We start from the raw sequence: 58,355 nt of genomic DNA on the forward strand, positions 1-58,355 counted from the left end.
CCAAATTGCACCCTGTGTATGTGTGTCGATCGTTGTCGCTGGTGAGCTGCTGTCTGTCTTGGCTGGGACTCTTTTGAACAAGATTTTTAATCTCAAGGGTTTTTTCCTGGTTAAATGGCAGATAACTGATAAAAGAAAAAGCCAAATTTTCCAGACTTTTCACTTAGTTATTAGTAGGGATGTCCCGATCCCTAGATCGGATCAGGTCCATTTTTTCATACTTTTCAGTGACCTGGGATTGGCAATTATAACTGACGAGTCATGCTGATCTCTCGAAATAGACCATGAGCACGTTAGCATATGCTACTTCCGAGGTAAGAACTCCTGTAGAGGGCTCCTTTTCCTGTGTGATAGTCTCGCCCTGTTTACGGTCGGGTTTTCCAAAAGAAGTCAACAAAATGGGGCAGTGATTTACATTTCTCAAGACGTCTGGAACAATTGCTCCGCTCTCCTGTCGACTCACATGAGTTTAAATCCTTCCAGGTAAACCTCAGAGTCTGCTATGAGCTTGTTCATCCATGTCTCTGTGAAAAACACCGGGCGGTAAGTAGTCCCGCTGCAGCAGCCGGGTCAGCTCTGAGCTCTTCCATTTTATTAGGTAGAAAGCGGCCATTTTCCGTAATCACGAAGGGTAGATATATAGTTAACATCTCTGTTCCCTCTCCAGGCCTTAATTCTGTTGCATCTTGGTTTCTCCGTGATTCTGAAGGCAGAACCGATGTTTCACTTAGAGAAGATAGCTGCTAGAGAGAGCTAGCATTAGCCGCGCCCACCTCAAGTGCATTAAAAACACTAAGCAGAAAATAAAAGTGCCTGTCTCCACAACTACATGTAGAATAGTAATGTGCTTTCAACACACTGGCCTGTTGAGCTGTCATTAATCTTTCTCAACAGCAATTTGAATCATCGGAGACAGCTACGTGACGCATGGTGCCAAGCGAGCTGCACAGACCCTTGGAGACATCCTTGGTGTCTCCTGGTTCTGTTGGACTGGACTGCTGTGGAAAGACCTTATCAGCTTCTTTTCCCACTTTCTGCGAGGAAGAGCAACTCCTGATGCCCTTCTCATCCACTGTGGCAGCAATGACTTGGGTGTGGTCCACAGTTTGAAGCTGGTCAACACGATGGAGGACCTGCACCGGCTTCGCCTTCCACACCTCCATATGCTCATCATTTTCTCGTCCATCACCCAGAGGTGTAGATGGAGGGCTGTTATAAAATCAGCAGGAATTGAGAAGGCCAGGAGATTTGTCAACAGTGTCATGGCTACATTTATTTCCAGCTTAAATGGTGTCACTGTGCGTCCTCACATTAGACAAGACAGTCCAGGGATGTTTCCGTCAAAGTTCCTTTCACAAATAGCTGCCGGTGACGCGGGAGGAGGAGGGAGTGGGACTCCTGAGGCTAATACGTGGCAGAAGTAACTCTCCATAGAGTCTGGTTAGGCGTAGTCGTGGCAGCGATCACTCTCCATAGAACCACACACATTATCTGTCTGAGCAGCTCAACCCGCATGGCTGGAGCTCCTATTTCCTCTGTGCTGACTTTAACGTCTCATATTTGTATCAAATAACATCACATTGCTCATGTTAACCAGGTGCTGGACATATTCGCTTTGAGGGCTGATAAAGAAATCACTGAGACCAGTGACACCTGCTTTGTATTTGTCACATTGAAGCAAAACAAGCGGTATTTAAATTAGTATTTGTTGTTGTATTTAGTATTTTGGGGTTCGACTGAGAAGGACAACCAAAGTGAACTTCATTACCTCAGAAAATAAACCTTCATTACTTTCTTCATTTTTATTTCTATTCACCGGCCAACTCGTGGCTGTGCAGGAGGGGCAAAATCTAAAGCAGTAATTCAAGTCTGTGGTCCCTCACTGTGAATCTGATTCTCTTTCGCCCCCTAGTGGTCACAAAAACAATCACACAAAACCTGTTGTGTTACTGGATTTTACAGTGTCATTTAAATTTTATAGATGGTAAAATTACAATCATAAACTGGAATGACTCCAGTCAGAGCATGTCAGGCTAACTTATACACAAAGTCCTTATCAGCTAGATAATCAGGCACCACTTTACTGGTAATTAAGGTTGGTCGTTGGACCTTCGTACAAAGTCATCAGCTCATCATGTGACATGATCTGCCTTCTGTTTCGGTTTACGAGTCACGCGACAACCAGAAAGAAAGCCCAGCTTAAGAATACACATCCATCTGTCATGTCAGTGACAGCTTGCATTGTTCTCCTTCATACTGATGAGGTTAAAAATCTTGCAACGTTTCTCTTAAAGAAAAAGCCACTGATGTCAATAAGCAAACCCGAACCTGACAAAGTAAAAAGGATTTAAACGCTGTCGAACATCTAATTAAAACTGAACTTTTAAGTTTGGTTTTAGCTTAATTATGAAAATGAACTGGAAAAAAACTGATAGCATTCCTGGAAAAGACAAAATGTACAGTGCCTGTGTGGTGAGTCCTGTGTTTTGCATTACAGGTGTCTTCAGTCTTGTAATCCGTCAGTCCGCCTGGGTGTGAGGTAGTCACAGAGCTGTTTTGAATCAGGGTGAGTACTACACCGAATGCAGACCACAGAAAGTTAGGAAGATGTTTGAAAGACGATTATTTATCAGCAGTTGGACAAATTCAGAAGTTTAAGGTCTGCAGGAATGACACCTTTCCAGGATAGAAAAGACTCTGGTAATAAATTAAAAAGATGGAGGATAAGAATGGCAAACTACGAGCCAGGTTCAGATTGCACCATCTTTGTTATTTTAAATAAATATCAGTTTTGTGTTAATGTGACACTTCACATGAATGCTGTTTCTCAGCTGAGCCTGGGGGCATTCTGGGCTCCCACACCTCTGAGAGCAGATATTTGGCATTGTAACTCATTGAGATGAGGAGCTGAACATTTGCAACAATATCTAAAGAAAATCTTACAGACCTGTGTGGCTCTGTTAAATTAAAACTGAAAAAAAAAATAAAACAGATTTCCAAAGCTGGACAGTTTCTGTTAAACATTTTCTTGTCCAAATGTGGTTTATTCAGCTGTTTGAAATTGGGCTTTTGTGGAACTGGTACGAACATGGATGTAATTGGGGGGGACATGCCCCCCCCCCCATGTTTCCCAAAGTCAAGTTTTGACCCCTGCATTTTTTACCATCCAAAAACAATATTACGCTATGCTAAATAGACGCTGGTTGAGCACAAGGACCAGGCAGAAAACAACTGTGTTGAAGCCTGTTTCCCATTGGAACATGCTGTAAATATAGACGCTGTCAGTTGTCGACATCGGTTTGAGTGGATTGCTCAAACGCTGGTCCAGTTGTCAGCCGTACATAGTTAAACCACACCAATGCCGACTCGAGCTGTGAACCAGGAAGTGCAGAACCCACAGCTGTCGTACTTCACAGCTGCTCTTTTAAATAACTCCCCTGTACTCAACGGGGAGTTTAAATTTGTTTTCCCCACGTTGACAGCCAAACACTACTTTGGAATATGCTTGTCGTGCAATTTATTAGCATCAAGACATTGCACATTCTATTTGTTGCTGTAATATGTATGTGATGTTGGTTTTTTTGCTAATGCATTGTTTTGATGGGAGTCCGAATGAGTTCAAATGAAGTGGACGTCATAAATCATGTAGTTTAGTAGATTGTGTTGAATTCTATAATTGAACTTGAAATTTGAATCTTTACAGATATTATTCGATCTTTGACACCTTTCAGTTTTGGTTGTTTGGTTCTCACCTGGTTATAGGTCGGGATTTTTTTCTACTTTTCATCTTTTTCCCAGTCACTGCAGTAAAATCCCTGGTGAACTGGAAATGGCGAGCCACCCCACCACCGCTGCTCTGCGGTAGGTCAGACTTGAACTGTGTTTTAAGCCTTGTTTGGATAAAGCAACTTGGACACTTTGAACTGAACTGGGGGAAAAAACTATTTTTCTGGAACCCTGCTGGACCCGCTTCAGGTCTTTTTGTGTGCTGAACTCAACTGAGGCGTGAAATCCACACAGTTTGGTGGTGTTTAGTTGTTTAGAACACACACATTCTTACTTAGATTTGAATCCTCTCCTGTGTTTTTTTTTTTTGGGGGGGGGGGGGGGGGGATTATTTGTTCATTTGTTTACCTTAATACCTTTACTTAAAATCATTACTGCCTTGGTTGTGTATCATTCACCCTAAAGCTCCATAGCCAAACTTAGTCTGATCACTCATAAGTTAATTAGTGTTACGACATCGAGAGAGGAGCCATTTGAGGAGGCTCGGGCATCTGGTTAGAATGCCTTCTGGACGCCTCCCTAGTGAGGTTTTCTGGGCACATCCAACCAGGAGGAGACCTAAAGGAAGACCGGGGACATGCTGGAGGGACTCTGTTTCCCGGATTGGGATTGCCCTGGAGGAGCTGGCCCAAGTGGCTGAGGAGAGGGAAGTTTGGGCCTCTCTGCTTAGGTTGCAGCCCCCGTGACCCAACCCCAAATAAGTGGCCGAAAATGGATGGGTGGATGATTGCTTGCCAAACTAAGTCCTGTTGGTGACTGAAACAAAACAGACTCTGAGAGCTTTACTCAGACTGCAAAAGGTGCATAAAAATTAATTCAGTTTTCTAGAAAGTGAGGAGATGTACAACAGGAGAGGGAGTAACTCTGACATCTGGAGGTAGATGGTAAAAGGTATTTCATGATAACTCAGACCTGCATCACACTGAAAATTAGTATTCATGGACTCACCAATCTTGGCTCATGACGAGAAAGGCTGTTTTTGGTATTAACGTCTAGGAAAGAGCAGAGTGCATCTTGGCTAGTAGAAGCTAATCGTTAGCATTAGCAACCCCACAACATGGCAGAACTCCTCTAGGCATGTGTAAAGCCCCCTTCAGACAGGCCATGAAAAACGGAAATGTTCCGGACTCTGTCCGTAAGACCTTTGTGTCTGAATACAAACATCTGGATAACGTGTTCCGGAATTTATCCGGACGAAGCCCCTAGTAACAGGTCCGGACTTGTTACGGACAGGGTGGCTGATTCAGACTGGTGAGGTAGAGTTCCGGACAAGGGGGAGGGGGAGGAGGAGGGGACCGGGGGACGCTGTGCACACCTAGATAGCTCACTCCTGTAGCATGCAGCGAGCCACGGCAGCTCGCCTCCTACGGTACCGTCTAGACGCGCGACGGAGCGCTTCACACCGCTTCAGTGATTCCTTTAACCATTGAGCTTCATCATCCAGGTCTCTTATGCGTCTTCGTGTGCGCAGAATTATGCTTAAGCGCCTCGTGATTTTTATCTTGAGAGGCGCTATAGAGATGATATTTTCTTCTTCTTCTCAACATGAGTCCGATTCCCCCCACCCCCCCAACCCCCCCCGCCGCCGTCAGACATCTGGAACTTTTCCCTGTTGTGTGAACGCAGCCGAAAGGACAAGTTCCGGTACAAAAGTGGTGTGTCTGAAAACACAGTTCCGGTTAAAAACCGGATTGAATTGTCCACAAATGTTCCAGAATGTCTGTCTGAAAAGGGCTTAAGTCTTCAAATCCTGCTGTGTTCTGCCCTTTCCTCCTCTGGCTGATTTCTACCTCCTGAAAGCGGAGCGTCAGACCCTTTTTCCCCATAGAGATCGGCTCACAAGGCATTCATTTATACCAGAAACAGCTGTGGATGTGTTGAAAAAATGAGTGAACTTGGTCTTGGTCTTATGTTTTGGAAACATAAAACATAATCATCAAAAATATCAAATGAGTATGACAGATTGGAAAGAAAGGCCCCCTCTGTCTGGTGGATTTCCCTCTAAAGCACTCACACACCTCAAAGCAAACACTGACTAGCATCAAAACAAAGGCGCTATCTACAACTCAGTACTCCAAATTGTGTGTGCTTAACCAAAGTCAGCTTTGTGTCTTTGATGTGACACACAGTCAGCAAATAGTTGAGATAGAGCTGCAGGTCTTCCTGGGTCACATGATGAGTCAAAGTGATCCAAAACAAAGAACTCAGTTTAAACTTCGGCCAACATTAAAGACGACTGATATGGTAGAGGGCTGAAAAACAGACATTGGGATTTATGCATCATCTGAAACGTGCAAGAGAATGCAATTACATGAAAAATGTGAGAACGGTGTGTGAAAGTGAGTCGACTTACCACAGAGCGGGGAAATGCCTCACACGGAGTAGAATGACTGACTTGGTGTGTGAGGTTATCAATAGATGTGAAACTGTGCAGAAAAGGAGTTCAGCTGTGTTTGTTGATGGATAAATCATGGAAGTATAATCCTGAAAACCGTTTTAGATGTGTCATAAATTTGTTTCAAAGGCAAACTATGTACGTTTTTCATATTTTTAAATACTTTTCTTGAGCCAGTATGTGCTAAAATGACCCTTTAAAGCAGGGGTGGGGAACCCTGGTCCATGGAGGGCCGCTATCCAGCATATTTTAGTTTCAACCCTGCATCATCACACCTGATTTCAATCAGCAGGCGAGTAACAGGATTTAGCAGAGCTTGATGAGCTGCAGAACAGGTGAATCAACCACTGTATCAGAAGTGTTGAAGCAAAGACATGCAGGATACCGGCCCTCGAGGACCAGGGTTCCCCACCCCTGCTTTAAAGTATTAATGAAATATTGCTCGGACCCCCACCACCCTCTGTGACCAGAATATCACTCTTGCAACTTCAGAGTGCCGCTCTGAGCCTTGTTGGACCGGCTGTGTCATGGTGGGTTGTAATTTCTTAACCCACATGAAGAATCACTCAGGGATAAGGTAAGAGATGATAATAAAATATCTCTATTTTAGAAAGAAAGCAACAAAGCGAAAACTAAGGGCGCTGATCCAAACGGGACAGGAAACGAGGCAACTCCGACTCTAAGAAGAACAACGGCGAGAGTGATTAGAAACTGAGAACCAGGAGATGTATAATAATGAGAGGAACGGGCTTACTGAGTTGAGCAGGACGAGGGGCAGGAGGGAGAGGCAAGTCAGGTTGATGCAGGGAGGAGATGGTCGCTGGAGGGGATGCTGGATCCAGGAAGGCAGGTGAGCGGTGGAGAGCAGGAGGCCAGGGAAGCTGAACGACGCTGTGATAAATCACACCTCAGGCGGGTGGAGGGAATCCAGGGCTGGTACAGACAAGAATGCAGAGCTGGGTTAGTTCAGGTAAACGAGTCTTAACCCTTTGGTGCATAATGGTCACTACAGTGGACAGGTACTCAAAATTGTTATTTATTTGTTTTTGCTATTAAGCACAGCTGTTGAAGATTTTATTGCATTTGAGCCCCTCCGTTTGGACTTCAGTAAGCCAAGCCAACATATTTCATGCTCAGAATGCACGCTGTCCACTGAGGTGGACATGTAATAAATTATTTGTAAATCATAAAATTTTACAAAAAATATTTGTTGAAATCTGTTTCATTCACACCTAAAGATGAATGAAAAAAATTGTTTAAAAAATCATGGTTGAAGATTTCATAATTCATGCATCAGAGGGTTAAAGTCAAGGCACAGATGAGGACGTGGCTAGATGTACCCAACAGTAGAGTATCAACCGGCGATGAGGTGTGGCAGCACTGTTCCTTAAATCCTCTGGCCAGGCTGATGGTAATTAGCTGCAGCTGCTGCTCCCCAACACGCTCACCTGCAAACAATGAAGGGAAAATAGCAGCAGAAGCAGAGAGAAGGCAGAACCATGACAGGCTGGCATGCCAACGCTGCAGTCTGCTTCCTGTTTCAGATTGAGATCACAGCTGATTTGTTTGATTTAGTGATTAATCACTCCTGTAGAAACTAATGAAAGCTGAGAAGACATTTCAGCTGTTAGGGTAAAGGGATACTTTGCAATTTGGTTTGCTTTTGGCACCCCCTAGTGTTCGTTAGTCAAAGCAAAATTGAAACTTCTCTACTCGCTGTGCGTTCGTCTTTTTAACACCTCAATCTAACTGCTAAAATGTCTCACTGGCCTTCATTAGTTTCTACAGAAGCAGTTCATCGCTAAATCAAACAGATCAAGTGTATTCACCCAGGCCAGCTCCTCTGGGGGTATCCTAAGGCATTCCCAGACCAACTGGGAAACATAGTCCCTCCAATGTATCCTAGGTCTCCTGGTTGGACGTGCCCAGAACACCTCACCAGGGAGGCATCCAGGAGGGATCCTAATCAGATGCCAGAGCCATCTCAGCTGGCTCCTCTTGATGTGGAGAAGCAGCAGATCTACTCCGAGCCCCTTCCGGATGACCGAGCTTCTTTATCTCTAAGGGCGAGCCCACACACCCAGAGGAGAAAACTCATTTCAGCTTTTTATGCACTCTTATTCTTTTGGTCACTACCCAAAGCCAGTGACCATAAATGAGGGTTGAGGGCCCAAAGCACCCCTTGTGATTAATATAAATGGAAACCATGTTTCCTCGTTCCTGATACGAGTCAGTCACCAAGGCTCCCTTCAGGAGCCAGGCCTGGAGGAAGGGCACGTTAGTGAGTGACTGGTGGCCAGGCTGTTACCGATAGAGCTTGGCTGGGCACATGCAGCCCAAAGAGAAAGGTGTGGGTCCCCCTGCCCATGAACTCACCATCTACGGAAATAGCTAAACGGGTCGGGTGCATGTGAGAAGGGCAGTAGCCAAAAACGAGTGTTGGTGTTCTGTTTATTTTAATCATTTTCCACAAATGATTATTGTTTTCTGATGTTTATTTTTCTTGGTTAAATTTAGCCTACACTGTAACACACTTTTAACATGTTTTAACAAAAAAGCGCTTGAGCGCCTTCAGTTGGTCCAGAACTCTGCAGCGAGGCTCCTAACTGGAGCAAACAGAGGAGCTCACATCACTCCTATTCTAATGCCTCTGCACTGGTTACCCGTTAACCTTAGAGTTCATTTTAGAATCCTGATTATAACTTTTAGTGCTCTGCATGGTCAAGCTCCTCCCTATATTACTGAACTGTTAAAGCCTTATGCTCCAACCCGAGCCCCTCGGGTCCACACACCAGAACCTTCTAGAAGTTCCAAAGACCAGATACAAAAGGGGAGGTGATCGCTCCTTCCAGACTGTTGCACCTCGACTCTGGAATGGTCTTCCTTTATCCTTACGCAGCTTTGACAGTCTGGACACTTTTAAAAAACAGCTAAAGACCCTTTTATTTAAAGCTGCTTTTAACCAAACCTTTTATTTTCTTATTTTTAACTCAACATTTTAATCTTTCATCTGTTTATGAAAATGTATAATTGTATGACTTTATTTTTTCTGATGATAATCTAATTCTGTTTTGAGAGCATTTTGATTTTATGATGTTAATCTATTTTTGATTTTATGACTTTGTTTTATTTTGTTTTGATCTATGTGGAGCGCTTTGTGATTCTGTGTGTGTGCTAAGTGCCATATAAATAAAATGTACTCACTTACTTTACTACTACAGAGACTATTTAAAGTCACACAGTATATCCAAACTAATTATAATTTTAACCAAAATGTACCTTTCTCTATTCTATCAAAGGCACAAAGCAGACATATCATCCTGGTTATTTGCTTTCTTGATGTTTAACATCTAAAAGAGTGGTCATGTTTTACACTGGCACTCACCCTTTTCTTCAGTTGCGGTTTGTTGCATTTCCATAGCAGCTGCTGGCTGGGTTAGGTAAATTAGGAAGTGTAGCTGTTTTGTCCCACGGCTACTTCACTTCCATTCACACATTACTGACGGGAAGGTTGTTGGGAATGCTGGGAATACTCAGTCAGAAGGGTAGAATGCTCTCATGCACATACACAAATGTATATATGTATTTATATATATATATATGTGTGTGTGCGCGCGCGCGCATGTGTGTGTGTGTGTGTGTGTGTGTGTGTGTGTGTGTAGCAGCAACACACAGACACACAATTTTTTCTAATTAAACTACTAAATTTAGCACCAAGAGGGACTTTCTGCTTCAAGCATTTCTTTTGTCTGGCCAAAGAAACATTCCAGACACGTTGATGCTCAGACACTGACTGTAATGTTTCCTCCACAGGTTTCAAAAGCAGGCTCTAGTTTCTCCTTTTCTCTCACTTTGTAAAACTATAATCTGTTTGTCTTCTTGACTCTTTTAAAACTGAATCTAAAAGGCAACAGAAATAAAGTCTGCAATCAATTACAAAGTCCCTTCTTTCGCACACGAACAAGGGGACTTCCGAGCCGACACATCTCCGCCCACACTCAGTTTCTGTCACCACCCAGAAAAACCTTACAGATCTGCTCATACTTACAAGAGTAAACTGAGATTTTAAAATATTGACACATACTTTATGTGTGTGTATATATATATATATATATATATATATATATATTTTTTTTTTTTTGTGGACAGGTCTTGCAGATTCACAAACCTCCTGATTATATCATTTTGCAGCACCTCTTCAACCTCAGCCTGACCTAGGAGAAGGTTCCAGTCCTGTGGAAGAAATCCTGCCTTGTTCCAGTTCCAAAGAAAACTCTCCCATCAGTCAATGACGACTACAGACCGGTTGCCCTGATATCCCACATCATGAAGGTCCTGGAGAGACTCCTGTTGGTCCACCATATCAGGACCCACTGCAGTTTGCTTATCGCCATGGAGTTGGAGTTGAAGATGCCATCATCCAGCTGCTTCAACCAACCCACTGTCATCTGGACAAAGCAGACAGCACTGTGAGCGTCATGTTCTTTGATTTCTCCAGTGCATTTAACACAATCCAGCCTGATGTACTTTGCCAGAAACTCCAGAAGACACAGGTGGGGGCCTCAACTATCGCCTGGATTAAAGACTAGCTGACAAACAGACCACAGTTTGTGAGGCTGAAGAACTGCACATCAAACCAGGCGATCAGTAACATTGGAGCACCACAGGGGGCTGTACTCTCACCATTCCTTTTCTCCCTGTACACCTCAGACTTCCAGTATAAATCAGAGACCTGTCATCTACAGAAATACTCAGATGACTCTGCAGTTGTCGGGTGTATCAGAGATGGACAGGAAGCTGAGTACAGAGAGCTGGTGGAGCGCTTTGTGGCATGGTGTGGAAACAGTCATCTGACCTTGAACGTGAACAAAACAAAGGAGATGATTTTAGACTTCAGAAGAAACAGGGTGGAGTCAAACACTGTTTCCATCATGGGAGAAGAAGTGGAGGTGGTTGAGGAATACAAATACCTTGGAGTTCACCTGGACAACAGACTGGACTGGAGAAAGAACAGCCAAACCGTTTACAAGAAGGGACACAGCAGACTGCACTTCTTGAGGACGCTTAGGTCCTTCAGTGTCTGTAGGAAGATGCTGCAGATCTTCTACAAGTCTGTTGTTGAGAGTGTAATCTCTTCAGCCATCGTCTGTTGGGGTAGCAGCATCAGAAGCAGGGACCTGAAAAGGCTCAACAGCCTAATAAAAAAGGCTGGTTCTGTTCTGGGGACGACTGTGGAACCACTGGAGGAGATAATGCAAAGAAGGATTCTCCAGAGAATCAAGAAAATGATGGACAACCCTGAGCATTCTCTTCACAAGACTGTCCGACAACGGAAGAGTGTCTTCAGTCAGAGGCTTCTTCAGTTTGGCTGCAACACTGACCGCTACTGGAGATCCTTCCTGCCAACAGCCGTTGTAATATACAACAACTCTTTGATGACTCGATTATTATTATTATTCTGAGCTACTACAGCAATCAATTTCCCTCTGGGATTAATAAAGTATTTTTGAATTGAATTGAACTGAATTGTTAAAAAAAACTGGTTGAATCATAAAATAATACACCCCACAACTAAAACTATTACCTACAGTTTTGACCACTTCTGCAGTCTTCTTCAGAGTTAGCGGCTAGCTGTGTAGTGGAGTTGCTAATGCTAACGGTTAGCTTCTACTAGCTGTAACGTTCTCTGCTGTTTCCTGGACGCTAAACCAACAACAGCCTTCCCCGCCGTGAGTCCAGATGGGTGAGTCCAGGAATGTTATTGACAGGGTGATGTAGATCTGTCAGGATTTTCTAATCCTAGAGTTTCACCGTCTGTTTCCTATCAGAAGCTAACGCTAATCTGCTAATACTAATCTGCTATACTACAAAACACTCCCACTAACGTGAGCCATCAATTGCAAACAAGCTTTGTTCATTTTCACTCACAAAAATGTGATTTTCCTACCACCCCCCACCCCATTTTCATGTTCAGCTTTCTTCTGGAACTGTGCTGCTCTGGGCGGCTGCATGTTGGAGTAGCTCTGTTGACTATATGTAAGTTTTACCTTTTCTTGGGTATTTTTTCTTCTAGTTTCTCAAGGAAACAGTATTTTTGGGACATTTTACTTTTCTGTTTCTGGTGCTGTGAAACTTGGAGGATTTTTACTGCTATTTTTTTAGCTTTTCTCACTTTTTGAGCATTTGTTATGATGTGTAACCATGGCAACAGTCTGGTTTACAATCGGGAGCAGCTGATTAACATCGGAAAGGCTGAAATAATACCTCAACTGAAGCCACAAGTCCCAAATGAGCTAAAACGCAAGAAGTGTGGATGCAGAGCGGGAGCAAAACGGAGACAGAGAGAGGAAATTCAAACCATCTCTTCCATCGATCATAATGGGCGATGTGAGATCACTGGCCAACAAGATGGAAGAACTCCAAGCCCTTTCAAGGACTCAGCCAGAGTATCGGCAGTTTTGGAACCGCTGGAGGAGAAAATGCAAAGAAGGATTCTCCAGAGAATCAAGAAAATGATGGACAACCCTGAGCATTCTCTTCACAAGACTGTCCGACAATGGAAGAGTGTCTTCAGTCAGAGGCTTCTTCCGTTTGGCTGCAACACTGACCGCCACTGGAGATCCTTCCTGCCAACAGCCATTGTAATATACAACAACTCTTTGATGACTTGATTATTATTATTAGTCTAAACTACTACAGCTATCAATTTCCCTCTGGGATTAATAAAGTATTTTTGATTTGAATTGAATTGAATAGCTGGCTTTGCGTATACCACTACGGCTCTGTTGAGCCAGAATTGCTCATCCCTCAATTCGTTACACAAATTAGTTCTAAAATCTATCCAGTTCAGGGCTTGGGATTGTGTTGTCATCACCACCTTTTGAGTCCTCACTTGTTGCTTGTCACTCCAGACAACAGCGTGCTCAGTCTCGGTCTTGCGGCTTCATTTAAACTATCATTCATTTTTGATCGATTATATTAGGCAACTTTGGTAAATCGTTGCTGTGTTGTGGGTGCAACACATGATCGCCAGGGGAATAAAGGTGGAAAACGAGCTAACTTTTCACAGTTTTCCTGCTTGGAGGTAAAGCCATGGAGTATCTGACATAAAGTCTCGCCAGTCCACTTGGCTCACAGCTGTGAGGCGACCAAACATCACCTTCAGGAGTATTTTCCTTCTGGTAAGTTACAGATGGTGTATGTTTTTTTATACATCGTTTCTTTCCTTCAACTGCAACATGCACACACAACACACACACATAGGCTACACACATATACCGGTAGGCTAGTGCAGGCGCACTGACACACAACACAACTTGTTCTGCTACACTTGTTCTATGAGATGACAATTTTGATTGTTTTACTAGAAAAACCAGCAAATGAAACGTATACCTCTCATCCGGACGTTTACATCCGCTCACACCACAAACAAGTTGGCCCAAAATGTTGGTTATGCAGAGCTGCGCCGGCAACAAGTTGTTCCCGTTGTTCCAGTCTTGGATCTTTCAAATGGACCCAAACCGTTTTTAATGCTCATTTTGTCAACATCCCGGTCCCTGACTCCCCTATTTAACGTATCCCCTGTATATTCTGCATCCTTTTTGGGATTTTAACATGTTGTTGATCACTTCCTTTCTCCCAAATTTGCTTCTCTGTGTTGTACTGTTTGTTTTCACTCCTATATCAATATATCGGCCACATTGATCCCAAGCCCTATTTGAGCTTGTGGGGTTGCCAAGTCTGCGTCGGCATTTGTAATTCGAGACCAGCCAGCAAAAAGCAGCAGCTTTCCTTGTACTGCCCGCTTCACATTCCCCCACAGACGTGCACCTCCCAGTTCAACTTCGCTCAGAACACCAGGACCACTCTGATGAAACATCCAAGCTTGGATTGACTTGGTCTGGATTTCTTGGAGAAAAACCGGACAGAAGCGGCATTACACTCCTCCTCCATGTTTGTTTACTTTGAGGTCATGTTTTGTGTCGCAAGAATTCCCGTGTGAGCGGGAATGAAATCGGTTTGTGTGTTGTGTGTAGTTTTTAACAAATGGCTACTCACTACAGAACCAAAGCAGGTATATTAGTTGTGTTTTTTTTCCACCATGTGTGTGGTCTCTAATGCTTTGGAAATTTGTCGTCATTTTAAAACGCCTGTCATGTGAACTGGGCTTGAGATAGTAAACCATCAGGAGAGCCAACGATTTCCCCGGGGTCACACTTCCCATGCTGAATGTCCACCCCATGAGAAAGCTAATGTGGGTTTGACTCAGACATGTTCCGCAGGTGAAGCACTGGTCCAGTGTTCTAACGAAACTCATTTTATTTGCTTTCATGTAAATACTCTGCAACCATGACTCCCACACAATAACTGCTGTTTCTCTGAATGCAGGCATTCAGGTCCTTCAGTGAAAGACCGATGCACTGGTCCACTGTTCCGACTAAACCCACAAATCATCAGGAACGCCACGTTGAGAATTTGACCAGCTGACCGTTGTAAGAATTTAATCGCCTCAGCAAAATCCTACTCAGCTTATACTTTTAACTTGGTTTGTCACAGCTGACTTGTGGCTGCCATGCTGTGAATTGTCAGCTGTATAGTCAGTTCTGGATGAACCAGTCGAAAGCTGCTCTAAGATCAAGAAGGATGAGAAAGAAAACCGGAGTCAGCTGCCACGAGAAGGTCATTTGTGATTTTAACAAGAGCTGTTTCTGTGCTGTGTCGAGGGCGAAAACCAGACTGGAACTGTTCAAAAAGGTTGTTATGATTGGGGTGGGAGATGAGCTGAGAAGCAACAACTTTCTCAAGGACTTTAGAGATGAAAGGTAAATTAGAGATGGATCGAAGGTTATTGAAGTTATTGGGATCAGAGCCAGGCTTTTTTAGAATAGGTGTGACAGAAGCTGTTTAGAATGCCGAGGGAACAGAACCAGCTGTGAGAGAAGAATAGATTATAGATGAGATTAAAGGGAGTAAGGAAGGGAGACAGGCTTTGACGAGAGAAGTGGGAAGAGGGTCAAGTCTGCAGGAGGAGGGTTTGGACTTGTGAATCAGGTCAGAAATATCAGTGATGGAGGGAATCGAAAAAGCTGAAAGAGGATAAATGGGAGGCAGAGAGGAAAGATGGAGTTCTATTGGAAAGGAAGTAGATTGTTTGGTGTCCAGCTGTTGGTGGATGGTGGAGATTTTTTGATCGAAAAAAGACGAAATTGAATTACAGAAGTAATCAGAGTAAAGGAAAGAAGGAAGTGAGTCTGGGGGGCGGGTAACATTGTTGAGAAGAGAAAAAAGAGACCTAAGATTTGAGTTTGAACAGATTAGAGCAGAATAATAGGAGCTTTTAGTAGCGCTGATAGATTCTTTGTAGAAAAGGACGTGATTTTTGTACATTTCTTCATGAACCGAGTGACCAGTTTTTTTGTAGGGGCGCTCAAGTTGTCCTTTTACTTTTAGATGGCGAAGAGCAGGAGTGAACCATGGGGCTGAGTGGGAAAAGGAGACAGTACAGTGTTTTTCAGGAGCAGTTGAATTCAAAAGGTCAGAGAGGTAGTGGTTGTAATGGGAAACCAGGCCATCAGGAGACATGGGGCCATGCGGCTGAGGAAGGTCCCGGATAGCAGCGGAGAAAGAATCAGTGTTAATGTCCTTGATGTTCCTGAAGGATCCTAGTAGTGGGGATTTTGTCCAAGGGTAGGTTTACAGTGAAGGAGATGAGTTTATGGTCAGAGAGGGGGAATAACTCTGCTTTCAAACCAGAGGGGGTCACCCCAGAGCAGCAGGCCAGGTCCAAAATGTGACCTTTACAGTGGGTGGGAAAGCTGATGTACTGTTGGAGACCAAAATTATCCAGGACGGAAAGGAAGTCTCTGGTCAGGGGGATATTTCCATTATCAATATGAATATTGAAATCTCCAAGAATTATGATATTGGGAGAGAGCAGGAATAGATGAGTGAGGAGGGCAGAAAAATCACCCATAAAGTCCTTGTTTGATTTAGGAGGTCGGTAGACACTGCAGGTGATGGTAGGGGTGGGGCCAGAGAGCTGGGAGGCGCTGTATTCAAATGACTGGAAGGATGGAGCAGACATTGGGAGGATCTTCAGCTGTTTGCGGTGAATCATCGCGATTCTCATTTTTATTGGGAGCTAGTGGGACATCGGAGGGTGGGAATGGTAATCCGTGCCCTTTAACCAGGAATCTAGAAATGCTCAGTCTGAAATTATAACTCAGGTCGAGGTTTCCAAGATCCAGAGAAAGAAACAGGAATGACCTGGACCAAATTTGACAATTCTTGCTTCTTACTTAGATTTAGCATTTGAACCAAAACATTTATTAGGTCATTTGTTATGAAACGTCTTGAGCAAATCCTGAGATGTTTTCCTTTGAAATACAATGAAGGAAAAAGTAGGAAAAAGAAATGAGCCACTGCAATTAAGTCAGTACCAATTTACAATAAGGATCCCCATATAAATAGCTAATTCATATGAATTATTTTAATTCAACAATGTTTATTATTCATTAACAAATGTCGAGACAGAGAACACGTTTGGCTTACTATTTTTGCAATAAACTGAACATTTTTCTCTTTTTCACCCCTAATTATTGCATAATAAACACTTTCTAATGTTGTATTTGAGTTACAGATTAACAATAGATCGGCAGAGCTTTACTGTAATGTGGTACTAATTCATAGCACAGATGCTCAGTTAATAAATTGTCTAAAAGTAAGATTTTTTTAATTTATTCTTTTTTTTTTACTTAACTGCTTGCTCATTGGCCAGTGTACTTTTGCTGTAAGCCAATAGAATGGAGTTTCCATCCACGGGAATGTTTGCTACGTATTTGGATGAGGATTCTTTGCGCATGCGTATGATCGGCCGACGATGACGCCACCCATTCATTTCTCAAAACAAGCCCAGGCAGCTACCCGGGACTGACGCCGAACCCGAGCAGACATAAACACGGACCCAAACTCAGACCAGCGGCGTTCACCACGAAGGGTCGAGCCTTGAGGGTTTGGGGCCAAACCGGAGACCGAACAACTCCACAAAATCTCCGAATAATTACTTTTAATGAGAGTTCTGACGTTTGTTTCTGAGCGGTCGCATCTCGAAGGCAAGCATCCCCGGCAGGCAGCTGGCTACCTGTCACCGCTCCGGATCTCTGTGTGGACATGACCATGATGACTCTCCAGGACGATCTGACGACTGCTGCGGCGAAAGGAAACACGGCCGATGTGGAGTCGCTTCTGCGGAGAGGAGCTGCGGTGAACGGGGTGAACCGTTTTGGGCGAACAGCTGTGCAGGTCAGTCGGTGCTTCCAGATGCGTCTCGGCAGATAAATCTCCCTGATGAACGGGATTAGCTTGTCTCAGCGGACGCTGTTGGGGCTTTAAACACGGCGCGTGCCGCGCGACTCGTTTGACTTTTGTTGAATTAAAAGTTCATATTTAATTTTATTTCTTATTGCTTTATTTTTATTACGAAATAACAAAAGGCAATTAGTTGCCTTTAAACGATTCGAGCTAAAAGAAACGAAACTCCGTGTCGAAATTGAAGGAGCACGCGACACTATTAACGTTTTACAAACGAGGCCAAACTCAGATTAGCATAACAAGGCTGTTTATCTGGATAGTAACGTCATTCATATTACTGTTATGTTAAAGTAAAATTAAAACTATATAATGGAGTCTAGTGGTTATAACGCAGGTTATTACACATTTCCTTTTTCCCAAGAATGTTTCACGTGAAGCTAATTCTGGACCGAGCCGGTTCTGGACGTTATAAGAAAAACGAGTTTATTGGCTCCAAACCTACAGCCTTTATTGAAATTATTTAAATAAATAAAAAACGATCAGTTTTTCATTTCAAATCTGTTTCTGTTAAAACAAAGTCAAATTCTACTTTTTCCATATTAAATTGGGCAAAAACCCGTATATATGGCGATGGCAAAAACGCAGTTTGTACATTCGGAGAAAATGTCGCAAATTTAAGTTGTAAGTTTGTTGCTTTATAACAAATATTGGCTCAGACTCACAAATCCGTGCAGAATTTGTAATTTTAGAAAAAAAGAAATTATTTTACTTGTTATTATTATGTTAAACGTTCCACTTGTTTCTGAGTAATATGCGCTTTTGCATGGCTCATACAGTGTTTATTCCACCGTAGAAATAAGAATAATGAGACTAACGCCGCTGTTCTGATGAAGGTGATGATGATGGGGAGCTGGCCGGTGGCCCAGGCGCTGCTGCAGCACGGAGCGGATCCGAACGTGGCGGACAGGAGCACCAGGACCACCCCGTTGCACGACGCGGCCCGGACCGGGTTTGTGGACATGGTGCGGCTGCTGGTGGCCGCTCAGGCTGACCCGCAGGCCCGGGACAATCAAAGCCGTCTCCCGGTGGATCTGGCCAGGGAGAACGGCCACGCGGAGGTCGTTGCTTTCCTGGAGACTCTGAAATAATTATCGGCCCTTATTGGCTTTATTTATTCTAGCTGGTTCTGAATAAGGAGCCGAAAAGGCCCGAGCGGGCCCGACAGCCTGGGACAGAATCCGCTTTTTACACAATCAGTATTTATTTGTTTTATTCTATTTAACAAAAATGTGTTCGTGGTGATTATGAACTTTAAAACCAATAAGGATGTGGCTCCACTCTCCTTTGTGGATAATTTATGTCGCGGATTATAAAGATTTCAGTTTTCATGTCAGATATTTAACCAAAAATAATTTAAATACATGTTTAAATGTGTTAAATTTCTGAAGTTCATGTTAGGTGCATTATTATTTGTGTAATTGCGCACTTTAATAAAAGTTTTTTCCCTATATTACCCTGTTTAGAGGTTACAGATTAACGGGATAAAAAAGTCACTGGAAATGTTGAAGCTGCTGTTTTATTTTGGTTTTGACATTTTATTTGAGAGAATGAAGAGATTTTCCCCCTTGTTGAGTCTATAAGAAATAAAGATAAAATAAGAAATATAATTAAACGTTAAACATAGTAATTATATATTTTTGTTGGTGAAATAAAGCTGTAAATTATAGTTTTAACTAAATGGATTTAATTAGTTTCAGCCACCTATAAGGTCTAGAAAAACATTGATTTACACGTTTTTATTTTATTGCTGCAACATAGAAGAAACTGGTTTAGGACCAAAAATGTCTCAGCTGTTCTCGCTGCATTCCGGTTTAATCAAATCGTTATTTAACTAAAGAAAATCCCCTAAAGCTCCCACTGAACACTTGCCTGTTACATTTTTTTTTACCAGAAATTGAAACCATCTTTTATCATAGTAGTAATAATCTGAAAGTTATTCATTAAACAGCACAAATGAAAAACTAATTAGCTATTATAGCAGAGGTCATGACCTCAATTCTCTGAACACAATGAATGAACAACACATGACTCATTTAAACTTTATTCTTAAAAAGGAACAAGAAAAGAGAGTAAACAGAAGCAACCATTGTGCAACATGCAGGGCAATGAGACTACAAACGAAACGGAACAGGAGACACTAACTTAGTGGCCTGGATGACGTGCCAGTTTCATTACAAGACCAGAGCCCATAAAATGCAATGTTTAGGTGCATTTAAGTGGGTGATTATAAATACATATGCTTCTCAAGTCCTCTAACAAATTTGCAATCAGTGCAGCAGCAGCTAAAATAAAACACTATTTTCTTTCACTTGTAACTGCTTTTGAGCAAAAATAGCTTTTTTTCTCCCCCTAATAAAATATAAAAAAGTGATCACAAAAGCAGAGAAACATTGCCAGTATTAGGAACTCCCCCATAAAGCGTGTTCAGGCATTTAAACATCTAAAGTCGAGTCGGAATGACGGTAAATTGTGTGTTTACAACCTGCATGAACTGAAATGATCAATATTTTCTATGTGTATTAACTTCATACAACATTAGAGCAAACAAGTGTAACTTTAAAGTGTTTTACTGGAAAAAAGACAGTGAGGGAGTATATGTGAGCAGAGGAGATAGAGTGGTCTATATGAATCAGTTCCTTATATGGCTGACGTCTAATCCTGCAGCTGGATGAACGGCGTGTTCGTTAAGTCAGGCACTTCCATGATTCACTGCTGACGGATCCACACGCAGATTCAGAATCAGGCTCGTTGATCTGAAGGTGGTGTCTGGTCGTTGTTTCCTTTTTCTGCTGCAGTCGCTAACTTCAGTGTTTTGGGAGCATTACTGAAGATTGAGCCATTGACTGAAAAGAGAGGAAAACTGCTTATTTTCTATATCATGCAAACAAAACCACGTTTAGGGATATGAAAGTTGTTCAGGAAGTGCTTTTTCTCTTCAGCAAAACGCTCTGAAAGACCGAAGGAGAAGTAAACAGATGTAATTATTTTAAAATCATTTCTGAGGAACAGTTGGAAACAAAAACAAATAATAAAAGGAGATGCGGGTTTTAGATGAACATACTTTCAGGTTCTTGGTGGTCTGGGTCCAGTCCATCTGACTGATCTGTGGTATTGCTGTTAGCAGGATGCTACTCGCCTTGTTTGCATTTTCCTTCATTGTCTTCAACACATTATCAACACAGACCTAGAAGATGGATAAAAGAGACAATATTGCAACAATGCTAATTTTGCTTCCCTAATGAGCGCTCTGAATTTCTGATTAAATCCATCTTTTCTATAATTGTTTTGCCTCCTTGATTCGCCACCCCGCCCTGATGGACGAGTCCGAGTGTCCTGACTATAGGAGCTGCATTAGCCCCGGTCGGCTCAAAGAGAAGAGCAAGACAAAAGGGTGCTTTACAAATCACTTCATGGAAGTGACAACGCCAAGCGCTCCCAGCCTGGAGGATCAGGTGGGCGTCTGGCTGGAGGAGGAAACCAGTTCATTACTCATCTCTGCTGTTGCCTGATGAGGTCTTCCTCCTTCCCCCACCTATGACCTTAAGGGTCTGCTGATGTGAAGAGGTGCAGTTCTTTTGAGCTGCAACTTCCACCGTTTTATTTCACAACCTTCTTCCTGTGAAGCACACCACGATTCTGGCTGAAATGATCACGTTTATCTTCTGTGTGAATAAAGCTCGTGAGTCTTTTAACTTACTAAGAAAAACAAATCCTGCTCTTTAAAAATATTTTTGAAAAAGACTATAATAGTATTAATATTAGCTTGCATAAATGTGTGAAAGCTATTATCACATATAAATAACAGAAACTGCACCATAACATAATAAAACACACACAGCAGTAGGACTACCCCTGCTTTCCACCGGAGCCGTCAGCAGCACGTTACTGCAGCAGCACGTCTTGCTCGCGTAAGCTGCTGCTTGGCCCTTCCCACGAGACGCGAAGCAGCAGGGGAGCAGCTGTCACCGACCGAGCACGAAGTCACACGAGTGACTTCGTCAGTAAACACAACAACAAGCAGGAGAAAACTACAACATGGTTTGTGTTTTATGTTCTGTTCGTTTTATAATCACCAATACGGACCTGAAAAACAAAGGAGACCGCTAGCTAGGTGATAACTTCTCACGGGGACGCACAGTTAGTAACCTTTTTAAAAGTAAAGCAACCGGAAGGCAGTACGTTCTTTATTCTGAAAATCTCGGGAGCTTCTCTCCATTTCCGTGTCCGATTTCCTGTCTTTCCGTCCCCAAAAATGTCGAACTTGACCCGTTTCAGAGGCGTCGCGCGTAGAAATTAGAACCGGCGCGTAAAGGCCGCGACACGCTGCTCCTGAGACGCGGCCGACTCGCGCTGCTGACGTGCTGCTGACGGCTCCAGTGGAAAGCCGGGGTAACCCTGGAGCCGTCAGCAGCGCGAGTCGGCCGCGTCTCAGGAGCAGCATGTCGCGGCCTTTACGCGCCGGTTCTAATTTCTACGCGCGACGCCTCTGAAACGGGTCAAGTTCGACATTTTTGGAGACGGAAAGACAGGAAATCGGACACGGAAATGGAGAGAAGCTCCCGAGATTTTCAGAATAAAGAACGTACTGCCTTCCGGTTGCTTTACTTTTAAAAAGGTTACTAACTGTGCGTCCCCGTGAGAAGTTATCACCTAGCTAGCGGTCTCCTTTGTTTTTCAGGTCCGTATTGGCGATTATGAAACGGACAGAACATAAAACACAAACCATGTTGTAGTTTTCTCCTGCTTGTTGTTGTGTTTACTGACGAAGTCACTCGTGTGACTTCTTGCTCGGTCGGTGACAGCTGCTCCATGCTGCTTCGCGTCTCGTGGGAAGGGCCAAGCAGCAGCTTACGCGACTGCTGCAGTAACGCGCTGCTGACGGCTCCAGTGGAAAAGGTTCTGTTGACCACAGCGGTTCCTATCAGCAGCTATGACGTGCTGCTGCAGTAACGTGCTGCTGACGGCTCCTGTGGAAAGCCGGGGTTAGGGTTTCAGGAGCAGCAGCCACCAGCTGGGCTGAGTGTGTCCACCGGCCTTTCATACGACTGTGTTGCTCTGCTGCAATAGGTATGACGCTTTATTGCTTTTCACAGCCATAATAATCTGTGTTATCTTGCAGTGTGGGCCTGCAACAACGTTAAAACAGATAACAACACTTTATGCACCATTATCAGAAAACAAAAACGAAAGTGTTCCTTTGTCCAGCTTCATGCAGCCATTATGCTGCAGCGCCTCGTCCACGTAAACTGGCTGCTGTGTTTAAAGCCCGCATGCTCAGTCAGTGGAGCTGTGGCAGAGTTAGAGGAGAAGGGAGATGAATGAGTGAGAACATTAATAAACCAACAGTCGATCAGATAATAAATGTGTTTGCTTTGCTGTTTGGGAACTGGTAAATTAGTGAGCATGTGAAAATGCACCGCTGTGCTAGCTGACAGCTCTAAAAAAAAGTGGAGGAAATATAACAAGAACACTTGTCGTTTCACTGTTTTAAAGCTCCCAGTGTAAATGTGTGTGTTTGTGTTGTGGATCTGCAGATATTTTGTGTTTTATCCATTGTGTGTTTACCTTGTTTAACCTTCATCTGTCCTGCCTAATGAGCCCTGGTTTATTTCTGTGGTGTTTGTTAGAATGAGGACGATAAAGCCGATGACTCAGACTGACTCAACCTCCTCTGGCAGGGTTTGCACCGGAGGCTGGCAGGCTCAGCTGGCTGGGGGTGTGTGTGTGTGGAGTCAGAGGGGTGAACAGGGAGAGGCAGTACGAGGCTGATGTGGAGTGAATGAGGGAGCGGGGGCTGAAGGATGTGGTGAGAAGTCTGCAACAGGAGGGGGAAGAGGTCAGCTGCAGGAACTCGGAAGTAGAGCTTTGAGCAGCGCTGGATCTGTGACAAATTCGCCAAAATTCGCCCACACACAGTTTATCAAGTCCAATATCCAGAGTTCCTGCCAGACTACAATTCCTTCAGCAACCAGATACTTTTTGTGTCACTATGAGCTCCGACTTCTGATAATTTGTTACCAATAGAAAATCTGGTGTAAAACTATTTTCAGCTACCAGAACTGCAGACGTGACACTCAGGCCAGTAGTTACTGCTTTTACATGTCGTAAAATCATATCAACACCTGAGAGATATGAGAAAATAATTGTAAATGGATTGTTTTATTGCTCAGCCTGGCAGAAGAGTCACATATTTGTTTATCTGGATCTCATTGATAGTCAGCAGGTCTCTGAAAGGTGACCACTGATGGCGTTCACTCAGGAATGATTTGACTCATGTGAACAGTCACTCTGGGTCTCTTTGACAGCTTCAACCCTTCCTCATGTTACAACCTGATTTACATAACTAACATCTGCCCACAGTTTTTTGTTATGAGGTCATATAGGAACCCTTTCTGGTCGGCTCACGAGTCCCCGGAAGAACAAAAAACGAATGCAAGGAAGATCTATTTTCTAATCTGCTTTGCCTCACACCCTGAATCACACATATGTTGTACTTCAATTTAAATGAAAAGTAATGATGGGTGTTTACATCACGCCAGTCACGTACATTGAGATTTATCAGCTTGTAAAAGTTCGTAATTAGCATGACTACATCGGCATGTCGCATACGTAACATCACCACAGAATCTCTTCTCCCCTAGCGTAGCTGCTACTTACCAAACGGCCAGATTCATGGTGGTTCTTTCGTCCTGAAGGAAGGATTTGAATTTAGCTGAACTTACAACAATTGTCCTTCTGTTTTCTCCAAGTCTGGTTCGATGATGTCACTTTCGTGATGCGCATTTGTAGTCCTGGACTTATTTTCACACAAAACCTAAAATAGTGTTCCCCTCATTCGAAAATAAGCACGTTCTTTCTCTTCGAAAAGATTCTTTAAAATTCACGGACATCATATGTGAAATCCATGGCACATAACAAGCGGGATAAGAAAATAGCGGTTTTTGCCCCGCTGACTTGCGTTCATTTTTTTCCTTCTTCCGGGGACCCATGGTCCAGAAGTAGATGGGCTTAGCTCCCTGTTACTGCATTTTATCACATATTTCTGGGATTTAGGTGTACTCCATCTCCATATCTGATACGTTGACACAAGCCAACATCTTCTCACCTGGAATCATTTGGTCTTCCAATAAGGCCAGTTAAATGTTAAACTCTTTGTTTTTTGTTTTTTTGTTGCTTCTTATTATTAAACCTTTATTTGACCAGATAAAAAACCCATGAACGTGAGTCATAGGGAACGAGGCGGATGGAAAATAACAATAACAAACATTAACATAACAGGAGTTATTGGAACGATTTAGGATTAGCAACCAGGTTCCAGTCACCATCTTCACTCAACTCTGGAAAGTTTAAACGCCGTTAATAATAAAGACTTCTAGCTGGAGACTGACTCACCGCCTCTTCGTGCTCCTTCCAGCAATCATAGTCTGTTGCCATGGCAATACTGGCATAGCACAAGCCAGCCTCTTTAGCTAGCACCACCTCTGGCACGGTGGTCATATTGATGACATCAGCACCCCACTGACGAAACATCAGGCTTTCTGCTCGCGAGGAGAACCGAGGCCCCTCGATAGTCAGCATGGTCCCTCGTACGTGGCACTTGACTCCCAGAGTCCGTGCCACCTCCACCAGAACCTGACACAGAACAGTTAGTTATGATCTTCATAATGTTAAGGACTAAGAAAATGACAGTTATCTACGTTTCAAACAGCTGAGCCTAATGGCTTTAACTGCGTTTCAGAGTCTGACACTGCTGAGCAACATAAATCAATGTTTGAATCCCAGTAAAACTCTGTATTTGGGCACAATCTTCAGTGTGCACATAAACCTCAGAGTGACTCATCGCATTTTTAAAATGCATATAATAACATATATATACAAATGGACGCCTCTGCTCTACTCAGCAGAATGGAGCAGTTGAATCTAGAGGTGTCCAGGCGGTGGGAGGAGAACAGTATGCATGAGAACTTCCATGGAGCAGGCCGATATTTAGTTTTCATTTGCTCTGGCCTATCCATTGGGTAGCTGTAACATTTGACCTGTCTAAAAAACCCACTCCGGTGCGGGCGGTGAATAACAAGCAGTCTGTGGAATCACGGTCACATCCTGGCTCGGTTTTTTTAGAGCTCCTGAAAATAAATTCAACTATTTCTGTCAATTCTTCAGGAAGACTGCACAGGGATCCTCTCGCAGCCAAAAATGCATTTTGGGGTTCTAGGCATCATTTAAAGTGCAGATTAGATTAGAAATCACTTCTTCACAACTGTGGGCATTAAACTCCCTGCTAGCTACTTTGAGAGACTGGGTGTTAGTGTTTATAGTCCAGGGGAGGAATGGGGCTTCATGAAGCAAACATGCCCCATCCAGGCATCTGTAACAGCTTAGCAGACCAGCAGAGGATTTGCATTTTAGACAGAAAAATACATGTGTGATGCCACAAATTGCTTTGGGGTGTTTTTCGTGAGGAAAGAACAATTTCACTTGGTCAAAATCTCCAAAAACTGTATTTTACATGATATAGTCCCTTTAAGCCAAGAACACTAACAATGAAGTAACACCATCACTACTGTTGAGTATATTTTACCCGATATAATCCCAGAAAAAATACAGTTTTCATCAATTTATGTAAAAGTACTACACTATACAATAAATCCAAAATACAATAAATTTGGGATGGACAATATATATTTCGGCATCAACATCGGTATCGGCCGATGTTGGTCCCTTTTTTTTTTTTTTTACATATCGGTATCGGTTCCAAAAATAAAATCGGGTCGATATTAACAACCGATATTTTTTCCATCTCGTCTCCACTTGTTTGTTTGTTTCAGAGGGTGAGGGGAATAACATGTAATTGTGAAGTCATGCGAACCGTGATTGTAATCATGTCAGAAGTGTAAATGTGCGTGTTGTGTGTACATAATAACGTAAATTCAACTTTAATAATTTTCATTCTATACAAAGTCTGCTGATTTTAGAAGAATTAACGTCAGTATATCGGAATCGGCAAATATCGGTTTTCGGCCATAAGAGTGATCTTAATATCGGAATTGGCCCAAAAATTTCATATCGATGTATCACTACAATAAATATCACAAAATTTATATAAGAACCATGGGGGAACATTTAAAAAGACAGCAAACTGACTGAAAAGCCAGGTAATCTTCAATGAGAATGTTCCAAAAACACAAAAATGAAGCTGGGAACTTGATTTCCGATCCACCCATTCCTGGGACATGTGAGCCTTGTCTGCTGAAAGCACAGCCTACTGCATCACTAAATTCCACTTGTAAAATATGTTACTCTCTATCACCAACGTCAGGTCAAAATAACCCAAACGCATGCCTCTGGACAAAACCATAGATGGGAGGAGAGAACAAATGTCTTATATTCGACAGAGAAAAACATTTGCTATTTCATTTCCGAAAAGATGGCTGCCAGTGTGCCAGAGCCTGGAGGTGCTGCAATTATCGGTTCTAATCTCTGAATTTTACCTATCAAACCATAGATGGCAAAGTGATATTTGAGATTGAGCAGCTGAACTTTTTATCAAGAGAACTCTTTCTCAGGATGAGGTCATTTTATTGGCCTCAAACTATTTCTCATCCGAGTGGACTGAAGAGTCTAAGCGGGCTGTTTGAGATGTGCACGACATCAATACGGTGCAACACACATTAAGGTCCTCAAAAGAATGTTAACATCAAAGCCTCAAGGAGCTTGATGAATGCGGCAACAAGATACCCAGATTTGTGTCAAACTACTTGGATGAACTGCCACCAGTGGGATTTGGCAAAAATGGACGCCTCTGCTCTTTTCAGCAGAATGGAGCAGTTGAATCTAGAGGTGTCCAGGCTGTGGGAGGAGAACAGTATGCATGAGAACTTCCATGGAGCAGGTGAGTCTACCACTGACCTGAGGCCGATTATAGTTTGTGGCAGAATACCTGATGGTGTTGCAGTTTTTGGCAAAAAAAAATATGATCAGCTGGTCAATGTAGTTAGACTAATGTGGGCTGGGCAATAGAGACAGACAGTGCTGTTTACTATGCACAAGCTAAGATGCTGATACGTAACTTTAGTATGTGCTCTGTATCTGTAAAACTGCAATTTTAAAGAACATTGTACACCTATGGACAATGCCCATCTATGGAAGTTGTATATGTAGATTAATGGACTCTAAAAACAACAATCTTGTCTTTGACAACCCCTGCTCTGTAATGTTTTACTCTGATATGTGAAATTAAGTTTTTACCACTTTTTCTTATTAATTTTTTTAATCCTCTTGACATGGACCTATAGGTGAGTCTTTAATAACGTGAACATACACATACATACTAGGGATGTGTATTGGTGAAATTCAGGCGATACGATACGTATCACAATACAGGGGAGACGATACAATGTATCACCATTAGGGGTGTAACAGTTCACGGGGGGGGGGGGGTTGAACCGTCTCGGTTCGGTCCACTTGCGTACCGTTTCGGTTCATTTTCCATTAAATAGTGAATTTTTATTTGCGTGATTTAAGAGCAGCAAATAAAAGTTCCTAGGCAAATTTCTGCACGGACGCTGTATTGAGTGACGCATGATGGCTGCACGTGCCTGATCTCTGTTTAAAAAATGTGATCTACAAATTCTGATCAACGTCTTTTAGAGCGGATCAAACCAGCTGGCTGTCGCTGCTACTGGAGCCTGTTGAGACGCTGAACGGAGCGTCGCCCCTCCCTCCCTCCCTTCCCTCACACTGCAGGCAAAATGTAAAACATGTCTGCCGAATGGTTGACAATTGCTGTTAAGTTTTCATCCTACAAGGAAAAACACGGCGCGGAGGAAGCTCGTTATTGAATACGAGTTTTAAAGAAGAAACTCTGGGCGGTGTGAGGTGAGTTTTTAAGGCTCGCTGCAGAAATAAAAACATGGAGCATCAACAGTTAAACAACACTTGTCTGTATGAACGTGACACTCATAGCTGCATAAATAAAGTATGAAATAATTAAAGACATCATGCTAGATCAGCAGCCTGCGATGACACCTGGTTCTGCTCACTACAGGAGCCGCTTTAGATATTATTAAATAAATATAATAATACACCGAAAATGAACCTAACCAAACTCTTTAAAACACTGAACTGAACCGAATAAGATTTTAGCGTACCGTTACACCTCTAATCACGATATATTGCGATAAACTCAGTATCAATATTTCTTTGACTGAATTTATTGTAGGAATATTCTATAAACAGCCCAAACATGTTTAACATGAGGTATCTGAACCATAACAGACGGATTTACATTTCAATGGTGGAAACTAATCCCACTGCACACTGGTGCCAACTAGCGGTCAGTGTTTGAATTGCACCAATAACAACAAGAAAATACACAAACGTTTGCATGTAAATTCTTCCAAAAATTAGAAACACGGCTGTTGAATATCGATGTCATATCGCTGGAAAAAAATCACGATATACTGCCATATCAATATTTTCTTACATCCCTAATACATACAAACATACCATTAATGAGTGAGCAGCCTGAAGCTACCCAAGGACCCGTGCAACTCAGACAGCAGCAGCACAGTGAAAATAACAAGAATTGTGTGGTTGAAATTCACCCGACAATAGTGTTTTAGGGTTAAATCAAATCAAACAAATTACACTTTTGCAGTTTTTGAATCACCACTTAATGTGGGATTGATCCCTTCCACACAATATGGGCTTTTCTTTTCAGGATTTAAAGCTCATAAAATCTACCGCCATGTTGGCCGGACAAGTCATTTGGAATCGTAAGATGTCCAAAGAAGGTCCCGTGTTTCTTTCCTCAGACTGGCTAGAAGGGCTCTCCTACGACTGGCTATTTCATTTAGCAGCAAACCATCTTCCCTTGTTAAGTGCAGACTGTCCTCCTGCCACCAGCAGAATAGCTGTTTTGGGGATTTTTGTAAAGAAAATGCTAACTTATTATTATAATAATCATTCTGTCCTGTTTTGCAATTTTTTATTTTTTTTGTTATTGAAAACCTGAAAAACGTGAATGTGAACTTATAATAAATCTTTTTGCATTCTTCACACTGTTGGACTTTATTTACATCTGTTGGCTCTCAAGCAACAGTATGGGGTGGGTGGCCTTCTGTTAAGGGCCATTCAGTCCCTTTACCAGAGGAGCGTGAGTTTGGTCCGCATAGCCGGTAGTAAGTCAGACCTGTTCCCAGTGAGGGTTGCACTCCGCCAGGGCTGCCCTTTGTCACCGGTTCTGTTCATCACTTTTATGGACAGAATTTCTAGACGCAGTCGTGGTGTGGAGTGTGTCGAGTTTGGTGGCAGGAGAATCTCGCCTCTGCTTTTTGTGGATGATGTGGTCCTCCTAGCTTCATCCAGCTCTGACCTTCAGCTCTTGCTGGGTAGGTTCGCGGCCGAGTGTGAAGAGGCTGGGATGAGGATCAGCACCTCCAAATCTGAGACTATGGTTCTCGACCAGAAAAGGGCGGCTTGCCAACTCCGGGTCGGGAGAGAGGTCCTACCTCAAGTGGAGGAGTTTAAGTATCTCGGGGTCTTGTTCACGAGTGAGGGTAGGAGGGATCGGGAGATCGACAGGCGGATTGGTTCGGCGTCTGCAGTGATGCGGACGCTGAGCCGATCTGTCGTGGTGAAGAGGGAGCTGAGCCAGAAAGCCAGGCTCTCGATTTACCGGTCGATCTACGTCCCAATCCTCACCTATGGTCATGAGCTTTGGGTAATGACCGAAAGAACGAGATCGCGGATACAAGCGGCCGAAATGAGTTTCCTCCGTAGGGTGGCCGGGCTCAGCCTTAGAGATAGGGTGAGGAGCTCGGACATTCGGGAGGGACTCGGAGTAGAACCGCTGCTCCTCCGGATCGAAAGGAACCAGTTGAGGTGGTTTGGGCATCTGGTCAGGATGCCTCCTGGACGCCTCCCTGGGGAGGTGTTTCGGGCATGTCCTGCCGGCAGAAGGCCCCCGGGTCGACCCAGGACACGTTGGAGAGGTTACATCTCCAATCTGGTCCGGGAACGCCTTGGGGTCCTGCCGGAGGAGCTGGTGGACAAGGCCGGGGAGAGGACGGCCTGGAGCTCCCTAGTTGGGATGCTGCCCCCGCGACCCGGACCCGGATAAGCGGAGGAAGACGAGACGAGACGAGACGAGGCTCTCAAGCATTGGGGTTATGTTATTCAAGTAGAGTACATAGGATAAACATATGTGTGCCTTACCTGGGTATGCAATAAAATAAAATTGCCCTATTTTGCCCAGCTGTGTGAAGCAGGTCTGTTTCTCTTCTAGAATAATGAAAACTGGGTAAAAATAGGTCTAAATCATAATCAGTGAGGAATTGTTTAAATTCAAACGATGCCCGACCCTACTTCCAGCCAATCAGAGGCAGAAAGGTGGGACCGTCCTTGGAAATCCTACGATTCCAAATTACACTAACAGGACATGGCAGCCATGTGGGTGTCAAACAGTTGGAAACAGTGTTGAGGTGACTCAAATCTTCCATGTCTAGAGTGTTGGTCTATAAGCTGCAGGGTCGATTCAACTTGACAAAGGTTAAATGCATCTTTCTAACTGACCGCTCTGGTCCTGTTGCAGAAGGGCTCGGCCATGGGGATGTGGCTAACACCTGGAGGACTGGTGGGCTGCCCATCATACAGTGTCTGGGATCTCTTAGTGGTCCTGGAGAGGAGAAACAGAGTGGGTTGTGCTGACAATTAAAACTAGAGCAACTGAGACCAAAGCCGTCAAGTAACTAAGTACAGATACTTTAAAACTGGGATATCAGGGTTTGCCCCAGAAAACTAGCTAGGCCTGGCGGACTGCGAGGGTCAGATGCACACTCGGCTCGTTCCTTACCCTCCGTCGTCCATGAGAGCCGTATAAATGTTGATGGTGAGAGCGAGGGAAGACGGGTGTGTGCCAGGCTTACAAAGCGCTGGAAGAAACTCTGGGTTATCTATACTTCACTGGATTAATTATCGTAGCCAGCGTTTTAGTTCTGCTCTTTATATTTTCATGAATTATCTATTCCTTCTACTCCTTACATTCTAAAAATAGTAATAATAATTCCACCTATCGCATTGCAGTTTGTCAAAAAAACTGACAAAGACTAAAACGTATTACAGTATTCTATAGTATACTAGAATGCATTCATTTTCAATGGGCAAAGGAGCCCAGCTCATCCCAAATGTGTCAACATAACAAATTTTAATGGTCTCTTTTTTTTTGGGGGGGGGGGGGGGGGGGTTACGACGACTTCAACTTACATTACTTTTACTTTTAATCTATCTATCTATCTATCTATCATCTATCTATCTATCTATCTATCTATCTATGCGAATACTTTTGACACCTCCAACTGAGACAACCTTGCATGCTGCTGTAGATTAAACATGTCAAATTCAATAAATTGTTCAGAAAAATTTGCTACACAAAGTATGAAAGGTCACACACCCTGCCACATCTCATGATCCCAGGAAAACTCTTTCAGTTGGAGCCCAATGAATCCTGACATGCTCATGCCATCAGGGAGGAAAGAGATGATGAGTGAATAATCAACCTGGCCATTCAGGATGTTCAGGTAGTAGCTGATCTCATTGTTTGGGCACATTGCTGAACCTAGAGCAAGCCCAGATCATGAATCCACGGGGTGAGGTTTGTTTTGGCCAGGTTGTGCATCTACCAATCCAAGACAAACAAAAACCGCCAAAAGGTAAAATGCCATGTGGTAGTGATCGTGTATCTCACGACTAAAAACTGTAGGCAGATGTCAATCAGGGAGGTCTTAAATGACACGTCGGACTAGAAAAGTTAACAAAAACAAAGACATTACCACACTTAAATTTTTTAAATAAGTTTTAGACTCTTTCAGAATAAACATGAACCAAGCTGCCCAACACCAACAGAATGACAAAAACAAAAAGTTATCCTTTCACGTCTACTGGGAAGAAGGTAAGTGGGTCTAAATTGCTGCAGAAGCGTCCTCCAGCCTCCACCGAAAAGCCGCAGGCAGCAAAACAGCCCGTCTACTAATCCCAGACAACATCTGTTTATGCTCCACCGCAGTTTAGCTCCACGCTTTTGTTCTGCGTGCCCTCTACTTGCTTTGGTGAATGTGTGTAAAGTATGAATCAAAGGTGTAGACGGACTTGTAATTACAAAATTACAAACTTTCTTATGTGAGAAAGTGGAATAATCTTGGCTCAGCTGATTCAAGGTTACATTTAGTTTCCTTTTGCTTTTCACGGTGATCCTACAGTCATAACAAAATAATCTAAGACATGCAAAATATGAATTCCTTTCCTGCCTTGTATCTCCAACGCCCATGACAAAAGAAACTGTTTCTAGTTTCTGTTAGCTTATCTTAGTCTCTGGGATTAGGTGTGATTATGCTTTAGAGACAGAGATACCCCTGGCCTTGACCCTCCCTTAGATGTTGGCTCCCACATCTGATAATCAAATTCTTTAATATCTAGGTATTTATCACAGTTTCAAGTAATCCAAACTGACTTTAATAAGGGATATTACTGCAAAAATTGAGATTAGTTCTCTCTCCCAATGATGCAAGAATATAAAAGATGTTGTGGTTGCAGCCCTGGCTTCTAGCTCGTCTGCACATCAACATCTAGGCTGAACGTTTTCACTCTCTCTCTCTCGAGGATTTCCCAGGAGTTCTGTAGTTTAATTTTGTCTGAACACCATTCATGTTCTGGTCTGACTAAATGTTCTTCTCCTTCACGCCACCTTGAGTAAACAAATTCTCCAGTAACCGCCTTAAGTTCCATTATGTTAACACGTGTTTCACATTTTCTAATTCAACACCAAAAAATACGAGCAGAGTCTTTCATGGTTCACAGAATATTAATCATTTTCCTCTCCGCTGTAGAGTCAGCAGTTCTATGTAATGGTAGGACCAGCGTGCCTAAAAGCAAAGCAAAAAATGAGATCCAGACAAAACTGTCAAAGTTGTGTTCTAAAGAAATGAAAAACCATTTAAATCTCACTAAAACGTGCTTCGCAAAGTAGCCAAGGGTTTTGTTTGCAAACAATAAAATAAAAAGTGATTAAGAGATGACATGATGTCAGCAGCACGCTGTCACATGCTCTAGGACGTCTGAACAGGACCCAACAAGTACCTTCCTCATTCTGGATAAATAAGCCGTGGTACTTAGCTGATCTGCTTGTAATACACAGGCTGAAAGCTGTGAAATGTAGGAAAGCAGGTTATTATGTACATCAGACCAAACTAGTCGTGTGCCGAGTCATAACTCACCCGCTTTTAGATTCAGGCTAAAAGGTGAAACAGTGCTGAGAACCCAATGCTGTTACGCACATATGCTAACCAGGAGTAGGCTGTACTTGCCCTGAGGTCAATGACACTGAAAAAGCAACAAAGATATGATTATATTCTACTAGAAATGTGGAACTTGAGCTGCAGAGACAAAATACCTGAGTGTATAAATGACCACGAGAAAGCATAGAGGTTGGGATTAGACACGATGGTTTAGGGTAAACCGAAGCTCACCTTCACCAACAAGAAGAGTATAACTACATTCTTTCTTCCTCTCTCACATGTTCGGTACTTTTCTTGTTTGTCCTCTTTCTCCTCAGATCTCCCTTTGCAGCTTTACATCTGTACATCAGATACAGACGGATCAGTATCTGCTGCCTGCTAGTTGCTACATGCAGACTCAGACCCACTGTATTCCTCATGGTTCCTATAATTACCACCTTTAACATTAGACCTTGTGTTGGATCCACGGCACACTTTAGCCTTATACTCAGGCGGCATCCTTAATTGCTTGTTCTGGTTTCCTCCTCTGCTCCAGCCTTGCCTCAGACAGAAGAATCTACCCTCAGTCTGATTCAGATGCTTACAAAAACAAATGAAAAAGGGCGCAACTAGCTAAAGCAGATCAGGCGTGTTGGAGTTAGACTACCATACCATACTAGTAATGTGTCGGTCGTGAACGAGCCGGCTCTAAGAGCCGGCTCTTTGAAGTGAACGACGGGAGCCGGCTCGTCATTGGGAGCCGTCCCCTCCCCTCCCCCCTCCCCTTTTGCTTTGGTGAAAGCCACAGGCGATTGGTCAACATGTGTAACTGTGTGTCCAGACTGTCCACACACAGAGCAGTAGGGGCGGGGAAGAGGGAGGATCAGACTCGGACACACAGCAGAGCACATGCGGGCGGAGGGAGACGAGAGGGAATGAGGAGGAGGAAAAAGGCGAGCGAGAGACAGAAGAGTGCGACGAGGACGGTGAGAAAATGAGCGCCAGCAGTCGGAAAGTGGAGATTTCTGAAAGTGTTCAGTTATTAAATCCATAGAAATGATATATATTTTATATATAGCATTTTTTTACATTAGTAAATGATTTTACATATAGTTTTGCATTATTTTGGTTATAAATGTGCACTACGCAACAGAAAATCTGAGGAGCCACTTGGGAGCCGAAAGAGCCGGCTCTTTTTGGTGAGCTGAGCCAAAAGAACCGGCTTTCTAAAAAGAGCCGGAATTCCCATCACTGTACCATACCATTTTATTTCTAGAGCGCTTTAACACAACATTACAACCGACCAAAGCGATGTACAGGTAAAAAAAAAAAAAGAGCTACGGAATTTCTAAAGAAATACTTTAAACTCAAATGAATAAAAACTCTTTTCTTTTTTACATAATTCTAATTGTCACATCTCTGTAAATGACAGCAAAACCAATAAATATTTAATATTCTGAGTTGTGTTGCACTCGCCTGTCAATAAACTGGTCAATGATGACCATGTCTCCGGGTTGAATCTCTTCTCTCAGTGAGCCACAGGCTGTGGTGACCAACAGATGTGTGCAGCCCTCCTCTCTCAGAGCCCAGATGTTGGCCTGGTAGTTCACATTTGATGGCATTATGGTGTGCTGTCTCCCATGCCTACGTTTGACAGAAATCTAATTACAACAGCTGTATTTCAAAGTTTCAAAATGATACCACTAGATGGTGCTAATACAGGTTAAAATAAAACAATCTAACCTTGCAAGGAGCACACAGTCCACGTTTTTGATCTTCCCCAGGATTAGGGCATCCGACGGCTGTTTGAGAGCACCAACAATCCATAAAGTGGTGAGAACATGAGGGATGGTGGAGAAGTGATGATAAAAAGTGATGAAGGAAGTGTGGAGTAAAATGAATAGGACAGCTAGCTTACTTTCCCAAACGGTGTGTCAACATAGCGTTCTGTTCTTCCCTCCAAGATATCTGGGTCATCAAGACCAGAACCGCCAATAATTCCAATCTGAAACAAAAATTTACAAAAGTTGAATATCATACATTATGGCTAAAATGTCCTGATCTAATGAAGGTTTATTTTAAAGGTTTATTTACAGTTTTTGACGTAATATGCATGTTTCTGATCTGTGGACCCAGGGTTGGTGTTGGGAGAGAAAGCATGGGGAGTAGGGATGCAGGATATATATATCAGCATCAATATCGGCCGATGTTAGTCATATTTTAACTTACCTGTATCGGTCCGATAATTAAAACTGGGTCAACATTAACAACCAATATTTGTCATGTGACAATGATGATAATCATCTCAGAGGTGTGAATTGGTGTGGTTTGTGTTTATAACATGAACATCTATATATATATATATATATAGAGAGAGAGAGAGAGAGCGAGAGAGAGAGAGAGAGAGAGAGAGAACTTTCTTGAAATAAAGCAAGGTATTAAATATTCTGCTTGCATCAACCATAACAGCAACATTAATATCGGTATTGGGCCAAATTTTCATATTGTTGCAACCCCAATGGGGAGAGTATGCAAACTAGGTCTAGCTGTTGTGTTATCAAAATGCCGGAGCTCTGATTGAAATCATGTATTAAGATTAGATTCTAATAAATTAAAAAAGCCAGAATCTTGAAAATAAAAATAAAAGCTTTTAATGAACTTTTGGAAAGCCTGAAGACAGATCAAGGCATCTGGGCGTGTTGGTGCTGTTTTCTTTGTGCAAACCTTTAAATGAATGCCACTTTTTTGTAATTCTGCTTGCCAGCTTGATGCCAGGTGTCTGGGTCAGGGTGAAAACTGCCACGCGCATGCCCAGAACATGCCCGGCTCGCCACGTGCCAAGTTCTACCACGGTTACTTCAAATTAGTGTGGTACCTTTTATTAATCACGACCTCCAAGTTAACACAGAGATGCCAACTGTTGTCATGAAGCTCCTAATGTCAACTTTACACAGTGAGAACAATTACAATTTTGCTCATTTCCCCTTCAATTCCAGGTAGGTAGCGGCTACATATCAACTAATTGTTTTCGAGTCATTCTCTTTCGTCAGCGTTGTCAAACACACAATAATCCGTCTCTAATTCCCTCAACCTAACGATAAAATATACGTTATTACCTTAATGGGCACCGAGGACGCCATGACAACTTTTTTTCTGGCAAGAAAAGGTGAAGATTTGACAGGAATAGAGGAAGGAAGTCTAGCGTTAACAACATCCGTTAGCAAAACGAGACATTCCCTTTCCTGTTTGGGTATTTTCAAAGTAAAAGTAGCAAATTTGTAAAAATTGAAAATGAGCTAGTTTTTCTTTTTCTTCGTTTTTCCCCCCACACCTCCTGCTTTTATGATAATTTGCCCGCAAACATGATCCCATGACTGACCATGATTTTCATTCATTTTGGTTATTCACATTATTAGCACTAATAATAACTATCTTTATTCACCGAGTTTGTTTACATATATTGCTTTGTTTTGTCTGTTTATCTTCCATAGCATGTTGACTGGCTTAACACACTGGCGTTTTTGTCTTGTCCTCCCAGATCCTAACTGACCCATCCTGGTTCTGCTGGAGGCTTTTTCCTGTTGGGGAGTTGTTTTTTTCCATTGTTGCCCTGTGCTTGCTACAGATGGTTTGTGATGATCGATTGGATGCACCCTCCTGTTTTCCTTATAATCTGATTACAATGGGTTAGGGTTAGCGTGAATAAGTTTACCGTAAATTGGCTTTCAATGTTTACCTCAATGTTGGCAGGCATGACACGCAGGGAGCACATTACTCCTGTGCTGGAAACTCTGAACTGGCTCTCCGTGCACTTCAGGTCATTTTCAATGTGCTAACTCTGGTGTATAAGGCTCTTTGGGTAACTGCTCCTTCTTACCTTTAGAACAGGCTTGTTCCATCAAGACCCCTCCGCTCGGTGGATAGGGAACGGTTGGTAGTTCCATTGTTCAAAGTACAAGTCATGGGGGGAATTGTGCGTTCTTAGTGTTGGCTCACCGGTCACCTTCTTTGCTGGCTTTCCAACAGCACATGTCGTAGCTTGACTTCATTTTCCTGCATGTAATGTTGCCCTTTTATTAGGTTTTATGTTTTTTATTGCAATTTGCTATTTATTTGGCAGATGCTTTTATCCAAAGCAATGTGCAATTTTTAACCAGTAGGGCATGCTGTGATCTGTAGGGGAAACCGGCGTACCCAGAGGAAACCCACGCATGCATGGGGAGAACATGCAACCCCACGCAGAAAGGTCATAGCCGAGTTTTGAACCTGCAACCTCCTTGCTGCGAGGCAACAGTAGTAACAACTGTGCCACCATGCAGTTTTATACTGTTTTATTTGTACTTGTTACTTGTATTTTCCAGCACCTCGGGCGTCCGATAGTCGTGGAAAGGGGCTTTACAAATGAACTGAAATGAAATGTTTTGATTTCACTTGTTGAAACAAACATTCAGGTGACATTTGCTGTGAAATTGTCTTTTCTAAATAAATTGAACTGAGGTTAATAATAGTTGCAGTGCTACTAATAGTTTGAGGATTCAGTCGTCCTTATCTGATCACTAACTAGTCTAACCATTTTTAGTATATAAAGACATAATTGGGAAGAAAAACTTGTGTATTTACCATAAACATAGATATTAGTATTCACTCCGTTTGCTAATGCAGTATTTTAACTTTGCTACTTAATTTTGATGGTTTTATAGAAAATGCATCTCTCCTGAAAACCAAGTGGAAGAAAACCTTAAGTGGTGAGTAATCGGTGTGATCATGTGACCTAGACTGCCTCTGTGCTCCCAACCAGAAAACTTTTTTTTTACATTTATTTATTGTTGGTCAAACATGTTTAGGTTTTGTTGGGCAGCTTTTCTGTGCAATGTACTCCTAGAAATTAACAAGTAACTTGTCTAAAGAATAAAGTAATTTAACTTCCAGAACCTCTGGCTGAATTTGTTTGAAGATTTTCTGTCTCTGAGGTCACACGTTTGTTTCCTTGGTTATGGCTTTAAATAAGATATTATTCTAGTAGAAGTAAATGATTAAAATCTTCATTAGTGTGGAATTCTAGCACCTTTTTAAAAAATCGTTGGTAGACTGCCCCCTACTGTTTGGGGGAGAATAATGTCACATGAAGTATTCCATGCATTTTTTAGCAGTGGTTCCCAACCTTTTTACCCCTGAGGAACTCCAACCCACCTCTCTCTCTCTCTCTCTCTCTCTCTCTCTCTCTCTCTCTCTCTCTCTCTCTCTCTCTCTCTCTCTCTCTCTCTCTCTCTCTCTCTCTCTCTCTCTCTCTCTCTCTCTCTCTCTCTCTCTCTCTCTCTCTCTCTCTCTCTCTCTCTCTCTCTCTCTCTCTCTCTCTCTCTCTCTCTCTCTCTCTCTCTCTCTCTCTCTCTCTCTCTCTCTCTCTCTCTCTCTCTCTCTCTCTCTCTCTCTCTCTCTCTCTCTCTCTCTCTCTCTCTCTCTCTCTCTCTCTCTCTCTCTCTCTCTCTCTCTCTCTCTCTCTCTCTCTCTCCCCTCCTCTTTTGCATAACATCACAATTTTTTGTTACAGAGCAGTAACGCATGAATCTAAAACTGTCCACCTCAAAGCTTGATTCCCAATCCCCCATAACATTAGAAAATTCAAAAATAAATAAAACAAACATCAGTCAATATTTGGAAGAACAACCAGCTAAACTGAGAACATGTTAAATCAATATATATTTATTCTTACATTAAATGAAATCCACAAAAGCCCATTTTAAAATCTAAATAGCATCAGTAAAATATAATTACATCAAGAGGCAGGTAGAAGTAGCTGCCAATAAAATGTTGCTGACTTATTGCAATAAGAAGAAACATTTTCCCCTGAAAAAATCTCAGAATTTTATATAAAAATTAATTTCTACTAAGGATAACCAGATTAAATGTGATGATTTGTCCCAACCTTGATGGCAGGAACATGTTTACCATAAAACAACGTTGTCATCTTAAACAACAAAAGCAAACTGAGGCACTGAGGGCTTGTTGGTACATAAATACAGTGAAATGATAAGAGTATAACTGGACCTTTCATTATAAGTCCATTTAGTCGTGGGCTGATGAACATCAACAAAAAATATTTAGGATTATTGTTGTCAAGCTTTGGCAGCTAATGTCAAACCCGGTGAGGATCAGTCCTCAGCTCGGGGGTTAGCTTGCTCATCAGTGAGGATGCTTTTAGCAAAAGTACAGACGGAATCAGAGTCGCTATCGATAGTGATAACAGCCAGTGAGCTCTTGGATTTTGGCGCTTCATGCTTGTGCCTTTTGGTTTTCTTGTGTTTCTTCTTCTTCTTATGGTGATGCTTGCTTCGGTCGCGTTCTTCTCTGTTCTTGGTGTCTTCCACGCTGCAGCTGCTCCTTCTGGATGTTTTATGACGCCTTTCTTTGCTCTTTTTCTTGTGCTTTGTTGAGAACTCTGGGTCACCGTCAGCACGCGCGTCTTGGAGTAGGTCTTTGGATGAATCCTCCAAATGCCTGGTTTTGTATTTTCGTTTCCCACCTGGTTTGTTGTGATGGGACTTCCGTTTTGTTGAAGGGGAGCTGGAGCAACTTCTGGATTGGGACCACCTCCTGTGCCGTCTCTGTGAATCTCTACTACGGCTTCTGGAGCGAGAGTGAGAATACTTGTTGCTACTGTAATAGTAGGACTGTCTGTGAGTGTAACGCGTCACGCTACCGTTCTTATCTCGTCTGTAATGGCTGTACGACTGGTAGCTGTGGTCCCCGTCCTTTCTTCTATAAACTGGGCCAGACTTGGAGAAGTCTCTGCCACGGGAGTATGAAGAATCGGTTTCAGCAGACTGAGAACTGAGGCTGCTGTTGGAGTTCTCTGGACTTCTGCTTGAGAGCCTGCGCTCTCTACTTTTTGAATTTCTCCTTTTCCTCCGGTACTCTCGGTCCTTTGGTTTATGCCGATCTTTCACTCTATCTTTGCTGTCGTATCTCCTGTTTTTCTCGTTACTGTTTGGCTTTTTGGATGTTTTGTGCGTTCTGGAGGTTAAAGATCTTTCTTTTGAATCCAACTGACGATGGCGATCTGTTTCTGGGCTTTGTCCCACCTTGACAGAGCCGCTTCTGTGTGAAGCTGCAGGGCTACAACTGGTGAAACGGATGTGATGGGGCGGGAGAGGTGCCTCTTCAGTATCCTCAATCTCAGACTCGTTCGAGTCAGAGGAGAGGTGAACCAGCTCAGGAGTCCTCTCTGCTGTCGGTTTGACAAACCCTATGATGACACAGTCCTCGCTGTCAGAAGACACACGGTCTTCCTCGTTGCGGTTACTCTGAGGCACGCCAGCTGGGTTATGTGAGCTCTGCCGGTGTGGAGAAGCCTCAAACTCTTGCATCTCCTCCTCTGAACTAATATCTGAGTCCAAGTTCAAAGGTGTCATCGCTGTTGCTTCTCTCTGCTCGGCTGAAGTGGAATATGACGGTCCAGGCGTCTCGTCGTCCCACAGAGAGTGGCTAAGAGAAGTAGGTTCCCCTGGGGGATCCACTTCTGCAAAGGTATCCTCATCCTCCGAGATAGCAATCACAGATGAGTTGGAGCTGCTGCCTTCGTTTCCGGAGGGGGCGGGGCAGTCATAGACTGCATGTTGGTCATAGGCCTCCATATTGAAGGGGGATTTTGCAAAGCTGAGGAACTCGTGTAGAAAGTGCTCGGTTCGACCTTGCAGGAATGGTCTGAGCTCTCCCTGGATCGCTCCATCCTCCATATCATAACGCGTAATGCGTGACATGATGATGTGCTGAACTATATTGACCAAAGAGCCATGGGCCCCGTACAAAACCATCAGTTCTCTCTTCAGCCAGGGGACCAGTCTGTGCAGGCAGGCTGGATTTCTTCGATAAAACTCAGCAGAGGTGTTTCGGGACCGACCGCCATCTTTCACGCTCTGAACCCTCACACCCCGTCGGTACAGTTCCCTCCTGAAGTTTATCATCTCTTGCTCTCTGACACTGTTCACCGCCCTGCCTTCCCTCGCAGCTCGCCTCTTGGCTTCCAACCTCGTCATCATGCGTCGAATGTAATGATCTCGGTGCTGCTCCAGGGTCGGGCGTGTCGCGGCTTCGAACATGACTCCGTTGTCTGGAGGAGGAGAGGTTCGTCTCGTTGCTCGAACTCCAGTGAAAGTTGTTCGGTATCTGAACCGCACTCCCTCAAAATAGCCAAAAGAGGCATTCTCCACCTGCTGTTTGATTTCATACCTCTGAAAGTCTTGATCTGACTTCACGCTGTGATAGATTGACCTAAACGGCTGTTTGCAGAGCGGACATTCGGCCTTGTTTTTGGACCACTCCAAGATACAGCGAAAACAGAACTTGTGCAGGCAGCGGTCCAAGTGGGAAATGTTGTTGAATCTGTCCAAGCAAATGGGGCACTTGGAGTCTGGCGATGCCTCTCCAGACATCGCTTTAGAGTTTTTACCTCTGGCACTGTTCTGGTTGTGTTGCAGGGCAATCTGGACTGCAGACATGATCTAATGTGGAGAGAAGAAAAAGCTGGAGTGATCTTCAAAATACAAGCTCTTACTTTAAACACCAATAAAGCCAACCTAAGCAGGCTGATTGAATAAAACGCAGTAACTAGAACAGCAAAAATATATAAACCGCTTTCCATCTATGATTAAATTATGGAATTTATTTTATGTTTGAATCATTTATTCACTAAGTTCACAGGGCTGGTGTTATTACAGATTTACATAGATCTTAGTAATAAACAATGGAAAAAGTTGTTGATTAAAATAAACTATGAAACTTTTAAAGACTTGGCTTTTTAAACTTGCTTTGCCTTATTTTATTTATAATTGTTGCTTGTTTATTTCCTCGTATTTTCTATTTTTACTGTGAAGCACTTCGTGATTTTTTTCTGCGAAAAGTGCGATGCATTTAAAAGTTACGTTTCTGCCCCATTATGAAAATATGAAAATGAACACAAACAATTCTCGTTAACCTGAACAGATTTCTACTCTAGAGGACATTTATCACCGTCACAGCCCATATTTTGTCTTTTAAGGAGCTGTAACTTTTGGTTGTCTTTCAAATAAGTCAAAACTAACTAAACGGGACAATCAGAAAGACAACCTAAAAAGACATGGCTCTTATATTTGGCAAGATAATAGAAACGCAAGAAAACGTATTAAATATGTCTTTCGGCACATTTGTTGTGTGTTTTAGTGAATGCTGACGTTGTTACGATCCCGTTTTGATTTGATGAAAATTTAATGTTGGATTAGTTTGAAAACATAAACAACCTCAACAAATAGTCATAAAAATATTCTTATTCGCAGAACAAAGCTAACTGTAGATTATAGCTGGGTTTTTGGTTGAAGCTAGCACAAGGTGGCTACGTTAGCTAGCACGGTGCCGTTAAAGTTATGACACGACGGCAAGGAGTCCGTTAATGAGTTGTAAGATATTTACCTGCGACTTTGACAAACACACATACACACCACTGGCAACGAATTAGGAGTTTCCTTCATGAATAAATCCACTTTTTAGTAAACATCTGTCAGCTAGCGTTTCACCTCCTTTCCACCGGTTTCATAATTTCAACGTTCGAACACTTCCGCTCTTCAAAATAAGAGCACTTCTTTAGACACTTCCGGTTTTATTTATAACTCAAGTGAAAAAGTTCCACTAAAACCAGGCTTTGAGGATGTCTGTAAGACTACAATAACTAACAGTGTGATTTGATCTAGCATGAATGGAATTGAGACCGTTTAAAGACTATAAAACCTAAGATGCAAATTAATCCAATTCAATCACGATCAGTAAAAAACATGATTACAATTAAACAACTTTTCAGGTTCACACACACGAGGAGGGGGGTGAGTACTAACTGCGCAGAAAAGGTGCAGCAGCAGTTTCGACCTGCGAGTGTCTCTCTGCGAGGTAACGGTGCTAATTGCGACACCTCATAAACTGATTTATGACCGCCTCATAAACACCAATCATGTTAAAATGTTCATGCAACATAATAATTTAAAAACCTATTAAAAAGAAAAGCTACACAAAACTAAATCTTATCATGAGCACAAAGTCCTGGAATAAATGATGAAATTCTTCCAGTTAAAACCCAACACCACACTCATTACAGTCAGACATGAAGAATTTTGTAATATTTTATTGTAATATACAGTTTTTACAACAGAAAAACAAAAAAATTAATCACATTTTTTTTTATTTAGTGATGGCCATGGATCTCTGGGAGATCAGGTAACACTTCGCCAGTCTCCAGAATGGTGTCACCCTGTAAGAAAGGTCAATTAAACATCTCAGACAGCAAGTCAATGACGTCAGTGGTAGACAATGATTGTACCACATAAACAGAAAACAGCTAATTAAAATAACACACGTGTATTATTCAGAACTAGTATATATGCTATACTCACAGGTAAAAGCTTGGGTTTCGTCTCCACAATCCCATATGGTTTTGTCTGTGGAGAAAATGTACCTTTTAGCTAGTAATCCTACTGATCACACAAATTAAACTTGAATCCATAAACTGAGTGAGACTGTCTGATTATAGCCAAGAAACAACTGAAGACACAGGAAAAAGTCTAGTCCTATCCTGCTTAATGGATGAGTGAAAACCAGGTGGAGAAACGTGCTACAAACACTGCAAAACTTTTGGGGAAACTTACAGCAACGTGATATTTCACATAGTAGTGAACAATCCAGCCAGGCAGGAGCAGACGTGTGATTGTGAAAACTCCACCTTTGTATGCTTTGTAGGTCTGCAAGAAAACAAACAAAAAGTTATAGAAGCATGTTTAACTGAAACTAAAAAAATGTTCTCATCACAGATCGGATTTTCCATCCACTTTTAGATTAAATTCAATATTTAATTAATAACATTTAAAGTTTTAAGCAAACTGGAGTTATTTAACCAGTCTTCTCTTAATTCACGCGCCAGTTGACAGAAGCCTATTCCCGCCACTAATTAAAAAAATTACTTTTTATCTCATAATTAAGAAATAAAGGTGTTTTATTTTTGGTTTTATCAGAATGGCAGGAATGGGGTGCCATACAATTAGAGCATTACAGGGAGCTAAAGTCATGCCCATCTCCCTCTGGACCACGGGTCCCCAGAAGAATAAAAATAGGAATACAAGTCAAAGGGGCTGAAAATGCAATTTTCTAATTCTGTTTGTTATGAGTCATTGATTTCACATATGATGTCAGTGATTTTTAAAGACGCGCTTTGACGCCAATAAAGAGCTTATTTTCTAACGTGAGGGAAACGTTATTTTAGGTTTTTTGTGAAAATAAGTCCAGGACTAAAAATGTGCATTACGAAAGTGACGACATTGAACCAGACACGGAGAAAAACAGGGAAAATGGCTGTAAGTTCAACAAACTTCAAATCCTTGCTTCAGGAGGAAAAAACCACCATAAATCTGGCTATGTGGTAAATAACAGCTCCGCTAGGGGAGAGGAGATTCTGTGGTGATGTCATAAATGCGAAGTACTGATGTCTGATTTGTAGTGATGCTAATTATGAACTTTTACAAGCTGGTAAATCTCAAAGTGCGTGACTGGCGTGGTCAAAAACACCCATCACTAATGTTCATTTAAATTGAAGTACAACATATGTGCGACTTAGGGCATAAGGCAAAGCGGATTATACAATTACTCTTAGCCCCGTTGATTTGCATTAATTAAAAAAAAAAGAACTTTATTTGGTAAATTTACAAACATAGTACTTTCAAAATGTTGTGAATCCAAAAACTAAATTCAAAAGGAGCTATCTTCGTCGTCGTCTTCCTCCGCTTATCCGGGTCCGGGTCGCGGGGGCTGCATCCCAACTAGGGAGCTCCAGACCGTCCTCTTCCCGGCCTTGTCCACCAGCTCCTCTGGCAGGACCCCAAGGCGTTCCCGGACCAGATTGGAGATGTAACCTCTCCAAAGTGTCCTGGGTCGACCTGGAGGCCTCCTGCTGGCAGGACATGCCCAAAACACCTCCCCAGGGAGGCGTCCAGGAGGCATCCTGACCAGATGCCCAAACCACCTCAACTGGCTCCTTTCGATCCGGAGGAGCAGCGGTTCTACTCCGAGTCCCTCCCAAATGTCCGAGCTCCTCGCCCTATCTCTAAGGCTGAGCCCGGCCACCCTACGGAGGAAACTCATTTCGGCCGCTTGTATCCGCGATCTCGTTCTTTCGGTCATTACCCAAAGCTCATGACCATAGGTGAGGATTGGGACGTAGATCGACCGGTAGATCGAGAGCCTGGCTTTCTGGCTCAGCTCCCTCTTCCCCACGACAGATCGGCTCAGCATCCGCATCACTGCAGACGCCGAACTAATCCGCCTGTCGATCTCCTGATCCCTCCTACCCTCACTCGTGAACAAGACCCCGAGATACTTAAACTCCTCCACTTGAGGTAGGACCTCTCTCCCGACCCGGAGTTGGCAAGCCACCCTTTTCTGGTCGAGAACCATGGTCTCAGATTTGGAGGTGCTGATCCTCATCCCAGCCGCTTCACACTCGGCCGCGAACCTTCCCAGCAAGAGCTGAAGGTCAGAGCTGGATGAAGCTAGGAGGACCACATCATCTGCAAAAAGCAGAGACGAGATTCTCCTGCCACCAAACTCGACACACTCCACACCACGGCTGCGCCTAGAAATTCTGTCCATAAAGGTAATGAACAGAACCGGTGACAAAGGGCAGCCCTGGCGGAGTCCAACCCTCACTGGGAACAGGTCCGACTTACTACCGGCTATGCGGACAGAACTCACGCTCCTCTGGTAAAGGGACTGAATGGCCCTTAACTAAAGGCCACCCACCCCATACTCCTGGAGCGTCCCCCACAGAAAGCCCCTGGGGACACGGTCATAAGCCTTCTCCAAATCCACAAAGCACATGTGGATTGGTTGGGCAAACTCCCATGCCCCCTCCATCACCCTTGCAAGGGTATAGAGCTGGTCCACAGTTCCACGGCCAGGACGAAAACCACATTCCTCCTCCTCTATCTGAGATTCAACTATCGATCGGAACCTCCACTCCAGTACCTTGGAGTAGACCTTTCCAGGGAGGCTGAGGAGTGTGATCCCCCTATAGTTGGAACACACCCTCCGGTCACCCTTCTTAAAGATGGGGACCACCACCCCGGTCTGCCACTCCACAGGAACTGCCCCCGATGACCACGCAATGTTGCAGAGACGTTTCAACCACGACAGCCCTACCACATCCATAGCCTTGAGATACCCAGGAAGAACCTCATCCGCCCCCGGGGCTCCGCCGCTGTGTAGTTGTTTGACTACCTCAGCAACTTCTGCCCCCGAGATCGGACAGTCCATCTCCAGGTCTCCCGAAGAGAGCTATTGACATGCTATAACATTAGTAAATATAAATGCAGTGAACAAAAATAACATAAAGAAAGAGTAGAGTACGACTTTCAACGAGGGTACGGCATTTACTTGCATTCATTTATTTGTTCTCCTGGGTACCCATGAGCCGACCAGAAAGGTCAGGTTCATGATCAACCAGATATTTTTTCTCAAATGTTTGGAGCTGTACATGAAAACATACGCACACGTTATGTGTATATACATATATATATATATATATATATATATATATGTATATACAGAATTTGTCTTTAATGACACATATGATTTTGGCTGCATTTGACCCATCATTAGCTTTTTATTGCAGTTTTATTGGTTTCTTATAATTCGCTGTTTAAATGCTGGATTTGTCAGCCCTCGTGAAAACGCAAACAAAAACAATCAAGCCTGGTGTATGTACTGTTCAGAACAATTCAGTTTGAAAATCTATAAGAAATATTACACCAACTGTAATATTTAATTTAGAAATAAGACATTTAAATCGTATTTCTATCTATTAAAGCCATCATCAGACAAGACAGGCACTCTTATTGACAATGCAAATGAAAGGTATAATTTGTTTTGCAACATGCAAGTAATAACTTGTGTATTATTATTATTACAATTGAATTAATATTATATTCCATTAATTTCGCGTGTTTGCGCCTTTGTTAACGGCACTGGCTCATTTTAGTACAGAACTGCTGGGACTCACGTAAAGCCTCCACAGGCTTTTGGGCTCCAGGAAGCTAGCCCAGAACTTAGCGACGGGGCCTGGAGGTTTAGCTTGAACCACGGGCTCCCTCGGACTGAGCTCCTGGTCCTTCAGCCACTGCCTCCGGAGTTTCACTAACTGGTCAAAACGCAGCTTCTCGTCTGGTGTGTAGCCAGACATGGTTCACTATTGAATATTCAACCTGAAAAAGCTACAATGACACCATGGAGGACACTTTACAGATACCGACGAACAGGAAGTAGTAGTAGAAGAAGAAGTGTGACGTAGGTAAATGGTTGAGATGTTTTAGGGCGACACCTGCTGGACACTAATGTTTACCGGAAAAACTCTATCAAGTAACGATAAATACCAAATTCTTGAAGGACACAAGTTGGAAATGCTCTAATTTGTTTGTGACTATTAGCTTTTTCCACTAAACACAAATTGAGCAAGTGTTTTTATATCATTATGCTACAAATTTTAATCAACTAAATTTTAATACAAAAGACATTTAACTACACAGTCATTGTCTTATCTTGAAATGGGGAACCTTCAATAAGATGTTTTTCCCCCTTTGTTGTTTAAGTATTTATTAATAATAATAATAATAATAATAATAATAATAATAATAATAATAATAATTATTATTATTATTATTATTAGTAGTAGTAGTAGTAGTAGTAGTAGTAGTATTAGGCCCAGAAGAAGCTTTATAACCACATTGTTTTCTCAGCCAGGAATTTGATTTTAGTTGAGGAAAATAATTCTAAAATGTTTTTGAAACAGTAATAGAACTAAAAACAACATATATTTTCTAAATTTGGTTATTATTTCATTGAATGGAATAAATATTGTGGGCAACATTTGTCTTAACGTTTAAATTGACCTGCCATACTATAAAAAAACCGCCATATGAACATTTCTAAATTATTCAACGGACTTTATATGATAAACAAATGAAAATAAATAAATAAATAAATAAATAAATAAATAAATAAATAAATAGTAGTTTATCTTTATCTGAGCCTTTTACTTTGAAACGTTAACCGGAAGTGGTTTTCGAAGCGTCAGGTGACCCAACATGTCTGCCATTTTTTGCATAATGCCTTCAATTAGCGTTCAATAACGTTACGCGCTTTGTTGGATTGAAGTTTAACAAAGTGTGAGTTCACGCATGCTTAGGACATTAAAACGTCATAAATACTTCAGAAAGGTAATACTTCGCAGTCGTATTCTGATTCAAACTCGTCGTTAAGCTAGTTGGTCGCTATGAAAAGTATATAAGAGCGATGCTCAGCATATTCTTGAAGAGTTCAATAATACTAAACTGGTTTCTTGTTATCAAAATGAGATTCAAATCCGTTTGGCGTTTGAAAAAATGTTTTATGGTTCTCCGAAGTAGCTAAGCTAGAAAGCTAGCTCGTGCTGGTAGCACCCAGTTAGCTTCAACCTGATACGTCATGTACGAGAGTCCAGTATGGATTTATTAATGCGTAATAACAGGTGTGTTGATTACAGAAGAAATTTGTACACGGTGCTTTTGATATTTGCACACTTTTTTTTTTGCTTAGAAAACTTGAAACTCCATTGAAAACGTATTACGTGTATAACGTTTTCAGTCAGCATGCCAAATTCCGAATAAACATCAGTGGTTGTAAGTGTGTGCGTTGATTGAGGGTATGGTGCGCTCATGTGCTTAAAAAGGTTTTATTTCTGAGACTTATAGTTGTATTTACTTTCCCCAGGACTCTCCCAGACCTTGGATGGAGTCAGCATTAAAGTTTTTGTTGTGCTGCTTCATCACACGGAGGGACCTCGGGTTTCAGGAGTCGGGCTGTGGTGCACATCGGCGTGAGAAAAATGGTCAAATACTTTTGTAACAACACAGACATCAAGAGTACGTGGGACCATGTTGTCTCTGCTTTTTGGCAGAGATATCCTAATCCATTCAGGTACTGAAAGAATACCTCTGCTTTTACTTTATCATATTCATTGTATTACCTTTTGCCTATCTGTGACGTCTTGTTGGTTGTTTGTACAGTTTTGTAGCAGTTAGTCAGAAGCTCGCCCATCTACCTTCACCCACGACGTGTTCATTATAATTAAATGGCTGTTGAAGAGACACAACAAAACATGTAATGGATAGTTAAATGTACACGTCTTAAATGTATTGATGCAGCAACATGACATTTGTTACTACAGATAGAGGCAGACCGATATGTTCTTTTTAAGGCCAATACCGATTTTTAAAGAATTTTGTTGCTGATGGCCGATATCTAAAGCCGATGTATATACGTTTTAGCAGCACACTCATTGTGAAACACAACTTAACACTCACTGTGTGCAATGTAAATTAAATAAGTCAATACATCTCTCAATGTTTAAATATAAAACAATTCAAAACTGAAGCGCACAGCTGATTGCACCGTGTTTTATCACCCAGACTACTGAGACTAAAACCCAAAAGAACCTCAGTCATTAAAACAGAGAAGTGAGAAAAGGCACCCAACAGAGATGGACTCATAAGGCATTTGTTTATACTGGAGACCACTGCAAATGCGTTGGAAAAAAAACAAGTGAACTGAATTTTTGATGTTTGGTTGCATACAGAAAAACCAAGACGTCCTAGTGGGTCACTGTTATATGCAGCATCTTAAATATATAAAAACCCTTGGCTGGTCTTGCTGTCTGTTTGTCAGCACCCATGTCCTCACCGAGGACGTTGTGTACCGAGAGGTGACAGCGGACAACCGGCTCCTCTCCAGACGCCTGCTAATGAAGACCAATCGGCTGCCTCGCTGGGCCGAGTGTTTGTTTCCTGCCGGCATGTCTCGCTCCGTCTACATCATAGAGGACTCCGTCGTGGATCCCGTTAGCAGGAGCTTGACCACCTACACCTGGAACCTCAACCACACAAAGCTCATGGTGAAGACCTCTCGCTCTCTGCTAGTTTTTCCTCTCTGCCATTGGTCATATTTCAGTACCACATGGTCTAAGGGCTTTTGTTCTGCATGTTATAGATAGAAAGAATTTATTTTTCTGTCAAGTAATGAACAAGAAGTCCCGTGATCCTAGCAGCTCTTTGAAAATCACATTTTTCTCTCTAGTCTGTGGAAGAGCGTTGTGTTTTCCAAGACTCGGCCAAGCAGCCGGCAGCCACACAACTGAAACGGGAGGCGTGGATTTCTTCAAGCGTTTTTGGGTTTTCTAAACCCATCCAGGTACTTTAGATCTGTCAGGCTTTGTCCAAGAGTTTCACCATCAGAAGTTAATGCAGCAGATGGGCGTAGGGGACTATTTTCCTGTTCAGCCTGCATGAAAAACTCAGAGTGACCAATTATAATCATTAAGAATAACTTATAAATGGTTTTTCATTGAAGTATCGCTTTAAGATACTTGTTGAGTCACTGGATAAAATCAATCTTTGCTTTGTTTTTTTTCTCCTGTCACATTCAGTTAAGCTTGAGGGTGAGCACGTTCATCATGACTGAGTTATTGTGCTCCTCGTTTGTCCCCATAGATGTCTTGGTGTTTATTTCTTCTGCAGCTTCAAAAAATACTGTGTGCATCAGTGGTGACTGACCATTTTAAAATCTCTCCCAGCCCTTTGATTATTGACTCAGTGTCTTGTTATTCTATACATTTGCAGGACTAGATGGTTTGTAAGCAGCAAGAACCTCACGTGCTTTCATATTTAATCTTTCATGTGTTTTGTAGGGAATAAGGACTTTTATATTGTCTTTTTATGTTGGTAAATGCTGTTAATCTGCACATACACATAATAAACCATCAGCTCTAAGACAACAAGTGAAATCTATGATAAAACTACATGAGCCCAAAGGTGCAGAGGCTTTCTTAAATGTTACCACACAAGAAAGGGACATGAGGATTAGCTGGTGGTCTAGCTGGTCTAAACCGGTCCCTATTGTGTTTTTTCTCAGGAGTTTGGATTGGCTCGCTTCAAGAGTAACCAGGTGAAAGCCATGAAGGGGCTGGAATATGCTCTGTCCAACCTACAAGGTATGTAAACGTCACACCTACGCATGTAATTCTCACAGGAGAACATGGAAACTATCATTAAAGTGGATTAAGAGCCGATAAATGTTACTAAACAGGATATAAGCTCAACATAATTAAAATTTATACCATAAACAGAATATTAAAGACAAAACTGATGTCAGAATCAGGAAAATGTTTCAGCTTTGAAAAGTGATATGTATCCCCCCCCCAAACACACACACACACACACACACACACACCGTGATGCTGATGCAGCATGTTGTTTAACAGGGAGTCATCCCATTGTTAGTGGTTCTGTCTCGTTGCCCCAGTGTTGATGGCACTGCAGGAACCGGCATCAGGTGGGAGGTATTCTCCGCCTCCTGGCCTCTGGGGTCACATGATGCCACATCTGTGCCAGTAGCCTGTAGCTGAGCTAGTGATCTAGTTTCTCCTCTCCTCCTTTTAGCGCCAGAACTCATTTAAAAAGTGTAATTAAGTTGAGTTTAATGAGTTGGAATATGGTAATTTTGTTCCCTAAATCAAAATTTAACAAGTTCTTGTCATAAATAATTTGCAGCATGAGTCACGTTGCACCACTGCGACCAGCTTCAGTCTAGAAAATGATTGAAAACTATCACTGAACTTTTGTTGATCCTGTAAATCATTCATAATGCAGGTTATTATACATGCAATGAGGATAATGCATGGCCTGAGGTCGTCCCCTGGCATTAGATGTCAAACATGTTTTGTTTGGTCGTTTATCTGGTTGACAGTCTGAGCGCTTTTGTATAAAAACAAATAGAAAACGGTTTATAGTCTGATTATCACGGAGAAGAGCTCCAGTGGTGTTTCACACGTGTATTAGTGTTTAAGTGTTGGGTTGTTTCCTACGTTTACTCTCCCATAATAAAACATGTTGGATCATGCATGTGCTCCTCTGGTTTCAGCTGAAACATAAAACAAGTCCTAGCTTTTTTATTTCCTGCTTTAGTCGCCATAATCCTGCACAACATCTGTTTTCTGTGTTGCTGCTCAGAGTGAAGAATAGCACAGAAGCTTTGCATCATGTGGTTGGTGTAGCTAACCGGCTAACAATTTAGAAAGTTGGAGATTATTTTTTTATTAAATAGTTTTTATTGTAAATGAGGAAAGAACCCAAGAAATCTTTATCGTCTCTGATATTAAAACACACATTTTTACATGCTTTTACCGCAACAGTAAAGTAGTTGTCTTTGGGCGGCAGTCCTTGCACCTTTCAGCGAATGATTACAGCTGTGCTTTGTCATAAAGTAGTCCCAAGTCTAAAATGGCGTCTGATTCCTTAATGTTACTAATTATTTTCACTTGCATTTAGTCTGATTATTTACGTCCCCAAGCAGAATTAGAATCACGATTGAGTCATTTTAATGACTTTTTCACACTCAAGGCTAGTTCGTTCCATTCACTTACATTGTTTTATGCTAAGCTAAAGCTAAAAGAGTACTGCCGGATAAGAATGACTGGGATGGTTACAAATATTTTTCTTCCTACTTATCTAACTATAAAGAAAATAGCAACAGACACAGTTTGACTTTTGGGTGGAGCCACAAAATGAAATTGTATGTAGGGCACCCATGTGGCCAGCGCCAGCCCTATCAGCAGCCGGCCAGAGTTGTACAAGAATCAGCTATCCGTGTTGGCTCAAGTGCAGAATTGACCAATTTCTAGTTTTTATTCCTGACCAGATGCCCAAACCACCTCAACTGGCTTCTTTCGATCCGGAGGAGCAGCGGTTCTACTCCGAGTCCCTCCCGAATGTCCGAGCTCCTCACCCTATCTCTAAGGCTGAGCCCGGCCACCCTACAGAGGAAACTCATTTCGGCCGCTTGTATCCGCGATCTCGTTCTTTCGGTCATTACCCAAAGCTCATGACCATAGGTGAGGATTGGGACGTAGATCGACCGGTAAATCGAGAGCCTGGCTTTCTGGCTCAGCTCCCTCTTCCCCACGACAGATCGGCTCAGCGTCCGCATCACTGCAGACGCCGCACCAATCCGCCTGTCGATCTCCCGATCCCTCCTACCCTCACTCGTGAACAAGACCCCGAGATACTTAAACTCCTCCACTTGAGGTAGGACCTCTCCCCCGACCCGGAGTTGGCAAGCCACCCTTTTCTGGTCGAGAACCATGGTCTCAGATTTGGAGGTGCTGATCCTCATCCCAGCCGCTTCACACTCAGCCGCGAACCTACCCAGCAAGAGCTGAAGGTCAGAGCTGGATGAAGCTAGGAGGACCACATCATCCGCAAAAAGCAGGGACGAGATTCTCCTGCCACCAAACTCGACACACTCCACACCACGGCTGCGTCTAGAAATTCTGTCCATAAAAGTGATGAACAGAACCGGTGACAAAGGGCAGCCCTGGCGGAGTCCAACCCTCACTGGGAACAGGTCCGACTTACTACCGGCTATGCGGACCAAACTCACGCTCCTCTGGTAAAGGGACTGAATGGCCCTTAACAGAAAGCCACCCACCCCATACTCCTGGAGCGTCCCCCACAGGGTGCCCCTGGGGACACGGTCATAAGCCTTCTCCAAATCCACAAAGCACATGTGGATTGGTTGGGCAAACTCCCATGCCCCCTCCATCACCCTTGCAAGGGTATAGAGCTGGTCCACAGTTCCACGGCCAGGACGAAAACCACATTGCTCCTCCTCTATCTGAGATTCAACTATCGATCGGACCCTCCTCTCCAGTACCTTGGAGTAGACCTTTCCAGGGAGGCTGAGGAGTGTGATCCCCCTATAGTTGGAACACACCCTCAGGTCACCCTTCTTAAAGATGGGGACCACCACCCCGGTCTGCCACTCCACAGGAACTGCCTCCGATGACCACGCAATGTTGCAGAGACGTGTCAGCCATGACAGCCCTACAACATCCATAGCCTTGAGATACCCAGGAAGAACCTCATCCGCCCCCGGAGCTCCGCCGCTGTGTAGTTGTTTGACTACCTCAGCAACTTCTGCCCCCGAGATCGGACAGTCCATCTCCAGGCCTCCCAGCTCTGGTTCCTCCTCGGAATGCGCATTGGTGGGATTGAGGAGCTCCTCAAAGTATTCCTTCCACCGTCCGACTATAGCCCCAGTTGACGTCAGCAGCTCCCCATCCCCACTGTAAACAGTGTGAGCGAGTTGCTGCCTTCCTCTCCTGAGGCGCCGGACAGTTTGCCAGAACCTCTTTGGCGCCGATCGATAGTCTTTCTCCATGGCCTCACCAAACTCCTCCCACGCCTGAGATTTTGCCTCGGCAACTGCCACTGCTGCACCCCGCTTGGCTATCCGGTACCTGTCTGCTGCCTCCGGAGACCCACAGACCAGCCTCGCCCTGTAGGCCTCCTTCTTCAGCCTGACGGCTCCACGAACCTCTGGTGTCCACCAGCGGGTACGGGGGTTACCACCACGACTGGCACCGGCCATATGTAAACGTTAGTCACCATAATGCTAACAAAAGAAATATGCTAGCCCAAGCTAATGCTGGCTCAAGCTATTGCTGTTACTAGCCTGAGCTACAGATCCACAGAGGTTCCCGCTGAGTTATCTGGATACCAAACACAAAGTTTCTAACTTCAGACAGTCATGGAGTGAACCAGCCAATCAGCACACAGCTCATTCATTATTCATGCCCTGGCCAAGTGGGTGGGGCAAACCAATTCAATTCAAGTTTATTTATATAGCGCCAAATCACGACAAGAGTCGTCTCAAGGCACTTCACATAGTAAACATTCCAATTCAGGTCAGTTCATTAAGCCAATCAGAAAAAAGTTTCCAATATAAGGAACCCAGCAAATTCCATACAGCAATCCTCATACTAAGCAAGCATTTAGCGACAGTGGAGAGGAAAACTCCCTTTTAACAGGAAGAAACCTCCAGAGAATCCTGGCTCAGTATAAGCAGCCATCCACCACGACTCACTGGGGATCGAGAAGACCGAGCAGACACGCGCGCCCGCACACACACACACACACACACACACACACACACACACACACACACACACACACACACACACACACACACACACACACACACACACAACATATTTATCAAGTAGGGTTTCTATGGTTACATTGTGATTTCTTAGTAAATATTCCATTCTAGGGCTTTATTATGGGGGGTGTTTGGCCATTTATCAGGGCTCCTGGGTCATTTTAACCCCAGCAAAGACTATTTAGAGCCTCAAAGTAGATTTTCCATTGGTAAATAAAAACGTTGTTCTGGGACCCTTTACCTCTGAGTGATGAGTTTCTTTGCTCCTGTACTTTTAGTCACAGTTTTGTTTCTGGAAATGAAAGAATTCAAGAATACATGAAGTTCTTTCAGGATGTCTTTCTGTCTTGGTTCTGCTTCTTGCTCCATCTTGAGGTTAAGGGTTCACCGTCGGACCAGATGCAAATAGACTCTACAGCCCACGGCTCTAGATCCAGTTCATACCAGCTTGCTAACCAGGCTTCTTCTTTTTTTAATTAGATTTGCAAGTTAGCTCAGTTATACCGTTTCAGTTCTTGTATATTTATCAATTGTAATGTTAATGTAACGCTGGATAAGCATTTTATCCTTCCTGTTTATTCTTGTTCTGATGCATTCTGGTTCTTCAGGAGAAACGCCCCAACGGCTGCTCAGGGACACGGTGAAGGACGCATCAGAGAAGGCCAAAGAGGCAGCGAAGACCCTGGCCTCTGCTGCTGCTGGCTCCGCCCCTCAGAAACCCCAACAGTACGTCTGACGGGGAGGCGTGGCAGCTGCCGCACTGACACCTCCACCTTTTGATCATCCTGAGGTGTGAAATCTGTTGAATTGACTCCCCTGCTTAAACGTTTACCTCTTCCTGTCGGCACTCACTGTAGATGTCTGTTCTGATCTCAGGTTCGGAGTTTTGTATCAAAATTTCTGCCTTTTAAGCATCTTTTACAGCTTTAACTGTGAATTTGTCTACAGAAGACTGGCTTTACTTTCTTTTGTGCATTTTTACATTTAATTACAGCAAGTTCGCATTAGACCAATTTTTAAAGGTGTGGAACACTGAAATAACATTTTTTAAATTATTATTTCTGATTGTAATTGGTCCCTCAGTTTTTCATGCAGGCTGAACATGAAAATGGTCTCCTACACCTATCTCCTGCATTAACTTCTGATATTCTGAAAATATATGGTGAAGCACTAGGATTAGAAAAGCCTGACAGCTCTACTTCACACTGTCCCTTAACATCACCCATCTTGACCCATGATGACGTAGGTTTAACGTCCAGGAAACAGCAGAGAAGGTCTCGACAAGTAGCAGCTTAGCTAGCATTAGCAATTCCACCACACAGCAGAACTTCTCCAGGCTTGTGATATTTGTGGAGATAAAACATCCACGATGCAAATCAGTGATAGTCGTGTTGCTGTTATCCAATCCATGGCACGATGCCCAAATATCAGCAAATAAGACTCCAAAACCTGCCGTCTGAAGCTCAGCTGTGGTGATGTGGGTCACTACTAGTTTTTGGAAATGGTGCACCGTTGGTTGTTTTTTTTAACCTTTAGTACAACTTAAGCATGATTTATACTTCTCCGTCAGCTCCGCAGGGGAGAGACGCAGAGACGTTTTGCTCTTTGACTTCTCCGTCACCTGAGGAGTGTTGTAAAGCAATTCCCCGCCAGGACAACAGAGGGCGTAGCGCTTTCCTGTGGTATCATGCCACCGTTAGTATCTGGTCAACGATAGTCGATTTACTAATGTGTTTATATATTTCAGAAACTTAATAACACTGAATCATTTGTCCTCTAAATTATGCTCTAACCCACATTTCCCATCATTTCTATCCACGAATAAAACTTTTGCTCCATATTTTTGTACCCCTTCAGTCACGACTGAATAAACGTTCATATTTTTGGACTTTTTCTGCGATGTGATCTTAAATCTTCGTCTGCCGCTAAGAATCTTTTTGCTTTTTAAAGGGGCAATGGCTGTGCTGTTGACAAATTTACAGGAAGTGGCATCCTGACCAATCACAAGCTTGCGGTCTCCATCACTCTCGACGGATGTTTAAAAATTCGAGCACGTCTCCGTCATCCTCTTTGCGAGCCTGTCAGAGAGCCCTTATGACGACGCATAATGGCGCCGCGCGTCCCCGCATCGACTCAGACACAAAGTAGGGTTTACAAGGCATTCATTCCTACTAGAGACCACCGCTAATGTCTCCATTAAACGAGTGTTCCACACCTTCAGTGTTTCATGGACTTCAGTCAAAGAAGGAAGATGAGATTGTTAAAACTGTAATGTGTATTTATTAAATACTTTTAGATTTCATGTTTGAATTTAAATGAGCTTAAATCTGTCTGACAGAAACACGTTTGTTACCGTGGTAACTGTCCCACCATCACAAAGGTGCAATAGTGAAACTAGAGCATCACATTGGTGATTTTAACATTTCTGTGACTGCATTCCT

The 58,355-nt window shown here is 42.9% G+C and overlaps 5 protein-coding genes across 6 annotated transcripts; 2 read left to right on the top strand and 3 right to left on the bottom strand.

Moving 5' to 3' along the window:
• The first annotated feature begins 17,204 nt into the window (after positions 1-17,204).
• cdkn2a/b (cyclin-dependent kinase inhibitor 2A/B (p15, inhibits CDK4)) lies at positions 17,205-18,786 on the top strand. Its single transcript, XM_070552593.1, has 2 exons — positions 17,205-17,482; positions 18,385-18,786. Exons 1-2 carry the CDS (start codon positions 17,351-17,353, stop codon positions 18,637-18,639), a joined length of 387 nt encoding a protein of 128 aa, XP_070408694.1. The 5' UTR covers positions 17,205-17,350; the 3' UTR covers positions 18,640-18,786.
• Positions 18,787-19,576: 790 nt separating this feature from the next.
• On the bottom strand, positions 19,577-37,093 carry mtap (methylthioadenosine phosphorylase). The gene is made up of 8 exons (XM_070552594.1): positions 36,939-37,093; positions 35,741-35,827; positions 35,566-35,624; positions 35,299-35,466; positions 31,127-31,229; positions 24,944-25,183; positions 20,613-20,735; positions 19,577-20,394 (listed from the first exon to the last, which is right to left on the bottom strand). The coding sequence occupies exons 1-8, from the start codon at positions 36,960-36,962 to the stop codon at positions 20,356-20,358; spliced, it is 843 nt and encodes a 280-aa protein (XP_070408695.1). The 5' UTR covers positions 36,963-37,093; the 3' UTR covers positions 19,577-20,355.
• Positions 37,094-39,506: 2,413 nt separating this feature from the next.
• On the bottom strand, positions 39,507-43,402 carry toporsa (topoisomerase I binding, arginine/serine-rich a). Its single transcript, XM_015943727.3, has 2 exons — positions 43,264-43,402; positions 39,507-42,320 (listed from the first exon to the last, which is right to left on the bottom strand). Exon 2 carries the CDS (start codon positions 42,315-42,317, stop codon positions 39,972-39,974), a length of 2,346 nt encoding a protein of 781 aa, XP_015799213.3. The 5' UTR covers positions 42,318-42,320; positions 43,264-43,402; the 3' UTR covers positions 39,507-39,971.
• Positions 43,403-43,946: 544 nt separating this feature from the next.
• Positions 43,947-48,171, bottom strand: ndufb6 (NADH:ubiquinone oxidoreductase subunit B). Its single transcript, XM_015943728.3, has 4 exons — positions 47,888-48,171; positions 44,487-44,579; positions 44,235-44,279; positions 43,947-44,092 (listed from the first exon to the last, which is right to left on the bottom strand). The coding sequence occupies exons 1-4, from the start codon at positions 48,065-48,067 to the stop codon at positions 44,027-44,029; spliced, it is 384 nt and encodes a 127-aa protein (XP_015799214.1). The 5' UTR covers positions 48,068-48,171; the 3' UTR covers positions 43,947-44,026.
• A 770-nt stretch (positions 48,172-48,941) lies between these two features.
• LOC107375285 (PRELI domain-containing protein 1, mitochondrial) lies at positions 48,942-57,015 on the top strand. Of its 2 annotated transcripts, none has more exons than XM_015943730.2 (6): positions 48,942-49,049; positions 49,633-49,839; positions 50,587-50,812; positions 50,995-51,108; positions 51,829-51,907; positions 56,523-57,015. In XM_015943730.2, exons 2-6 carry the CDS (start codon positions 49,748-49,750, stop codon positions 56,648-56,650), a joined length of 639 nt encoding a protein of 212 aa, XP_015799216.1. In that variant the 5' UTR covers positions 48,942-49,049; positions 49,633-49,747; the 3' UTR covers positions 56,651-57,015. The 2 variants fall into 2 exon arrangements, with proteins under 2 accessions (XP_015799216.1, XP_015799215.1); XM_015943729.2 differs by having other exon boundaries at positions 48,962-49,100.
• The last annotated feature ends 1,340 nt before the right edge of the window (positions 57,016-58,355 follow it).

This window comes from Nothobranchius furzeri, chromosome 6 (genome assembly GCF_043380555.1).
Source record: "Nothobranchius furzeri strain GRZ-AD chromosome 6, NfurGRZ-RIMD1, whole genome shotgun sequence".
NCBI classification, from domain to species: Eukaryota; Metazoa; Chordata; class Actinopteri; order Cyprinodontiformes; family Nothobranchiidae; genus Nothobranchius; species Nothobranchius furzeri.

Coding starts and splice junctions, on each gene's coding strand:
- toporsa (XM_015943727.3), bottom strand. CDS start 42,317: ATGTCTGCAGTCCAGATTGCCCTGCAACACAACCAGAACAGTGCCAGA.
- ndufb6 (XM_015943728.3), bottom strand. CDS start 48,067: ATGTCTGGCTACACACCAGACGAGAAGCTGCGTTTTGACCAGTTAGTG. Junction 44,580..47,887: donor AAAGCCTGTGGAGGCTTTAC/GTGAGTCCCAGC, acceptor GTTTTCTTGCAG/ACCTACAAAGCATACAAAGG. Junction 44,280..44,486: donor ATGTGAAATATCACGTTGCT/GTAAGTTTCCCC, acceptor TTTTCTCCACAG/ACAAAACCATATGGGATTGT.
- mtap (XM_070552594.1), bottom strand. CDS start 36,962: ATGGCGTCCTCGGTGCCCATTAAG. Junction 35,625..35,740: donor TTGACACACCGTTTGGGAAA/GTAAGCTAGCTG, acceptor GCTCTCAAACAG/CCGTCGGATGCCCTAATCCT. Junction 25,184..31,126: donor TCTGCAACAGGACCAGAGCG/GTCAGTTAGAAA, acceptor GTTCTGTGTCAG/GTTCTGGTGGAGGTGGCACG.
- cdkn2a/b (XM_070552593.1), top strand. CDS start 17,351: ATGACCATGATGACTCTCCAGGACGATCTGACGACTGCTGCGGCGAAA. Junction 17,483..18,384: donor TTGGGCGAACAGCTGTGCAG/GTCAGTCGGTGC, acceptor GTTCTGATGAAG/GTGATGATGATGGGGAGCTG.
- LOC107375285 (XM_015943730.2), top strand. CDS start 49,748: ATGGTCAAATACTTTTGTAACAACACAGACATCAAGAGTACGTGGGAC. Junction 50,813..50,994: donor TCAACCACACAAAGCTCATG/GTGAAGACCTCT, acceptor TTTTCTCTCTAG/TCTGTGGAAGAGCGTTGTGT. Junction 51,908..56,522: donor TGCTCTGTCCAACCTACAAG/GTATGTAAACGT, acceptor CTGGTTCTTCAG/GAGAAACGCCCCAACGGCTG.